At 42.6% G+C, this 72,089-nt stretch overlaps 1 long non-coding RNA gene across 3 annotated transcripts; it reads left to right on the top strand.

Moving 5' to 3' along the window:
* The first annotated feature begins 25,898 nt into the window (after window positions 1–25,898).
* Window positions 25,899–58,482, top strand: LOC130597435 (uncharacterized). Of its 3 annotated transcripts, none has more exons than XR_008971781.1 (3): window positions 25,899–26,003; window positions 28,315–28,451; window positions 58,063–58,482. It is a non-coding gene; the product is annotated as an uncharacterized LOC130597435 (long non-coding RNA). The 3 variants fall into 3 exon arrangements; XR_008971783.1 differs by lacking the exon at window positions 58,063–58,482 and adding an exon at window positions 33,014–33,109; XR_008971782.1 differs by lacking the exon at window positions 58,063–58,482 and adding an exon at window positions 30,230–30,371.
* The last annotated feature ends 13,607 nt before the right edge of the window (window positions 58,483–72,089 follow it).

Below are 72,089 nucleotides of genomic sequence, written 5' to 3'. Positions count from 1 at the left end.
AAAGGGGATCTGGTCTGCTAAGTGTTATTGTATGGAGATTGGTCATAGAGCACCCACTGTGCCACGATACCTTGCAAAGTGCATCAAACTGAACACAGAACTAGGGGCATTGGATTTTTGAGGTCGGTTATTCAGGAAGCTACAGTGGATTTGGGAAGGTCATGGAGGCTGCGGCTGTAAAAGTAGGGTTAGGATCCAGCAGGTGAATATCAGGGGCATTGCAGGTCCAGCTGAGCTGGCTTGCCTGCAAAGGGATTTACATTCTGTGCATGTTATCAAGCAACATGGAAGATTTTAACTCCTATCACCCACTCTCTATGGAGCCCAAATGTACCAACAGTGGGTCAGTGAGGACAAAAAAAGGCTCCATAGCAAAGCTGACCTTTAGGGGAAAAGGAAATATACATTCCTGCATGGTTTTTCCTGTGTTTCTTCACTATACTTAGGGATAGTAACTCTGTAAGAGCTCAACAGTGAGATGCTGATTGTTTCTGTCTCTCTAATGATCCATCCTCTTCATCCCTCTCAAGCCCTGGTGACCAGAACACATCTATTCAGAGAAACATTACCACTGCCATTTCTGCTCCAAGACACACAGCATCCCTCATCAACAAGAACTCAAGGTCACGACACCCCCAAACACCCCATGCACAGACTCATCTCTTCTGGTTTCCTTGCTGCTGAGAACCACCCTCCTCACACACGCACTAATGGCACCATTACTGCTCCCCTCCAGATTGTTTAACAGATGCTCTTGATAAATACTGAAAGCAGCTGAAATACTGCAGGAAATGAAGCGCGGCTGCACGGCTGCCAGTGAAGGATAGGAGACGCTTACAAGGTCTTTGGGATGGGGCTTGTATGAGCAAAGGGCCCTTTCACCAGGTCTGAAGGGTCTAGAGCTGGGGAATGAGTGGACCTGGGTAACAAGAATTCTGTAAGGTATCCTCAGCTCCCAGGTTACTGGCAAGGGTAGATTCTCCTAGAGGAAATACTATGAACTCTGCTCCCAGATGCACCTGTGCAAGTAATGAATTTACAGTCTGAATAAATACACACAGTGTGTGTATATATATTTATATTTAAGTGTGTGCTTATTTCTATTTGAATGCTACTGTTCTCAAACAGCCATCTAATGTATTTGTGCAGACAAAGAGTAACCAATCCATCTAGGGGACAAAGAGTTTGTTGCAGTTCGTTTTAGCTGCACAGGCAGAGAATTTTTCCAGGTGTTCTCTCCAGTGACATTTAATAGTCCCAAATAACAGATAGATTGAAGCATTAAGGCTTTTTCCCCCCTTTGACTTGCAAAAATAAGGCAAGCTTGCAAAATAAAATGGCCCTGTGAAACCTGTATTTCACCAAGAGAACAGCATCCCTCTCACAAAGCTTCTGCTGCTCCCAGAAACAGCATATCAAACTGCAAAGGGCTGAGTGACTGCAAGGACACCCCTTGTAAGAAATGGGGGACCATTTTATTCCTCTGCTAGGCAATCCCTTACCCTGTTTCCTTTTCCCTTTTCTTTCTCTTTCCTTTTCTCTTCCCTTCTCTTTCCTTTGTCTCTGCCCTATATTGCTTCACTACTAGGCTAATCTAATAGATTTTTCAGGAACTTTGTATTTAAACTTCTTTCAACATACTTAAACATCTCTAATGTTTAGATGTCTGATGTTTCTCCCAAGCAGTTCCTCTTCTAACAGACCTACACATCTCCTCCTTACTCCATTCCTTATTTCTCTGGATCCATCTGATCTCTCTGTTGGCAAACAGATGCCTGTGAGACACCACATTGTGAGAGCAGTGAGGGAGAGGCCGCTGGAGCTATCAGCTCTCCAGTAGAGTAAGAATACAGTGTACAAGGGTGCTTGTGCCTCCTGAGCATGGGTGGTGGCTAGGGAAAGATGGAGTTGTCAGGAGGGTGGAGAGGGGTCTTGCGGGGACAGAGAAGTGGTGTGTAATGGAATGGAAATAGAAGAGGTGAGAGAAAATGAAATGGAAAAACTGAGCTGTGCAACACAGAGGACTTTAGCCAAAATGAGGTTGTCATCGAGTCTGCCAGAGGGGGGTGAGAAGGGAAAAAAGAAACCTGCCACAGTAATTCCTTTGTCATCACTAGCAGCATCTCTTTCAGAGCACGCATTCCCCTCTCCTCTGCTATGTACATACATCTCTCAACTGTCTTTTGCCCTTTCAGCTTCCTATTTGATTTCATGTGCTCTCTTTCCCTCTTGTTACTCGGATATTCCTCTTCCACCCATTTTCACTTGTGGGTAACATGACCACAGAGCTAAACAGTACCAACAGAACAGAACAAGGATATTGCAGACAAGAGTGGATGTTTTGATGTAAATATACATAATGTGTGTACACGTATATGGACGATGGGGATGAAAATTCATTGCACTGGAACAAAATCTAGCCCTGATGTGACCACAGCCCTGTTTGTCCCTTCCTGCTACACTGGGGGTTTATATCTACACCTTCACTTTTCCTTATGGTGTACAGGAGATTTTTACTGAGGATACTAAGGATAGGAAGGAGAAAAGAAGAATGAGAAAGGAGAGCTAAAACAATATATGGAGATATCCAAATACCGTAGCGTGAACCACTTTATGCCATACAAGCTATTTAAAATTAATGTCTTAATATAATATAAAATCCATGCAAATTGGATCTAGAAAAAAAAAGAAAGTGAAAATCAAGAGTTTTTCTCTTCTCAAAACAAAACATTTTGTCATTACCAAAATGAAGCAGGAAGTCAAAACTATTAATTTTAACTGTTCTTCATCAAGCATTCCATTGCAATTGACTTGCTGCAGTGAAACCTTGTAAAAACACTTTAGCTTCCAGCACAAACTGCTCAGGGTAATAAAAGTTAAACAAGGGGGGGGGGGGGGGGGGGGGAGTTTTACACACCCACCCCCCACCCCCCCCCTTGGCTATCCAAACGTGTAGAAGGGAATAGACATTGCAATTCCTTTGCTCTGGACTGGGTCCTTGTTTTTGTATTAGAGACTCTCTGAAACCCACAGATCAGTACGTCCTAACCCAGGATTCCCAGGTAGGAATATCTTTCAGTAACATGTAATTTCCTCAGGCTAATCCTCTTCAGCTCAGCCCTGTTCCTCCTGCTTGTGTGAAATCCTGCAGGACCACCAAATGCCACCAAAATACAGTCCTCAGATGGCATCAAGTGCTATCCGGTGCTGCTAAGCTACACGCTAACAGAAGAGCACCTTTCCTTTCACTTGGGATGTCTTTGTGCAGGAGCCCTATGAGCAATCTGTGTGGCCACTACTGCCAGGAGGACGTGGAATTGGCTGGGGCTTCACTTCATGGTAATTAACAGCCAGGCCACTGATTAGAAAGTGCGGTTGGCTTCCAAAGAGCACACACATCCACATCTCCGCCTCCGGGCTAAATTAAATCAGCAAAGCCTCTGGGAAGCCGCGTTGGTTTCTGCTGGGGTAGAGTTCATTTTCCCGTAGTAGCCAGTAACAGGAGATGTTTGGTTCTTGCTGGAAACAGTGTTGTCAATCCTGGGATGTTCTTGTTTGAGCTGGAAACTGGTGCCAATCCCGGGATGTTTTGGTTCCTATGGAATCAGCGTTGCCAGCCCCGGGCTGTTGGGCTCCTGCTGAGCAGCGCTTGCACAGCCTCACACCCCATCAGGCAGCTGGGGGGGCACAAGGGGCTGGGGGGACACAGCAGAGACAGCTGATCCCAACTGACCCAATGGGTATCCCAGACCATATGGAATCGTGCTCGGTGTATAGAGCTGGGGAAGAAGGAGGATGTTGGGAGTGATGGTGTTTGTCTTCCCAAGTCACTGTTAGGTGTGATGAAGCCCTGGTGTCCTGGGGTTGCTGAGCACCTGACTGCCCATGGGAAATATGAATGGGTTCGTTGGTTTGCTTTGCTCCCCACATTCAGCATGCTCTGGGCTGTAGTTCCCCACTCAGTGGCTTTATTTCTCTCTGCCTCAAGAAGCCACAACACAGCTTTGTCATAGGCTTTTGGTTGCAATTGGTGAGGTTAGGCGGGCCTGTTTTCCAGAGCCTAGTGAGCCAAAGCTCTGGACACAGCACTCAGATGCCATCACATTTGGCATTCACACCTACATCCTGCATTCAGCTTTCAGAAAAGCTCATTCCCTCAACCAAACATGGACTACTCCAAGATTTAAAGAAATCTCTCACTACCTTCTTTTGGTGGGTTTACAAGTATGAAGACATCTACTGATCCCACTGTTGTTTGATACTGCAACAGCCCTGAAAATCGGTAAGGATCATACTGCAAGATACATCCTGTGCTTCTGGTTTCTTGACAGGACAAGTCTGCCAGGCATGGAGTTTCTTGAAACCAAAATCAATTGATTTCCCCCTGATAAGGTGGATTTATTAAGAACAAGGGCAGGAGCTTTTGAGGTGATAACGGTGGGGAAAAAACCCAATAGCTTCCCATCATTTTCAAAGGTTCATGGGAGAAGCAAGGAGATCCAATTTGCACTGACATCTGCTCTCACACACACACTTGCTTTTGTCTCCAGAGGTGATCTCACAAGCTCTTGATTGGAAAACCTCAGATGGCTCAGCTGTGCTCACTTCACAGCCTAGAGAGGCAGTGTGACAGTGAAGAGGCAGAGGTTAATGTGAGCTTCCGCATGTAGGGAAGCTACAGTCTCAGGACCTGATGTAACAGGGAGCTGTGTTCTAAGTAGAGGTGACGCTGTGTGTTCCTTATGGGACAGGGATTTGTTTGTGGAGACAAACCTTAACTGCTGTAAGTCAGAAGTTCTCTTTGGAAGGTAACAGATTGCACGCACGGGTGGTGTAAAGCATCCTGGTTCCAGTCGTGGCCACTCTGTCCTCAATTCTAATCATCTATTGACTCTGGACAGAGCAATACCCATTTACTCTACAGCCAACTGGCATTTGTGTTTCTTCCTTTGTCTCTGCCTTTTCTCCTGTCTCTTCCCACATTCATCCTTACATGAACTGTTTTCCAATCTCCCTATCCTGGCTTTCCACCCTTTTCCCTCACAACACTTTGTTCTCCATTTGCCCATCTCCTTTCCTTGTAATGACTTCTCTCTCTCGCATACCTCTCAGTTTGCTTACTGTTTCTCCTGTATTTTTCCTCCCCTCCTTTGAATCTTCCCCAGGTTGCTATTCCCCCTCTTTCAACTTCCCTCCTCCCCAGGCTCTTTTCTCTCCATGCTAGGGAGTCATGGTGGATATACCACTGTCGACAGCTGTGATTTCTACTAACTGCCTGGCCAGGGTCAAGCAAGGGGGGGGGGGTGTTCATTATCCTTTTATTGCAAACAGCCTCTGCATACAAGAAGCTCCATTAGTAAATATCGATGCACAGCAGGCTGGGTGCACATAGATTACCACGACACATCAAACAGCAGAGATGACAAATAGGCAGCTGAGCGCAGGCAGTAAGAAGAACCGTGTTACCGTAAGCGAGAAAACAGAACAAACGCAACAGGGGAAATAATTAAACACAAATACAGCAGCAGCTTCTCAGCACTGGAAAGGCAGATGTGGGAGATGGGGACTTCCAACTCAGGCTGGAATCTCCCACCAAGTGACTGCTGAAATTCCAAGTGTGCCTTAGCAGTTTCTGCAGCTGCTTCTTGCACTTTGAAGAGAAGGGCTCAGCAAAGAGGTTTCCAGGCAGAAATCTCTCCTGAACACAGCATTATTATAGAAACATGGTGCTCTCAGCCAAGGGGCTGAGTGGGACCATGTTCATACTAAAATCTGGCTTTGACCATTGTCTTCAGTGAGTTTTATGTCCAGGGCATAATCTCCCCTCAGCATGCTCTGTCCCTGGCAGTGCTCAAGGCCAGGTTGGACAGAGCCTTGGATGACATGGTCTAGTGTGAGGCATCCTTGCCCATGGCAAGGGGGTTGGAACTGGGTGATCTTAAGGTCTTTTGCAACCCTAACTATTCCATGATTCTATGATTATATACATGTTTTAGTTGAAAATACTATTAGATGCACACTAATGTGAAGGGTACAAACAGAAAAGGGAGAGAAAAGAAAAATATATGCTAAAGAAAATGGAAAGAAAAATGATAGGAGGAGACAGAGAAAAGCACTGCAGGCAATATGGGGGGAATGAAAGAGAAAACTGGAGAACTGTGGAGAGAGAATGAGATGCTGTGGAGAGAGAATGAGATGCTATGGAGAGAGATGCAGAAATAATAAATGCATTAATACAAGGTAGGAAAGCAAGACCCAGGTTTCTCAATGCTACACACTGATACTGCTCCATAAAATCCTAATTTATGTCACCTGAGAGTCCAGTCTGTGACTTCAAATCATAGAATTCTTTAGGTTGGAAAAGATCTAAAAGTTTACCAAGTCAAGCCATTAACCCAGCACTACCAAGTCCACCACTAAACAATGTCCCTAAGCACCACATCTACACATCTTTTGAATGTTCTGACTCCACCATATCTCTGGGCTGCCTGTTGGTGCCTGACAACCCTATTGCATGGGGTGGCTGTTACCCAAGTGCAGGAGCTGTCACTGAGCCTTGTTGAACCTCATACAGTTGGCCTCAGCCCATCAATCCAGCCTGTCCAGGTCCCTCTGCAAAGCCTCCCTACCCTCAAACAGAGCAACACTCCCAGCCAGCTTGACATCACCTGCAAACTGCACTCGATCCCCTTGATCTTTATCAGATCACTGGTAAAGACATTAAACAGAACTGGCCCTGGGAAACCCCACTTGTGACCAGCCAGCAACTGGATTTAACTCCATTCACTGCTCCACTTTGGGCTTAGCCATCCAGCCAGCTTTTTTCCCCAGCCAACAGTACACTCATCAAGGCAGGAGCTGCCAGTTTCTCCAGGAGAATGCTCTAAGAAATGGTGTCAAATTTATCACTAAAGTCTAAGAGGACAACAACAATAGTTTTTCTTCATCCACTAAGTGTCACAGAAGGAGATCAGGTTAGTCAAGCAGGACCTGCCTTTCGCAAACCAGTGCCAACTCGGTCCGCTCACCTGGTTGTCCTTTATGTGCCACGTGATGCCACTTTTATGGAGCTTTATGGATCAACAACACCTCAGCATCTGGCTCAGGCACCATGGGCTGCAGTCCAAACAAGGATACGTGATACATAGCATTATTCCCTTCGAGGGCACAATCTCTTATTGCTCCCAGTTCCCCAGACTATTAGCTAAATAAAATTGGCAGGAACTTCAGTTATTGTCAGCAGGTTTCCCATTCCCATCACCTCTCCAGACCATGCCCCGTGTCAAGTATACCCAGTACTTCAGTGTCTGTAATGAAAGATCAGATTTACTCACCTCTGCTTATTCATTCTTAGATCAATCTAAGGTTTTATTCTAACCTGTTCACATTCCACTGTTTCTATTAACACTCCCTTAAACCTTTGGCTGAGTTTTAAAAACCTTCAATGAAGTGTTTCTCACAGATTTCTTTGTTCCTGAGAAACAAGTGAATAAAACTGCAGTAAAACTGTTTATGAAAAGGGAACCAAGAGGGTCAAACCCCCCTTGATTTTGCTTAGAACCTAGTTCAGGTCTTCATTTGGCCAATACAATTAATAAATACCTTGGGTTTAGCACTATCAGGCAAGTTTGTCCCTGTATATTGACCTCAGAAAGTATCATGGAACTGAGCAGAACGTAAAAGGAGATGGAGCAGGGTGTGCAGTAAGTAAAGGAAGTAAAGTCTGTGCTCTAAGGTATTTTTCCCTGTATTTGTTTCTGAGGCCTCATGAACAGCATCCCTCTTCCCTGTGTGTAGTTTCCTAACTCCCGAGTTCTGCATGACTCACTGCCCCAAGCAGCAATGAATTGTCTGCCAGGTTGCTAGTTCTGGGGTATTAACAGAATATTGAGAATCTCATTTCTGATCTCCCTTAAAACCGCTTGGTAAATGGATCTGGCTCAGATAAAGGATGAAAATAATGTGTGCAATAAAAAGGGCCCCCAAAAAGGGGGAGAACAGAAAAAAGAGAGAGAAATGAAAGAAAAAAGATGGGATTTCCAGAGAGTCCTGACTGATCTCCACTTCATTATTGAAAGATTGGACTATTAAAGGGACACACTAGGCCTGAAGGAATTGTGCGATCATTTGTGCAAATGGTAATTTCAGTGTTCAGTCTATCATATCCATAAACATAATGTGGCTGGGACTGACATGAGTTATAGCAAATCCCTTTCCCAGGAGGCTCCATGCCACTTTGATGCAATGCCTGAGAACTCAAAGAGCTGGAAAGTAAGAGATTCCTCCCTCCCGTCCTTGCTCTCTCAGATGAGCTGATGAGTGAAGCCACTCTGATTTCAGCAGATTTGTGGAATTAAATGGAGGAGCCACAGCACTGACAAAGAAACTGTTCCAATTCCAGTAAAGCTCATCTCCGCCTTGTACTTACTCGCTCACAACAGAACATGCAAAATCTGCTCAGTAAATAAAGATGTGTTACTCTGGCTCAACACGCTACTTTGCTGAAGTGCTAATCCCAAGGGAAATGAACGCCAAATACTTCCCTGGCTTTACAGATGTGCTGCTTGGCTATGTGAGTCCTCACACACTTGTAGGTGCGGGAATACGAATCCTAATATTGAGACATCACTCTCCTGCTCTTTGTGAACTCAGAAGCAAATAGTGCAAACTGGGATTTTCAACTGTGCCTAGTATGGACAACTGAATCTCAGTAACCTTATCCTCAATCTGTAAGAAAGGAGCATCCTTTCTCTGCTCTGTGTACTTACAATCCTGGACATGATCTGCAGATCTGGTGAGCTGCTGTGTAAATTTGTAGTGCATCAACCCAGGTTAGCTACTTCTTGGGATGCCTACGGACAGACTACATCCTCTCTTAAGGTCAAGTGCTACATCTTCCCTATTACCTCCACCTCCCCTTGCTGTGCATGTCATTCAACAGGTTAGCACTTTAGGGTCTTGGCCTTACAGCTATCTGGGCCAGGGCCTGGCCATAGGGCATCAAAGACCTGGCTTGTCTGACTATGTTTCCCCAGTTCAGAACTAAGATGCAGCAAAGCCCAAGCCTTGACTACGCACAAATAGCATCAGAATAACTCTTACACCTGAATTACCAAATGCAAAAGGGGAGCTGTAAGAAATTGCTGGTGGGATTTGTGTTTTCAGAGTCCAATTAGTACACTGATGTAGTATTTGGCAGCAAAGTAACAAGATTAACAAGCCTAAAGAAAGCTAAAATAGAGAGCTGTGACATTGAGATAGGAGAATTGATAGCTCTTAGACTGTTGAAACCCCATCAGCAAGCTTGTGAATTCACCTAAACGCACTGAACCACCAGTTACTGAAAGCCAGTCCTAGATGGGAATAGCCTTGAACTTGGGAAACAATCTTGTTCTGTTTCTAACCCTAACAAAGAAAGCTTTTCACACCATTTCTGCATTGAGTGAAACAAACACAGGCTCTCCCAGCTTTCTAAAGGCAAAGGGCAGAAACTTGTGCTTTGTATTCATCAGCTCTGGAAAAAAAACCAGAAAATGTCACAACACTGCTTAGTTATGTAGAATCCAACTGCTGGGATTATTATTTGTGCAGGATTTGAGTAACTTCTTTTCGAAGAAGAGGGGCAACATTGCATTAAATCCTGTGGCATGTTCCTTGTTTGGGGCAGTGCTTTACTTGGTGAGACACAGCTGCACTGCAGTGCACAATAAAGTGAAGGGATACGGGCTTTGCTGGGGAGTTTTTTCGTGTAGTATGTCTAAACAATGTTCTTTGCTCACTGATTTATCATAGACCTACACTTGACTACCCCACCTAAGAGGTTCACATTTCACCTTGGTCTCATATTAACATTATAAAGAATATCTAAGATATCGTCTATTTCTCTGCAAAGGGATGAACTTCATTATTCTTATTTGGTCAGAAAACATTACCCTTGGTTTTATTATTATTTCTGTCTAAAAGCTTGCCTTTTTTATCTTCTTTTTTGCTTTGCTTTTTACCTTTCACAAGCTAAGAAACAACTACCAATAAAAAGGAAATATTTTCTTTATTCAATGCAATTTGACTGCAGTAGCTAAGGGAGAGACCTGGAAACAGGAAAGCATATTTTTTACACCCCAGGTGCCCATAGCATCAGTGGGTTTGAAGACCTTGGGCCTCTGTGCTTCTTCCTCACTATCTCTTTGGAAGGTTTATGAATTGAAAAGACAAATCTCTGTGTCCTGCAATGTGGCTTAAAATACTAACCCATTAAAAAGTAACAAATGGTCTTCATACCTCAGCCCTTTGTGCATGTGGTGTTTCTAATGAGGGTCTGGGTTTTCTACAGCAACCAGAACAAAAGACTTCTAATTCTTGCTTCAACCCATGGGGGACATTCAGTGCTAGGCAAAGGCATGACTCTACCCCTGCCAAGACATCAACCCCAGTCTGAGCTGATCTGTAGCCAACTACAATTTGTTTGCTGTAAACAACAGCAGGTGGCTTCACCAGAGAGCAGCTACTATGGGTAAGAAGTTACAAAGGGATTTGGATAGATGGCTGGTGTAGGGAAAAATCAAAGGGGTCATATTTATGTAAGTAAAACAATCAACAGAATAAAAACAACACTTCTTTTCTACTTCCCTCTTTCCTTGCCTCTTCATCCACCACCCCTTCTCACCCCCCCATCTGCTTGCTTAGGAAATTACTGTACGACCAAAATCCACAGGCAGCTTCAGCTCTTTCCCCTCTCTTGACCTTTTCACAGTTCTAAGAGTTATTTAATGAGCTTAGAAAAATAATGCATTAGTTAATGGCAGAATCCCTGGAAGGGCAGCATTACTGAGTTTCTTTTTCCTCCTCCTCACCCTCACTGGAGGCCTCATCACCTTCAAACCTCCACTTCTTTCTTTCTTGCGTGCTTTAAAATGCTTTCAAATTAGTGGCACTTTACAAAATGGAGAAAGAGATCAGTGAGAGGCTTGGAAAGGGGCATTTAAATGTTGCACTTTGTAAAACATAGTCACAGAGGTTTGATCTTCTTAAGCGAGTGAGAATGAAAAGTAATTTCTGTACAATCAGGATGTAACAACTGCTTTACATCAGGAGACACACTAAGAGTCACACTATTACATCTCATAGAAGAGGCCACTATACACTGTAAAATAGAGATCACTTATTGCCAAAAGGTTAGTACAGCTTCATCCGTGCTATAAACAGCCACACAAAATTAAGACGATTTGTTGTAATAAATCTAGACTCAATTTCAAGGTACTGGAAGCCAACAATGCTGCCCCTTCTCCAACAGAGACAAACCCTACTGCCCACAGGCACTATCAACACCTCATCTTTCTTCCCAAAATTGAACATCCCGTGATTTCCAGTTACACTTGAGACCGTGCTATAATTCAGTGCAGAATCCAGAGGCTGCTCACAGTTAAAAAGATAAAACAAAAAAACCCTGGCAGCTTAACCCTCATTTTGAAATAGTTTTGGGCCTTTTAAGTGCCAGAAAAAGTTGCCTGTAAGAGTGGCTAAAATGATATCGGTATGTGGGAACTTTGAAGTATCAGCTTGATCTAAATCAGAATTGAGTCTTCAAATCTATGCATTTACTCTTGCAGGTAGCCATTTCTTATAACATTCTTAAAATAATCATTCTTCAGCTAATAATTTACTGGGCCTTTCCATTTGTAGATTCACCCACCATACTATAAGGAGCAGACAGGAATCAGTGGTAGATACTAGCTACCTTAGACAGCAGATGCGTGTAAGGAAAGACATCTCCAAGCTGATTCAATGCACCTAAGAACTGAATCACACTCTGGAGGAGGCTCTTTAATTATAGGAGAGTCTAGTACGACTAAATCCCTAGGGTAAGTACCTTCACTTAATGTCTATAGCTAGGTGGGATTAATCTCAGGTTTTCTCTCTCCTTGAAAGGCTTTGCAGAAGAGCTCTTTCTTTTGACTTTGAGAAGCTTGCTTATATTCTTCAGCTTGAATTTAATCATGGCTAGTTGACTTCTGCTTCTGCTTCTTCTTCTTCTTCTGTCAGTGCTACCCTTGAGCTCAACAAATCCTCTCCTCCCCTGGATTTTGAATCCTGTTCATCTTCTCCACATACCCCTCAACACTGTGTTTAGCAACAGCAATTGTTTACTTGTCTTAAAACTCAAGTCTTTGACTCTCCATCCACTTGATTATCCCATCAGTTCTTTTCTGAAGCTGCTCTTATCTGAATTAGTCTGTATTAGACACAGATGTCTCGAGCTGTACATAGCACTACACATGAATGTGTACCAGGCTCTTATACAAAAATATTTTCATTTCTCTTCCTTTATTAGAGACATGTTGCCTGAGGCATCTTAGAATCTGCTTTTCCCACAGTTCCATCACATACTGATACCTCAGCAGACTCTTCGAAGCTTGTCTAACATATCCATGTATTTCTCAGCCTCACAAACATTGTTTTTCCTACACAGATTTCTCAGTTCACTTGTTCAATGCTCATCAGCACTGCAGCACAAGCAAATCCCCTCAGTTTATACAAGCTTTTTCTAACATCATTCATCACTGGTATTTTGTGCTAATTTCCAGTATTAATGAATATATGAAGTTGGATCAGAGAGTACTGGTCCGGCTAACCACCCCCACTGAAATACTGCCTTCTTGGAGAAGTTATCCCTTCCTGTAACACATCTGATTGGATTCAACTTCATTTCACCTACTTCTGTGTTAATGAGTATTTCTCATATTGCATGTATCAAATGTCCCTAGCTTATCTGGCTCTGAATCACATCAAATAGAAATTACTTAACTTCTTAAAGCAAGACACAACAATATTCTTTCATGGTCTTTCTGCCAGCTAAAATGCTGTGATCCATCTTACGCTCTTGTAATTTTTCTGCCATGTAAAGCTGGTTTTGCATACTACAGAGGTCACACTCATAGACTTACAAGAGCCTTGCTTAGATATTTCAAAGATACATGTGCTTACTATTCTTCTATCATATAATATCAACCTGCTACTGAACCAACATACTATGAAACAGCTCTTTCAGATATCAGAAATAAAAGCAACTTGTTCCTCTCATTATCATCCTATCAAGCAGTTTGAATTTTACCTCTACTTAGACTGTAGTAATTTAAATGTCTGTACACTCAGTCTCATTCATGTCCTGCCTTTATGCCATGGTCATTATCAGTATCCTTGCTGAAATGGAAGGAAATGTATTCATTTTGTTTTGAGGATGAATGCAGATTACTTTTAAACTTGGTCCCATTCTTCCTCATGGTATCAGTATTTCTTCTCTCATTATATTCTCCTTATTTCTATGGGTAAGGAATTTCTACTGTTTGTTTTCATTTCCTCTGCAAAGAGCTTCCTTTGTGAGGAAATTAAAACCTTGACATTTGGCAATTCTCACTTTATCCCCACAGCTCATCTGAGATGTTGTTCTCACTGCTGATCAGCCCCTCTCTTTATAGGTCTACTTATAACCCAAGTGGGTATCCGGAAACCTTTGATTTTTTATTGTCATAGGACATTTATCCTTTTGACTTTCTGAATACATCTCATTGTCTGATGGTTTTAATCTAGAGAATTACACAATAGATACTTTAATCCTGGAATCCCCAGCCGTCTCCCTTGTGTTAATGTAGCCAGTTACATTTTAACAAAAATTAATAGAGTTATTTCTAGATAGAGAATGATCTTATTCCTCAGAACTTCCAGGCAGAGAGAAAACAAAAGTTACTCACTCTACTTAGAAGTCCAGGTGCTGCCCAGGGTATTGAGAAAGGCTGGAGTGATTTCTCCTGTATACCCAAAGGATGGAGGCTGTAACACAGATCAAGTTTGTCTGAAAGACCTGGGTTTGAATATCAAGGTCATATTCACTCTTACAAAGGGAAGGAAGCAGAAATACTTTTGTCATGAATTATATAAGTTTACCCAAAATACATTTGTAGCATGTAAAGCAAAGAATGTTTTTTTTTTCCCCCCTAGTGTTCTGCACAAAGATGACTTTCACAGAAAGACATTTCTTGCCTCTTAGTCTTAAGCAGAAATGCACATCTAAAAACCTAGATTTAACTGTGGTTATCAGTTGGGGAAAAGCTGAGATTGACACTAGATTTTAATTCAGGCCTTATAAACCTGGATTCTCATTTGATTTTAGGCTTTGAATATGTTTTAAAGTCTCACTGGTCAGTGAGCTCACTGCCCAGATAAGCCATTTTTCTTCACCCTTCAGTACCTCCCATCTAACCCACTCATTTGGGGTCTAGTATTTAGTATTGAATGGAGCAGCAACATCACTGTTCAGCCACACTCATTTCTGCGTTTCCTGCATTCCCCTGTTGAATGCTTGCACTGGATATTTCAAAAATGCATTGTCACTCATTCTGCACGATCCCCTTTCTATTATATGTACTAATACAGAGCAGCTGCTAGCATATACATAGCTGTTCCATGAAGACTGGGTCCTTTAAGGACTGCCAGATAACTAGAGCTAAATTACCTAGGGATTCCTTCTCCTTGAATTATTCTACTATGAAATTCTCATCTGCAGGCTGGAAAGAGGAAACGACAGAGGGAAAAGAAACAGCTTCTTCCTGTCTAAACTTTCTGAGGAGCCTGCCGTGCTAAGTACTGGTCTGTCTCCTCTTATTTGTGTTAAATCACTCTTTCAACTCACTGCCTTCCCCAGGAAGAGCTGAGGCAGCAGCACAAATGGATCCTTAAGTACAAGGGGCTGGAGTGAGCTATTTCCATATATATGTGGAGGTAGACAAAAATAAAAAGTACTTTTAGCTTCATGTTTCCGTCTCTCACTTCCATTAGCAAAAGCCTGGGACACTCCCAGCCCTTTATTCTTCTATTAAACACATCCCAAAATAGCTTTAAAACTGCTCTCAATCTTAATATATATATATGAAGTGTATCAATATCAAGTAAAGAAAAACCTGGAAAGAAGCTTTGTTCCCATCCACTGGTGACCAGCTGATATGGAGACACTTTAGCTGCAATGCTTACAAGTTCCTTGCTCTGGCTTCAGAGCAGCATGGGAATTTACAGTTAAGTAGACTAAGGTCTGAACACACCTAGAGCCCATCTAGACCTTAAGAAGCCTACCTCAAGAACTGACATTCAAATACACCTCTAAGGAGCTGCCATTGGTCTTACCTTTAGTACAACTGCTAGATGAGCCTAAAGAGCAACAGCTGTGTCCTCCAGGGCTGTTAACTCAAATGTCCTTCACCTATTTCTTATTTATAGGGGAAGAAAAAGCAATGAATGGGTATGCAAGGGAGTTTTGGGACTTTTATCTGGCCAATAAGTTGATCCAGCTGGACTCAGGCAATAGCAAGGCAAATCTTTGGCTCTTGCAGCCTTAGGTGCTCTGTGTTGCAGCTCTGTCTCTGTGTGGCTGTTGCTGCTGGAAGCTCTCACGTTGGAGTGTTATAGTCCCCAAAAAGGAGACTGAGGCCGCCTACGGGCTCTCTTGCTAAAATTGCTTTCATTTAGAACTATTTATCAGCATTTTCACACCATTTTTCAACCACTCTCCTCAGCAGCCCTGTGCAATGCAAATGCCTCCAAGTCATCACTGCAAGCCAAAAGAGCCCAGCCTGATAAAATATAACACACGAGGCAGGGAAATTCAATTACAACAGACTGGCTGTGCTACCCCCAGCTCTTTACCGTGCTTCAAAGTGGGAGGAATAACAGGGAGAGAGATCCTGTAGACATGTGCATGCAATCATTTTTGCTGCTGATCTCTCAGAGGCAAAGTGATGGGTAGGTCTGGCCAAGCAGGGGAGAATTTAACTCCTGTGACATGACCCCTTGCAAAAGCTGAAACTTCATTTCTGTCCCACCTGAGCTTGGTTTTGAGGATTTACATTAGGTGAATTTCACCCTTAAACCCAGCTCAGAGTGTTCAGAGATTCAATTTGAAACATTTCTTTGATTTAAGGTTGGAATGGTTTAAAATAGCTTCAGTCACAGCACCAGGGCAAGGAGGGAAGTGTGCACATCTGCCTTATCAGTCATTACACCCAGGTAAGTAAAAGTCACAAGTTCTCTGTGCGCATTTCTCTGCATATGTGAAATTAATCCCAGAGATTTGAAGACAAGGTAGAAGAATTATTCAATATTATATCAGCAATATGCATTAGATGCATCTGATCAGCCCTCCAACCATATACTCCTTTACAAACTGGCAAGACACTTCTTTACCATTGCATGCCAGAATACATAAGAGAGTGTAATGACATTCCAGAGCAGAGCTGTGAGCCTTGTGTGGTTTCCAAAAGCTGCAGAGCATCTCTCATGGTACTTTCCTAACTCAGGACCTTCACTGTGCAGCAAGAACAAAGCTGTCTCCCTCATGATTTAGTGTGAGGTGTCCCTGACCATGGCAGGGGGTTTGGAATTAGGTGATCTTAAGGTCTTTTCCAACCCTAACTATTCTATGATTCTATAATATTCCTTTAAGTGAAAGTATAGTCCTGTGGTGCCCTTCAATCTCCTTTTCTCTTTCCTGAATCCACACGTACATATGTCTGCATTACATACATACATTTTTTCTTGTTCTTGGAGTAATTATTTTTGTTCCAGCAAAATCAGAACAAGCAGAGCAGCTACAAATATCTCTGAAGCTTTTAGAGAGCAGGCAGCAGCCCACACACCAAGCTGCTTGAAGAGAAACACTTGCCATGCTGAAAGTCAGATGCATCTTCCCGACAGAGAGCTGCAGCCGTGGAGCTGGGGTGAAGCAGGAAGCAATGAGGCACTACAGCTCCTGTCATTGACTCCACCGCTTACAGACCTGCAGCCCTAACACTGGCCACGGGTAGCTAAGTCCCTCCTCACTTCACTGCATTGAAATGCTTCCATGGGGGAATATGGGGAAAGGGTTCTAATGGGAAAATAGCTTTTGGCTTCCAGGATGTGAATAGAAGGAGCTGACAGCATTTGCTGCATGAGCCTGTGCTCAGGATAATGCTGGGAGTATCCATTAATTCTGCTGCCATGGGACCAAGAAGTTAGGAGTCTCTAGCATAGAGATGTGTGTCTGAAGTCTCTGCAGTGTTTCAGCAGCACATCCAAGAAGTTGTAGCATATTGAGCTAGGGCTGGAGCAGCTCTGCTCTGGAGCCAGGCTGAGAGAGCTGGGCTGGTTCAGCCTGGAGAAGAGAAGGCTCCTGAAGGGGAGACCTTAGAGCAGCTTCAGTGCCTGAAGGGGCTGCAGGAAAGCTGGAGAGGGGCTTGGGACAAGGGCCTGTAGGGACAGGCCAAGGGGAATGGCTTTAACCTGCCCGAGGGGAGACTGAGATGAGCTCTTAGGCAGAAGCTCTTCCCTGTGAGGGTGCTGAGGCGCTGGCACAGGGTGCCCAGAGAAGCTGTGGCTGCCCCATCCCTGGCAGTGTTCAAGGCCAGGTTGGACACAGGGGCTTGGAGCAAGCTGCTCTAGTGGAAGGGGTCCCTGCACTAATACGTACCTATAACAGCCCAACTACTTTTCAGGATCCAGGAACCTGCTTTGCAGAGATGTGTGCTCCTTACCTCTGCCTCCGTGCCAAACAGCAGCCCAGAATCTGTGACTTTGAATAAAGTGGATAAAGGCTGGTATCTTCTGTGAGCAGTGGCCAGGAGCTCCCCCAGCCAAACTGCACATGCAGTTTGTTAATTCCACCCGTACCTTCCTGAAGTGCAAAGTCTTATTACTGCTATCCATTACCTTGGGTAAATATTGGAACAGCAGCATTCAGAACACAATGCACTGGGATGCAAACGCATTCAGCCCTAAGGACCCTACTGAGTTTTTACACAGGAAAACTTTTCTTGGAGGCCATGGTGATGCAGGGAATTAAGTTGGCCTCACTGTGGTGATTGAAGAATACTGAGATGTGGCTGCATTATAAAATCAGAGTGGTTTGGGTTGGAAGGGACCTTAAAGTTCATCCAGTTCCAGTCCCCTGCCACGGGCAGGGACACCTTCCAGTAGAGCAGGTTGCTCCAAGCCCCTGTGTCCAACCTGGGCTTGAACACTGCCAGGAATGGGGCAGTCACAGCTTGCCTTCTTGTGACAAGGCTTAAGCACCTGCTTAATATTAGGCTGGTTCTTCAAGCTCAAAAACATTGCACAAAGTGTTTTTCTAAGGGGTGTTTTCCTGTCCCGAATGCCAATGCACTTAGAGCTGCATAAAATCAGTACCAGTGGGAGAAGAGAATCCTCTGTGGGGAGGAAAGTTTTGGAAAAGCAGATGTAAAGGCTCCATTGCCCCATGCTAATATCCTACTTTAGAAAGCCAATTCATTATCCCTAAGGATTTGAATATTCTGTTATGGGAAAGCAGTTGAATAGATGTGAGGGAAGGCACACACATACACAAACACTCACACAGAGGATATTGATCCAAACTGTATTTATGATTCCTCAGACCTGTAAGAAATTGATTTTAGACTATTCTTCCTCTCTCTGTCTCACTCCAGCTGAAAATCAAAGCTCAGTGGAGGAGCCCTTAAAGAATTTTTCTGATAGAGAAAGGGAAAAATAAAAGGTTTTCCCTAAAGTTGGTGCGGAAAGAAAAAAAAAAGGAAAGCCTGAGAATCCTGTGGATTTGGCGTTCAATATCCCGTCAACTGGCTTTGAAAAGGACCAGAACACTTAGAAATCACATTGAAGAATAAACAAGTAAACAAACACAGCTCCGCTTCTTTCCTTTTCAAGTATTGTATTTATTTGCAGTGATTTAGACAACAACTTGATTTTGTGATTCTTCTTTCTCTCCAAAGTGAATTCCCTGGAATTCAGTGTTCTCATTAAGACATTTTTGGTTTAAAGAGACTTATACAAACTTCAAATTACAAACCAGCCCCTGTGCCAGCCATCTGCACTGGCACCTATCTGCCAAATGGAATTCAGACTGAAACTCAGGCTCCGGACCTAAACAAACAATCCATCTTTATTAAGCAAAGTGCTTAAAACTTTAAGCCCAGGTTTAAAAGATAGATCGCAATTTTGCTGAGTTTTTAATGTGCTGATGAGCAAATGCCCAAAGCAGCTGCTTATGCTTTGAAGGAGTTTGTCCTGTTCACTGCCATCAAACCTCCTACACACTCCAGCAAGACCTGCATTAATATGAAGTCACCACAAACTCAGCCTTCAGTGTCTGACCACTAAGTCTTACTTCAGCACAGAAAGACATATAACATGAGACTGATCTTTCAGATATGGAGCATTGTCTTCTTTTAGCTCCCACCATCTTCATTTTCACTGCCCCCTGTGTTTTCTGCTCAAGTCAGGTCCTACCCATTGAGGGGATCCACTTCATTTCATTCCAAGCACCAAGCACCAGCTAATTATAAACCAAACACAAATTAAACCCATCTTCCCATCCTCCTCCCTGAACCCCCTAATTGCCCATTACCCTGTATTGTGCTCTGACACAAAAGTAATTCGACTAAGTGGGGAGTTTTGTTGTTGTTTTCTCTTTCATAAAAACTGTTAATTTGCTATTAAATCTCTTGTTGAAAGACTAATAGCTTAATGAATGCATTAAACGTGCAAATTAGAGAGTTTTTTTCCTGCATTACTTAGTTGAAGATTGAAAGGGCATGATACATCATCGTTGGCTCAGTAGGATTTAATGACGCATTAGACCATCTTCTGTCTTGGAGGCCAGACTTATGAATGATCCCCAGAATTGCACAGGCAACACTTGTCCCAGGTCCCTCTCTTGCTGGGGACATATATTTTCCCCTTGCCTGTTTCTTCTCCTGTCGCTGCTGATGTACGTGAAATAAAAATGTAGTTTCCAGATCAGTTTTATAATGAAAAGTAGCCCATTCCTGATGACAAATGTTGTTTACAGTCACTAGAAAAGAGGATGGAATGAATATATTAGAGGAGGAGAGGATAGCTTTTATATTCATTATACTGCCATTTGGGGCCTGCGAAGACACATAACCTTTCCCTTTCTCCCTCCATCATACAGTCACTTTCAGATGTCTACATTAAAATAAAAAGCTGCAGGCAGTGTGCTTTGCATTAGCTACTATCAATGAAGAAGAAATTTTCCGCCAGTCAGACAGAGCTCCTTGTGGGAATACCATCCCCCTGAACGCACTTACTGAGGTTTTCCTGGATGCTTCCCCTACTACACCCATCCTCAGACTCTTTCCTGCTCCACACAAAAGAAGAACTGCATTAGACACCTACTAAAAGCCAGGGGAAAGTCCTGATCCTCATCAGTTCGAAAGGAGAGTGGCATTAACTCACATCATCCTACTTGAGGAGAGGGCAACCTCTTCAGAAGGGGTTAGGTAGGAAGATATTTAGATCTTTTGGGACTGAAGTGAAAGTCACAGGCCCCATCTGCTAAGGATAGAAAATAACTACCTTGAATTCCACCAAAGATTGCATTTTGAACTGGTAGAAGCCTGTTGGATGCCTCAGTTGGCCATGGTTTGCAGAAGCTTGCAGGCTTCCAGCATGGGACCAAGAAGACACTGTTTCTAGACAGGAATATTTTGAGTGTGGAGATCACAGATATGAACAGATTTGGAGGAAAATCTCTCCTATGAGGCTTGGCAGACTTTTGCTGCTCAGAGAGAAGTAGAGGCAAAAGGAGGAGGATGGAGTTTGTGGAAGAAAGAGTTTTCTCTTGGCAATGACAAAAAAGAAACTGTTTATTTTGAGTAAAAGTTAGACAAATTCGATTCCAGGAGTGGGATGCATAGTTCCAATACTTCTGGGGTTGTGTCTGTCATGTAACAGGAGGAGGTCTGTGGAGAGGCGGCTGCAGGACAGCCATGAGCTGAGATGTTCTGGAAGAAACCCAGAGTCAGACAGGCTGGCACCTATCCCACCCTCATGTCTTTACTTGTAACTATTATTTGCCATGATCAAAAGGCTGTCAGATACTAATGAAGTCTTAACGCATCATCTCATTCACACTGACTCATGCGAGACATCTTGGGCATCCAAGTTTAGTGGGTCATGTTCCCAGGCTCCGTCTGTAGCCAGCAAAGAAGGATTAGCTCTTCCAGATTTGGGACAGATAAGTTAGGATCCTGGCATGAATTACCATGTTTTTCAAGCCTCTCTCTGCTGATTTCACAAGGAGCTTTAAGGATTCCTGACAGTTATCTCCAACACCCAAGTCAGATGTCTGAACTTACACAGTGAATAGCTTTATAGGGCTCTGATTTTATTAATCTCTGCAAACCCCAGTATGTGAAAAGCAGCAGGGTTCCACTGCTGCAATTAATGGCTTATGCTTAGACATTATCTAAGAAAAGCCACAGAGTATAGAATTATTGCTATACCTGTATGTTTTCATCTGAACTGGTGCCTACCACTGGACGGAAAGGAGTCTCATAGTAAGGGCATGTAAGAGAACATCAGAATGAAAATGGGGTTCTGATTGCATGGAAATTTGCAATAATGCGGCTTTGCAACTGTGTTTATATTGGATGGAACCTCCTCTGCTTTGCCTTGAAGCCAAAGCAGGAGTGAACTTGTCAGGCAGCTCCTGAGTGATCTAGCTTTTAGGAGAATGTCCAAGGACAGGAGCTGAGATCTGTTCAGGAAACATTCATGTTCTACTGAGTCTAAGGACATGCCTCATTTAGCCCTAATCCACTGACACATTCATTCATTTGCTAATAAATTGGAATATAGCTTCTGAGCTACATTTGGCCAACTAAACTTTAGGGGTTTAGTCTTGCCATCCCCTACAGGTGCATCCAAAGGGTGATTGGCATCTGGAGAAGAGAGATTATCCATCCCATCTATCTGGATATCAGCGCTGGTATGAGAATCATCATTCTGTGAGATGCATAATGCTGAGCACAGGCTTTAGAAAGATCCTGAACAACCAGCCTAGGCAGGATATCTAACTCTCAGGTGGTTAATGAAATGAGATGGATCCCATCCCACTGGCTTTGGAGAACAGTTCCATTAGCTCTCTCTATTAATATACTGACAGGGTAGAATAATACCATCATAAGTTCAGCTAATCTTTTTGCACCTCATAAGTTATGAAAATGTTTTACAGGTTATCAACAGAACTCACTTCACCCATAATTAGGAAACATTCGATTTAAAAGCCTCCATGAATTCTGATTGTTACTCTTTAGAAATACAACTGTTTCACAGGGGAGAGAATGCAGACCGCATGCCTTACAATAGAACGTTGAAAACACATATACCCACACACCAGGAGTAGTGGAAGCTTGTAGGTTTTAAATACTTTAAACTCATAGATCCCTGCATGGGAATTTTTTGTCAGGACAGTTAGAAATCAGATATATTCCTTCAAACCCTAAAGAACTGTGAATAATTGTGCCTTATGCACAGGTGAACACTGGCACATGTGCTATGGAAAACGATGTGTCCCTGCTATTGAAACTAAACATTTCTGTGTTTGTACTGCCTATAGTCTGGGCTCACATTGTTACCTGTGTACAGCGCAGCAGCAATACACAAGGTCAGTGGCAAACTGCACTCCTATTGTTAGTGCTTGAAGAGGGAACATTTTATCCTTCACAACAAATCTACATATAGGCTATTGAATGAAATACAATAGCCTTGCTAAATTACTTCATCCATTAGCTAGATGCATGTAAGAAAAATATACCAGTGTATTTTTGTATCAGCCATTATGGATCGGGAGGTAAACAATGTGCATTCAGGGAAAAAGAAATGGTATCTGATGCCCAAAACAGCCAAATTTTGCCATTCAAAGGCATGGAAATTTCTTTCATCATTATTTAGTAATACTTTAGAAAGTCAAAATAGTCTAAAGTGGGAGTGCTGTATGTACACAACAAGGGAGAGAGTAACTGCTCCAAGATTTAAATTGCTTCATCTAACATGCATTCCTCACCTCGAAAGAAGGTGCAAAAAGAGCTGGGAGCTCCCTGGTGGATGGAGAGTCAGAAGGGGTCCCCCTGGCAGCTGGCAGGATCAAGTGTCAGAGCCTGGGACCCATCCTATCATCCCAGCAAGGGAACAGGACAGCCACAGGGCAGTCTGGGCAGAGCTGCATACTAAAGCATCACTGGGTCAGGGACTGATGACCCTGGGCAGACTGGAATGGACCTCTGGGTCCATGGGCAAGCTGGTGTGTGAGGGATGGAGCCCCAGCATTTAGGGATACAAATCTCATACCTTAAAGATTTCCCAGGCCTTCTGTGAGCATGAGCAATGAGGACTATGGTACCAGGTGAGCATCACCTCTTGTGTTAGTCCGAGCAGCAACCACTGCACTGCTGATAGCATACTACCAGGTCCTCAGGCTTATGCTGCAGTTCTTCCACCTCATTCCATCCCAGAACAGGCAGTGATAATACTCCTTGCTTTTCATTCTGACCCAGTGTCTCCCAAACACTTCTCACAATACTAGCAGATGTGGTCCATTAGGTAGTAAAGCAAAAGCCTTGCTGATGAAGGAGGTTGGGACAGACATTTTCCTTTCTCTTTTTTCCGCCTCTTAGACTGCTGATGAAGTTCCTCTTTTCCTCCCCAGTATTCTCAGTCTCCCTCGGAGCTCATGACTCAGCTGCCATTCTCACAAACCTGATATGCAGGTGACACTTCAAGGATGTAATCAGAAAATGTTGTGGGGGGATGAAGGAGCAAGAGATGCTGACACAGGAAAAATGTTCTATTTTAAGCAGGCCAAGTGCATGCTTACTCCCAGCCTTCAAATTAGCAGGGCTGCCTGCTCTGTGTGCCATGAATCATCCCAATCTGGCTGGAGGAGTCAGACTTCTTTCCTCAGCCTTTGCAACAGAGCACTGAAAAAGGTGCAACGATTTACCCATGGAGGTTTAAGGGAGCTGGGGGGGTTTGCACCTCTTCAGTGTGGAGCTAAGTCAGACCTCTGGCCAGTTAGAAGTGCACAATGGAGGGCAAACTGTTTGCTTCATGGCGCTCGTGTCACCATCTAGTATTTGTCCCTCCGGGACTTTGGGAACCACTTCTAATTCCTAGAAATTAAAATAAGGGATGTTCTTGGAGGAAGGATGGGATATAGGTAACAACCTGGGTTGCTTACTGGCATTGTAAGTATTTGCACGCTCTTGGCAAGGAGTCTGAGCAAAGCAAACAAAACCTGAAGGGAGACAAAATAGGATTATCACAACAGAGCCTATTTCGAGGCACCTGGAAGATGTGATTGCTTTTCTTATGGGTAGGAGACCAATGTGAACCAATGTCACCAAATCTGAAGCAGAAAGCATTTCAATGACATGGCTCATGCCCAGACACAAATTCCTATGAAGCAGGCATATTACATATTGCAGAGACAGCCCAGCCCTTTGCTGTGGTTTTGAGCCTGAATCAATTAAAACACAAAGCAGGTAAAACCAGGAGGAAAACTCACTGTTTGTTTATCAGACAGAAAGAACATTTATAGTCTTTGGATTATAGCTTGGTGCTGTGAGGGCTTCTGCCACCCAGGCCCTGCTATAATAGCAGCCTGCTCTAGTAACAGGCTGCTAGAAAACAATGCCACAGAGCGGATGGGCAAAGACACATCCAGGTCAGCAGGCAGGAGGCAGAGATCCCACAGGCTGATCTTGGCTTTGAAGCTAATGAATGCAATAAATAGAGAGCCACTAGACCATGAAAAGCACAACTTCCAACTGCAGCTGAATTGACTCTCCTCCTGTGAGTCCAGCAAAGCCCATTTGATGGCACCTGAGTTGCCATCAGACTGCAAGCAAGATATGAGTAATGGACACCTGTATCCCTTCCCTTAGTGCCAGGAGCACAGGAGAAGATGAACCTCACTGTCATCGCAACTCTCATCATTGCAGTTGTTTTGACTAATCTTTTAACCAAGACTTACACATAAATCATCACTGGCAGCCATGCCATCCCATTCACCCAGTTCTGATTTGTTAAGAGCAGCCCTTCACCTTCCATCCAAAATGCTTCCATGTATCTGTTAAGAAATTCACTGAACACAACCCCCTAACTAAAATCATCCAGTGTCTCTGATTTAAGCCATTGTGCAGAACACCTCTCTAAATCAACGTGAAATTTTCTGCACTACCTTTGAGTCATATTCTGGTCTACATCTTGTTTCAGCATGCTCAGCCTATCTCTAGTTTCTGTAAATCAAAGCAACATTCATGGCATCATATTCCCCAGAGGCAGTTTGTCTCCTGAAGCTTTTCCCACTACCCCAGCATCATCTCCCTTTCTGTCTCTTCAGTTCCATTTCTTCTGTTGCAGATTCAATTAAAGCCTCTCTAGAACCCTCATGATCAAGTCAATAGAGTGACCAATGGGACGGTGGGTTAAACCGAGGTTTAAGGTGAGTAGATACATGAGGAACTGATAAGAAGGCAGGCTTTGTTATTAATAAACTGGAGAGGTAGGAGTCATCACTTTGGCATTTACAGTGTAGGTGGCTACTTTTAAGGTAGATGTCTATGCTCCCACTCCAGTTGTTACAGATCCAGCCAATACAGTCTCATCTTCAAATGTGATGACTGTACTAGGAGATCTCCAGTAGCAATAGAATGAATTAATCAGGGAAATAAGGGGACAATATCTCATACCCCACCAAATTGGGTATATGAACCTGCCCGCACAAAATAAGCTCATCTGTATGGTCTGTACAGTCTTTTCTCTCAATTACCCTGCAGCTGTACCTGTTCCAAAAATAACAGCTAGCTCCTTTGCATTTTGTGATTGTGCCATCGTAATTAAAACAAATTCCAGTCTCCAAACAGCAGTGGTGGGAGCCCATCAATTTTATGAGAGAGAATGGACAAATGCTGCTTCCAGATGACGATTTCTCCAGCCTACCTGGTTTCAAATCTATCTTGGATTCCACTTGGTTGCTGTGGAAACAGCCATGACATCAGACTTGGAAGTCGTGACATCGTTCAGTGAATAATCATATGCTGGGGAAGGCAGCAGGAAAAATGAAGTAAACAAATGTGTTTATCCACAAATGCTCCTACTAGGAGGAACCGGGATCTCCAGTGGTAATTTACCACACGGTGCTAATGCGTTTGTTGTAATATATTTCTTAATTCTTCTTTTTTTCCCCCTCCTTTTATTTTGGCTGAATATGAAGGTTCATCAGGGCTGGAACAAACAGGGGAAGCATATTGAAATGAGCATTACAGATCTGTCGTGCTCTAGTTTATGGTCTTTTCTCAGCGATACACAGTAAGTAAAACAAGCACTGATTGAGTCAGCTGCCTCCTGGGTGTTCATTTGCTGTAGTGTGAGGAATATTAATGCTAAGTACATCCGCGTGCATCAGGAAAGGCAGGAGGAGGCAAGCAGATTACCCCGGCTTAGGGGTATTATATACGCGTCTGCAACTTCCAAAGACACAGAGAGGAAACAGTTGCATGGGTTTTTGTCTCTTATCTTCTTACAGTCTTACAGATTTTAGAGATGCATTGCCCTGGAGTTTTAATACTCAGAGTTTTCAGGGGGGATTGTGATTATTATTATTTTTTTTTTCTTAAATCCTCCTTTTCTACAGGAATAAAAAAAAGGCAAAAAAAAGCAAATGCTGAATTTCATCAGGATAAAGAAAAAGCAGATTCCAAGAGAAGAAAGAACAGATGAAAAAAGAAAGTTTGATTAAAATCCCCTCTTGTTCCATGTGTTTGATGTAAATATCTTCACACCTTTCTCTTTTCCTTTGCAACCTCAGCAGAGGGTTCAGCCCATCACCAGGGGATTGAGTTCCAAGCTTAGGGCTTTGTAGTTGCTGCTGCTCTTGCTGCTGTTGTCTAAAGGGATTATAAGCCTTTGTAAAGCTTGTGTTAATACCCTGGAGGGGAAAAATGAGTTTCCAAAGAACCTTTTTTTGTGTATCTCCTGTTTAAGGTACCCTAGCAAAGGAAAAATTAGGAATTTTTTGGCTTCAAGAGTAGGTCATTTAAAGTTCACAAGCAAGGTCTCCAGCCTTTCTGACCTGGTCTCTCCCAGTAGCAGAGAGAGCCTTTGTCGTTGTGTTGCTGACACCAGGACCTGTTAGGAATAGCAATGCACTGCTCTGTTCAACAGGGAATACACTCAGTCTTACAGTGGATTTCTAAAAAGCACCTGAAAAAAATGGATTAGGTGCTTAGCTCCCACTGCATCCTTTGGTAATGTTTGGCTGCTTTATATTCTATACTTCCTCCGTAAAAATCCTCGCTCAGGATCCAACTCCACAGCTTCAGACTTACTTTCTGCAGCCTTTCAAACCCTTCCTTGCAGGAGGATTGGTTTTGAGCCACGTCTCAGTGTTTCCCTTCAGATGCAGTTGGCATTGCAAAGGTGCAGAGCTGCTTGGTATTCAGAGGGTGTTGGTGGTTGTGGGTCATTCGGTATTCCAGCATGAAGAGTGTATTGCTCTGTATTCCAGATGTGTGCCACTGCTCCGTGTCAGGTGGTAGCCAGGGATGTACAGCTGTGGATTGCTCAGTATTCCTAGGGTGCTTCAGGTGCTTAAAGGCTGTCACAGAGCACTTGGGTGCTTGCCAGGATGAGAGTCTTTCAGTATTCACATCTGTCTCTCTAGTAAGGGGTGAGACACGCAGCCATCCATTCGATTCTCTGCCCTACCAGGTTTTGAGAATAGAAATCAAAACAATGGTCAAAGAGAAAATGATAATGGAGATGAGAGGAAAAGAGACGTGAGGAAAAAAAAAGGAGAGGAAAAGGCAGTTCTTCAGAAAATGAGACCATCGAGCCCTTCACATGGGTACTTTGCAGGAGCCATAGTTTAGGTTTCAATTAAAAGGGGAAAGGCAGTGCATTCCAGCTTCGCAAGACTGACTCAAGAATCCATCACAGAGCTATCCAGATATATTCATTATCACACTTTTTGGTACTGGTCAGTGTAAGGTTATGTAATAAGAGGCTCATTCCCCCCCCCAAAGGATTCCTACAGGAGGTAGAGAAAACCCAATGATCTAAGTAGGGAAATACAGCCCCCTGACCCAGCGTCTCACAGTGATCAGCTCTGTCCCTTGGGGTGAACCCATCAGGAGAGTCAGTGGGAGAGGCTGTTCAGACCACCCTTCTCACTGAGAAGGTTTATTGCCAAGAGGGGCGTGGGACTCATTGTCAGACATGGAAGAGACTTTTGGGACTGTAAAAGCTTTGTGATAATCTGTTTGCAAAATTACTTAAGGAAATTTGTAGACATTTTGACATGTTGTGTTTGAGGAAAGCACAACTTCCCAGTTGTTCCTCCCTTGAAATGATGGCAATTTCATAATACTACTAAAATACAATTATAATAATGATTAACATCAAACTTTGAGTTGCTCATTTTTTTCCTTACAGATTTTCTACTAACAGTTTTGCCTTTTCAGAATAACATTCAATTTTGGGATGGAGAAAAAAGTATCTGAGTTTTTGGATAGGAGAAAATGCTTCCAACACAGTTCTTTCCATAAGACCATCTGCTCCTCTGTTACCAGGTATGATTTTGTAGATGCATATGCCAGCTACTACAGATGACAAGCCAGCACTGTGTGCAGGTACTTCTGAGGATGCCCAGCACAGGTCTGAACAAATGGGCTGGCTATGGAAGTGGGAGAAGAAGTTGTGTTTTGGAAAACCGAAAATGAGAATGGAATCTAGGAAAGGATGTTATACTGTGATGAGTGTGGAAGTGGTCTGTAGCTAGAATAGGCACCAGTTAAAGCTCACTCTGTCTTTAAAAGGTATTAATCTTTCTGTAGTGTGTAACAGTGGGTCAGGGTCAAAACCATATCTCAGCATTGATAATATTCTGCATTTTTACACAATTAAGTCTTAGTGATTCTCCAGATTTCTCTTCTGCACATCTGTTCTCTTTTCTCCTTTCTGGGTATGCCTACTGATGCAGAAGGCTTTGCATGTATCTTCCCTTTCCCCATCAACCCTTGGCTTTAAAGCACTAAATCAGAGTCCTCCAGATCTGCTACACCATGAAAATATCTAGTGGATATAATGCTTATTCGTGATTCTTGATTCACTCAACTCACCCTCTAAAGGAATCTCTCCCAACATACCCCCCAGTGCTTAGCTATGAAAATTACATTCCCTTCCCTGGGATTTTGTCAGTGCAGGGAACTTCACAGCCTGCTTCCCAATGCTGCCCTGCACTTAATGGTATTTTATGACACATTTTTCAAATCAAATTTAAAAGCATAACTAAGTGGAATTAAATTAATGCCATCTGGAAATGTCAGCAGCACCGGAGCTGTGCATGGCTGGCTTAGCTTCTAAACCTCTGGCAGCTTCCTGGGACTTATTTCTGACTTCACAGAAACAGTGAGCATGGTGATGAGATATTTTTTTTTAACACTATATCTATGGAAGAGAGTGTGTGGGAATAAATAGATGGCAGCTCAAGTCTTGGAAGAGTCTCCTAGGGAAGATATCTAAGTTTAGGTGTAGGTATGCTCCTATGTACAACTGAGGGAAGGAGGGCTAGGAATGGAGAATAAGCATCTGGGTAAGTTTTAGTGTGATGGATGCATATCCAAGAGGTCTGATAATATCCCTGCATTACTCAGGATGACCTTATTGGGTCTGGTTTGGGTTGTTTTTTTATTTTCCCCTCACACCTGCTCATTCCAGGAATGAGCTTACTGCAGTACTAATTCTGATAATGAAGAGGATGATGATGATTTAGAACAGCAAAAAGCTGCATCACTGAACAGAATGCAGTTTGTGCATGTGTATATTTTTGTCTGTGCATAGTCAGGAGAGACTGCTAGTAGCTTTTGAGCTGGAAAACCTTTAATACAACAGAATTCCTATAGAATGAGAGAAGTATGTGCGTGCATGTGCTGGTGTGTGCAGGGTCACAGACCTATGTAGGCTAATGCCTTTGACATCCATAGATGTTTTAAGGCATATTCTACTAACAGAGCCCACATATATATTTGATATGGTGTCTGCATAAACACAGTCTCACTTGTGTACATCCAACTTCTTCCTTTTTTTGTTTTCTATGTTTTAAATGCAGTAATTCCAGCTTTTTCTGTATAGAGAAGATCCCATCATAATTTTAGCTAGAATAGATCCCTATTGCTCCAAGACTACAGAGCACAGGATGGGCTTCACCAGTGCCCAACAGGTTTTTATTCCTCAATGACTTTACATTTACTCACCCCATACAAAGAAGTGTACTTGAATGGATCGATTTTATCTCTACTTCTATTTTTTCCTCTACTTTTTCTACTTCTACTTTTTTTTTTTTTTACAGGCAATACTTGAGATGTTCCCTCCATAGAAAAGGAAGGAATGTCTACTGGCAATGCCAGATTAGAATTGCAGAGACCCAAGCTGTGCCCAAATGAGCTCTGCAATCTAGCTGAACTATGCAAGTCTCCCCTTGCCCCCAAACATGCAAGCTGCCACTGGACTTCATGGAAGGAGGGTGAACTGTGGTTCTTCTGGGTAAAAATAACACAGATACCAACTGCCACTCAGTCCACAGATAACACTAGAGCTTGTCTAAAGGAACCCCTCATGAAACATAAGTGACTGTTGGTCCATGGCTTCTGTTCTATGTTGTTTGCTTGCTTTTCACCTTTATGGCAGGTACATTTTGTAGTCTTACAGATAACCCTTTCATTATGGGAAATGTCATAAGCAAACACAATAGCCCTCTCCCATAAGAGGCAACATATTCACAGTGGTAACCTCATCTTAACACCATGGTGACTTGTTGAGATTCCTACACTTGTACTACAGGTTTTGGTACCTTCAGGTTGCTTTTATGACAAGAACACTTAGAGGTCAGGTAATGCATTTATACAAGTATATAAAGCACCAAAGATACTGAAGATTCTTTATAAATAATAAAGCTGTTTTGGATTTACTTGGAGATGCAGGAGTACAGGAAGGGTAACGGTGGGGAACCCCAAGCAAACTCTCTCCCCCCCCCAAAAAAGAACCCCAAAAAGGTCAATGAAAACTCACACGAAGCGTAACTAAGCACAAGAGAGAATGATGAAGCCAGAGGAATTCTGTATGTGAATGAGAGAGCTGAGATTCAAAAGGGGAAAAAGAAGAGTTGGTAAAGCTGCATTGCTTATTCTCTGTGGCCTATGAAATAGTATATTAGAAAGATAATCTTTTTCTGGGTGCTTTGTCCAAAGCTCATTTGAACATGGAATTTTATAGGATTTTCAGAGGAACTTGCAGGAGCTAGGATTACCTTAGAATTCCAGAATTTTTGAAAATGTTGAAGTAAAATACCTACACAAATATTCTTTTTCAGCCCTTTAGTTTCTCAAAGCTTGGACTCAATCGGTGTGACACCAGGTTGAAGTAATGTTTCATAAGCTGTTAATGCACTGGGATTTACATCAAATAAAGTGCTGAAATTTTGTGTGCTAGGCAGAGTAAGCCTCATTTCCTTAATTTAAGCATCTAGGTGTTCAACATCGAAGTCTGAACTAGTCTTGCCAGGCTTCCTCTACAGACAGCAGAGAGAAATAGGCTCCCCCAGAAGATGTCTCATTTTGTTCTCAAGAACAGGGTCTAATCTGGGTCAGCTGAATTGTCTCTGGAGGTACCCACAGCCCCAGACTACAGAGAGAGATTGGGGTGATTATCTCTGACCTCTCACTGTTAGACTTCTAAAAAGAAGGGAGATGAATGCCAGCCTCCGCAGCTATTACATTGCTGTGGGTTAGGGTGCTTAAAAATGTCTCTGCTAGCTTGAAAGACTCCATCTCTCTCACCGAGAGACAGTTTCATACTCTTAAACAAAGTACTAAGGCATAAAAGCACAATTCGAGTCTGTTCTTTCTGTAGGGCTGGTTAAAGAAAAGGGCCATATGATGTGCTTTGGATTGAACTGAGGAGCTGACATTGGTATCTGGGAAATGTTCCAGCAGACTGAGCAAGAGGGCTGTGCTCAGTGCCAGCATAAAGAGGTACAATTTTCATGGAGATGCATCCATTTACACCTGGTCTGCATTTGGCATGGGGAGAAGAGAAATTGCCCCTTGATCAGGGCATATTTGACATATTGAGTTATCCCTCTCATGAGTAATGGAGTAAAGATGAGTGCACATTTGATATGTTATAGTGGTTTCCTATAAATATTAAAGCAAAAGGAAACTTCACAGACTTAGAGGATGGAAGCACCTGCAATTCATCTACACAGCCCATACTGAGCCTGAGGTGACTGCCAGCAGCAGGCTTCCCCAAGGGGTCATTAATAGCTCTCTCTGAGCTTTTCCTGCTTGCTTTTCCAGGGTCTTCATGGCTGGAAGGAAAACTTTGCCTTGCTCAGCCTCAGTTTTCAAGGTAGCTGAGCTCTTGGAGCTCCTTCTGCTGTGCTTAGAGAGGATGCAAAATTGACACTGCTGGAGATTCAGACTTGTGTCTGGAAAAGCATTGATCTTGACCTTACTGGAAATAGAAAGGGTTGACTAGAGGTCGTTCAGTTTGCCCACTTCTCTTTACCACACATGTCAAATAGTATGATCTGTAAAGAATGATTCCTCAGGCTGCAAACCACCTGAACATGTTGCATCAAATGATTACAAAAAGCAATTGAACTAAATGCAAATGCACTTCCACATGCTATAAACAAGCAAAATGGTGGGGAAACAAAGTATTGAATGAATACTCCGAGGTTTGGACTCATTTCTGGGTGGATGTACAGGCAAATTGTGACAGAAGCTTCATATTTTTGTTTTGCTTTCGAATACAAGTCTCCATTTTAAAATAGAAACAGCGTTCTAAAGTCTAGTCAATTGGATCAATACACAGAGTCTGAGAGGTGGCAAACCTCAAAAGAAACTCTGAGTTTCCTGTTATTAATCACTAACTTGCTGGTAGAGCACCATGAGAGTCTGGTACACCCCCGTTTCTCCTTGTTATGTTTTCTTGTGTTTTTCTCCTGCAGAATGCAGTGTAATGCATCAAATAATCCCACCAGAGGAAGGCTAATCTCAGCAGGGTTTGCTGGCATCATCTGAAGTCATCTTTCTCCTCTTCCTAACTTACTGTCTTGAGGATATCTTGCTAGACTTTACACTGACGATTTCTGCTGCACCCCTTAAGAAAGGAGCTGTAATTGCTTATCCAGCTGTTAGATGCTCCCCTCAGTACAATCTGGAAGTAGGTAAACAACTATAGGATATTTATCATTAGGATGCTGAAGAACTGAATGGTGCTGTCTGATTCCTCCCTGGAACAGATCGGAGGGAGCCCTGAACACCAATGTGCTCCGTTCTCTGCTGGCTCAGCATTTGCTTCCAAGTGCATTTCAAAGTCAGATGCTGGGATTTCTCAAATGTACTTGCTGAAAGGAGCGACTTTGACAGCCACAGGGTTGTTAGCTGAGAGGCTGTTGCTGTAAAACTGGGAAAATGATTCCTTTTGCTAGGAATGATACTTGCCTCTTGATTTCCCTGGGTGGTTTTGCACTGCTACCTATCCTAAGGCATAGAGTCAACCAAAAGATGCAAAGACCTCACTGAAGAGCTGAGCAAGAAAAGTGAAGCGGTAAGAAGTATAACTTCACCTTGGTGGAGTTAGCTTCAAAATAGTTGGATAGTAGTGGCTCTAATGACATCTACTCTTTTGGTGTATTTTATCTGTTTATTTATTGCGTTGCTATGAAGAGTAGCTTGAAGAGAGGAGAGTTCAGTCAGGCAGGCAACTGCATGTGTCAAGGAGAAATGTGTCAGGTTAGAACATCTCATTTGACAGAGACAGTTTTGAAAGCCATAGAAGGCTTCCCCCTTACACAGAGATGGGTAATTCATCAGACCTTTCAATACAAATTTAGCAAAGAAAAATATGTCCGAGTCTCCCATGACTTTCTTCTTCAGCTTACATGTGCTTTGTCCACCCTGGAGGAGAGCATAAAGTGCCAGAGGTTAATCTGGGACCCAAGGATTTCTGAAAGGAAACACCTATAGGGCTCAACATCTGGCTGCCCTAGTCACAGAGCAGGCAAAATGAGAATTACACCACAGGAGAGGTAGAAGCTGAGAAAGAGGGGTCTGAAACCTAGCCAAAAATTAGATCCCTGAAAAAGAAGGTATGCACAATAACCTCGTAGGATTTAAATGGTGTATGGAGTACAATACTTAAGTATTTCTATCTGCAGATGCATAAGAATCCACTGACAATGGAAGAAATGCACATCAAAGATATGGAAAGATGATAACATCTCTAGAGTGACCCTTCTTTCCTTGTTTTTATTGCTTTGTAGCCAGCTTCCACTACGCTGATGTCAACCAGAAATTGATACAAAGGAATCTGACTGGTCCTTTCCCTAGTTCTGACCAGTGTGAAACCAAGGGTACTGCTCTTCCACTAGGAACAACATAAGGAGGTAGCTTCCATAATTCATTTGACAGCAGCTTTCCATGATCCATATCACCTCTCAAAAGTGTTCACACCTCACCACAAGTACATATTGTGTGGCTTAGCTGCAGTCAGGGCTCATTACATTTCAAAGACTGGATGTAATCTCAGTGTGCTAACATCCAGCATGCCCGTGAACCAAGCCATGCATGGAGAAACCTATTAGAGCTGTAACTCTTGCTTGGATGCAAAGCCATGTGCAGAACCACCGTGTTGGGTGTCCTTTGCAGCATGAATGTTTCTTCCCCCAATGTAGCATCTATCTTTAAGTCTTGTTTGCACCTCAATAAAATTATAAGTGTTCTTTTATTACTGCCATATGTATTGGCAGACACAAACCTCTATCAGATGCCATGAGACTATCTGAAAGTGGCTCTCGAAGGCTTGGCCATAACCAGCTGCAAGTCTACCTCTGCCTACACTCAGGACCAGCTACAAAGCTTGAGAAACCCCTATTATTTCTTTACTACTTTTGCAGACTTTTACTTAGAAGAGTGAAACAAACTCAGTTTCTTCATCACTAAGGTGATTTCAGCTGTTAGTGCAAGACTTTGATGCAGTGGACAGATTCTTGGCTGCTGAACTCTTTCAGAATTGAAATAGGAACAGCAAAATTTGCTTTAGGATGCTATTATTTCCTCATTGGATTGAAAAGGATGGATTAGCACCCGTTATTAACATCCTTGTATGTACTAACAACTCTCCCAAGCACTATTTTAAAATCTATTTCAGTATTACAAAATAATAAAGTCACATTGATTTTGATGGAGCATCTGGAAGAGATTTATCTCCAGAATGGCATTCTGATCACTTCCAAAGATAGAGACTGTGATCCCAATTGAAATGGAAGTCACTCCTGAGCTTAAAAACTTGTAACATCCCTGATCTAGATGCCCATCAACAGAAAGCTTGTTAACTTATTCTTTAAGCACCCAGCAACAGATAGCTCATGTCTATCCTTGCTAGTTGATTTACAAGGTAAAGTTACTTCATCTAACACAGATCTTCTTGCTGCTGGAAATTAAACCCAGTACTCATTGTTTTATACTTTCAGAGAATAGCTAATCCCCAGCTATAGTGTTCTTTAAAATACTAGAATGTTGTATTATGTCATTTCAGTCTTTTCTTACTAAGGTTTAACTCTTCAACTTTACGCATCGGTTCTGTTTGCTGAAACTTTTCTCCTCCTTGCTCCTCTGAATCTCTCAGATTTGTCCACATTATAAAACAGGATGCCCCAAAGACCTTATACTCCAGCTGCAGCCTCCTCGGTGCCCAGCTAAGCAGAATATACGATCTGCCTGGTGTTACTTCCCAGAGCGAGATTTGCCTCTTCTCACTGTTAATTCACATTCACCTTGCACAGTATTATAACCTTTTGATCCTTTTCCACTGTACTCCCATCAAGGCAGTTATTCTCTGTTTCATGGACATAGCCATGATTTCTTCTCCTTCCTAAGGAGTCATTTGCACCATTGTCCTATTGAATTTCATCTTGTTGATTTCCTACTGCTCCTCCAAGGTATCAGAATCATTTTAAATTCTAATCCTGTCTCCCAAAGTGCTTGCAGTCCCTTCCAGCAAAGTGTCATTTGCAAATTTTATAGATGTGCACCTTAGTACATCATCCACATGGCTAATGAAAACGCTGAAGTGTGGGACTCCAGTTCTAATGTCCTTCCAGGGTAAAGGAGAACTATTCATTTGTGACTTCTCAGCCAATTGTGGGCCCATCCTCACCTAGGGGAAGTCCTCTAGACCATATTTTCCTAGTTTGCTTATAAGAAAGCAACATGGGATCTTATTAAAAGCAAAACACATCACTACGGCTGCATCCTCCTAAACCACTACTGCATGTGGCTCTGTTAAAGAAGAGAATGATATCAATATGACAGGATTTGTTCTTTGCAATCCCATGTTGACTGCACCTTTCATAGTTTTATTACCCTCCAGGTTCTTACAAATTGATTGTTTAATAATTTATTACTTTTCTGAGTTAAAATAACTAGTCTGTAATCCCCTGGATTCACCTTTCCCCTCTTCAAATATAGGCATTATGTTTGTCCTTCTCTGGCCCTCTGGGCCCTCCCCAGTATCAGTGAGTAGCTGAGGAACACAGAGACTGCAGTAGTGATTTCCTTGAGAGTTTCATGTGGTTAGTCTGACTCACATACAAGTCATCTATATCCTTTTTAGCCGATTAGTCTCCTGTGGTGTAAGATTACTGTGGTTCACAAGATTCCCATTATTTTTTCATGGTCACCTACACATGTTTTAAGTCTGTGTTTCTCCATCTACATCCCTTCTAAAGTCTTTAATTTGGATGTTGAACTGCTCCCATTCTCTCCTTGCATGCACTCTTCTTTTGTATCCATATCAGTGGATCAAGGCATCATGCACTTGGTTAATTCTTTAACTTGTCAAGTCTTTAAAGATATCTTTGTGTGTCTGTGTTGGTCTCTTGCTTTTCTTCCTGCACTGCTGTAATTTACTACTGTACCTTTAACATTGTCGCCTTTAGCTGCTGTCAGCTATCCCGCATCAGTTCCCTGGTGTGAAGTTCATTGCTCAGTTTCCTGCATTTGCTCCACTCTGTCTATTTTTCCTGCTTTTCTGCCTTCACTTTAAACTCTGACTCCAATAGGTTTGTGCTCACCATTTTCACAGAGGTTTATTTCCACCTTCCAACTCTGACCAAGTGCTTCAGGTTAGGACTACATCAGTCGTTTGTAGAAGATACGGTGCTAGAGTGTTCATTCAGGATTGTTTGTAAGTCAGTCTCTTCCCATATTATTCCTACCAACCATTATTCCCTATCAGGCCTTCAGGAACTGATTTTAATTGGATATGCCATAAAAATTAGAACTTGTGTAATTAAGTCCTTCAAGTCTGGCAGGTGAATAATTCAGCTCTCACATGTTTTCACCCACCTGTGATATTTTATTTCATCTGTCTGTACTAGTATGTATTGTAGGTTGCTATTCCCTATAGGAAGCCATTAGTTTACACAGGTTTCTTAAGAATCACACAAACCACATTAAGGAAAAAAGCACCAAATAATCATTACAAACACCAACACACTGTCATATTACCTAGAAGGTAAAACATACTCAAACAAAATGTTTTGAAGCCTCCTTACCCTGTGCTTTGTGCCAAAGAATGAAGTTTGCATCCAAATATCTCAATTTGCCAAGAGAGCCCAATTTCTTATCGCTGCTGGTAAACTGATGTCTTCCCCAAACAACCGAGCTGCAGGACAGGCAAAGCATCCTCTCTTTAAACCATAAATCATCCCTTCAATTGGTGATCAGATGCTGTGTGAGAGACCTAGCAGGTGTCAGTTCATCACTGTGTAATTGAATGCAGCTTGCTCTGATGCATCCCTGCCCCTCATCTCTGCAAGGTGTTGGAGAATCAATGCAGGCCTCAAGTGTGACTTACAGTAGCAAAGGGGAAAAAGAAACAGGAGAATGCAGAAGTTTATCTTCCTCCAGAGCAGTGTCTGGGTGACAGCTGAGGCAACCTGAGTTGAAAGGCATTTCAGACATGCATTAGGATGGTTATCTGACATCAGAGAAACTCCTAGTCACTGGCTGTCCTACCTCATCACTGTCAGTGGGTAGAAGGAAATGGGTGTACATGGGATTTCCACTACATGGACTAGAAAAACGAATGAAACTTGTGTGACATGCACTCTTATCTCTCTCTCTTGATCCAATATCTCTCTAGCTCATATCCTTGATCTTTGCTTTCTCTTTTCCCTTCTCGCTCACATAAGGTGTAGGCACACCACCATGAATGTTCAGAAAACCATGGTTTGGTGTAGTCACCCTGTAAAATTGCTGAGAATTAGATGAAATGCACATTCCTTCGGGATAGGTATTTAGGCCTTGGATATTTTGGTTTCCTCTATCAGTCATCTAACTCCAATTTAGGCGACTAACTCCTATTTTAATCAGCAAAAGTTAGGTACTTAAATATCTTTGAAGAGCTGGTCCCCAGCGTCTTCCAGCTACAGGATCCAATCACCAATTCATCAGGCCTTGGATCCAATCAGCAGTGATTGATTTAATTATGTCAACATTCTTTCCACTCCTCCATAATTTCCTGTCCCTGCCCTTTATGACTTGGAAGAAGCAACCCATTATGATAATGCAGTATTCCTACTGCAGAAAACTATGCTGAGAATGAAAAGCAGTGTTCTACACAGACCCAAGAAGCATCCATAGTGCAGCATCAGTGTCCAGGCTGCTATTTTGATTAAATTGTTTATCTATAATGCAATGCCACAGTTTAAGAAATTAAATTAGTTCAATTATCCTATTTAAGGAGATAACTCTCCTGTTGCCACCACTCCCATAATTTTCTGCATTTCCATCTCTGAAATTATCCATTTCTAGGCTTTTTTTCTCACCCGTATGTATCTGAAAAAAAAATATCCTTCAAGGTATAATTAACTTTTTCATTCAGAATCCTAATTTCCTCTCTCAGACATTTTCTGCAGTGTTTAAACTATTTATTATGCAAATTTAGAGAAGTCAAAATATGAATTATGTAAAAATCTACATACTGGAGTTCTCAGCTAATCACCGCATCTCTGTGTCTTGCAGTTCAAGGTAACCAAAGTGCACAGAGGGGAGGGTACAGGAGTCCAGCATTCAGCATAGGAAGTTTTTTCCTCATGTTAAAGACATCCTTTCCCCCAGATGACATAATTTTCTGTCATCTTTTTAATGATCCTTTACAATTCTGAGTTTGGGGTAATTTCTCATTGCCCAGCACTGTGTTTGCCTTCCTTCACGTTGTGCTTCCTTCATCTCTTCTACAGTGCTCTCAATAAACTCCAATTGGACACGTGAAAACTTGCAATGACTTCTTACGACTGCTGTATGTGTTCACTCTTGGTGTTAGATTTTCCTCTTTTACCTGACCTTGCTTCTCTTGCTTATTCTTTTCTCTTGCATTTATTGGGTTTTATGTTGTGATCTTAACATTGTAATTTTGAGTGTGTTGTGTACGTGTGTACTTATCAAAAGCATTTGTCTTTACATGTAATATAGGCTTTTGCATCATCATCAAGGGTACTGTTTTCTTGTGATGAAAGCTACATGGGGCTCCAAGCCTAGACTAAGGCCTTGAAGACATCAAAGGAAAAAGGTATTTGCAGTCCCAAGGACTTTTCAATCTCTGCTTATTCTTTCTGCTAATTAATAGCACATCAGTGGCTATCTATCTGTCCTGTCAGCAGGAAGATGTTCAAAAGCCCCTCTAGCTTTTCAGTGGCATATTTTCTTGCGTATCTATTTTAACCAAAGTGGAATTATATTGCTTGGAGAAACCTTTTCTCCCTGAATGGATGCAATGTGGAGAAAATGACAGGAAAAATTATGCTTTTATTTATGTTTTGCATATGGGATTTTTATGATTCATTAGCACAAAAAGTGGACAAGGTCTGTGGGGTTAAGTCCAATGAGACAACTGTTAAACAAGTGAATTGTTAGAACTAGATCTTCTGATTGTATAAGGCTACAACACCTCATTGAAATCTGTTCTGTTGGGTTGACAACTGAAGTTGGATTTTCTAATACATAAAGAGTTTTCAAAGGGCTTTCTCCAAGCAAATGGAACTTATTTCCCCTAAACTTAGCAGCCAAAAGGTCAGGTTTTCAGGCTAATCTACCAAATTCAGTCATCCCACACTAAATACTTATCAAAATAGGTGGGATAAAATGTCATTTTGGAAGTTTCCTGTATGTTGCCTTTATGTAAAAATAGACTGGACTATATATGTTCATAGACTAGACATCTTGAACAGCCTTTATTGACCAACGGTAATAGTTGTAGAGGAAGAGAAATGCAGTTCTGATTCAAAGGGAAAATCCCTTTTCTAGGCAAATTCTTTGGTTAGGCTTCAATTTGTCAGGGCCTTAAAAATCAGTAGCATTTAAGCACAGTACATGAATGTGTTGCTGAAGCTGTTTTCACATTTGAGGCCAAAGACAAAGATGTATATGCTTCTGGAATGAAGTTTGACTAATAGACAAATACTATTAAATGTGTGCAGCTCAAGAAGGAAAGCTCATGGTTGGTTTCTGGGAAGACTTCTCTACCTATGAGTCTGAACTCTGTGCTTTGTCTTGCACTTGCTGTCTTGTTGTATGTACATTTTAATCCATGCCTTCAGCCACCAGCCCTGCAGACTGTGGGGAAAAGCCTATAGGTACAATCAGGAAACAGGGAATGGAATTTGTGAGCATGGAAACCAAAATACTAAGGTTCTCCCTGTGAAGTCAAAGAAGATTTTTTAGGGACTTTGGGATTTTATTCTGTGTGGGGTCATAAACCTTTCTCCAACAGATTCCTACAGAAACTGAAAAAGAGACCAAGCCTGTCTTCATTATGACCCTGTCTGTTTCAGTATAGCTTAGTGAGGAAGATGGGTCTTGCAGCCTCCTAAAAGGAGAGGAAAAAGTATTGTTAAAGACTTTAATAGCAGCCTCTGCATTTCTTTGTGGTCAGCTTTGCCTCATTACGAAGGCACCCTGCACGGTCTTTTCACTCATGCACGTGTGTATTCAGGAGGTAGAGGAATTTGGTTTGATTTTTGTTTCCTTCTCCACTCTTTTGGATGTCAATAGCTCCAGAAGAAAAGAATGTTCACAGCAGCCTAGCAGTAACCCCAGTGAGCTTAACTGAATCCCTAAGTCAGGCCGGCTGGGACTCAAACCTGCAGATTCAGAAGACCTGGTGGGAATGACAGACTGTGTGGTTTGGTCCTCTAAGCCATCCATTTAGTCTCAAAAGTTCAAACAAGCAGGCACCAGGGGAAGAAATAATTGCAGGAGAAGTCCTGAGGTGGGACATCAGATAGAGATGGGAAAGAAATCACAAGTTAAAAATCTCCTCCAAAGCCAACCACAGGCCAGCAGCTCTGAAAAGCTGAGTTCCTCATCAGGGATTCTCACTATCACTTTTATTTCTTGCTTTTGACACCTGGTCTATCATGTCAGGAATTCTTCTGGCTGTTCAGCCTCCTGGCAGATGCAGTGTGCAGCAAATGCCTTCCCAATGCATCTGCCTCTGTCCTAGCAGGATGCAATGAAATCCCGCTGTGATCGGGAATGGACAAGTTGAAGGATGGATAAAACAGATGCTGGGAGGATGAGGCTCAAACCTGTGTCGAGGAGACTTAAAAGACTGGCTCTAGCAGATAAAATATGTGCAGCAAGTGGATCAGATATGTCAGTTCAAATCTTATTCATCTCATCAGTAGCAGCTCGGCAAGTTTGTTGCTCTCGCTTCTTTTGCTATGTTTTGTTTGGGATGTCATTAACCTGCTTCCTGCTTTTCTCTGCATTTGTTTGTGCCTCACTTTGGCAGCTAGCCAGTAGAAAACAGGGCTTTAATTTCACCAACTGTAGATCGTGTCCCAGTTATTAAACCATAGTTATTGCTCTGGTTACAGGGTTTTGGTTTAGACTTGTTTTGTTTTAAAAGTGCAAGGATTTTAACTCTCAGGTTGCCAGAAACCAAACTGACTTCCCAGCCTCAGGTCCCCAGTTCAAAGGCAAGATGCTGCTTTGGAAAGGGTCCTGGTCACTGTAGTCTGCACTAATGCTGTCTGTAGTGATGCTGCCTGGGGCTGAGTCTGCCATTCAGTATGCTGGTGAGCACGCTAGCTGTGGCTTGAGGTGACATACTTGTCCAGGGGGTGAGAGGTACTTTCGTATGTCAATGCCTTCTGGATGCTTTCTCAGTCAATGGGTGAAGTTTTATGACACCGAATAGGCATTCATACTTCTAAACCTAAACTCTCTAACTTGGAGTGGTTAAGTTGGTTGCTCAGCCTTTACATGTTGTATGGTCAGTGAAGAAAAACCCTCTTCCAGGAGACAGTTTAAGAGGGGACCTGAAGCCCCCATGCACAACCATTTCTGCTTGTGAACTCTCAAGGAATACCTCAAAGACAAGCTATCTAAACTTCAGGGTTGTAAATCTTCCCCTCTCCTAAAGCAGAAACCAGTTTTGCAAACACAGACTCATGGTTCTGCATCTTGGAGTTTGAAAGAGGGTTTTAGGCATCTGTGTCCTTATTTAAAATAGCTCTTGTGACTGCTGGAGCATGGACCTGCAGATAGGAGCAGCAGAGCTGAATAATCCACATTCGAAGTTGGGCTCGGTCCAAGTTACCACTGTGAAAATTCTGGTTGCACAGCTCAGGCAGAACACTGAAGCAGTGCTTGGGAAAGGGGCTCTCATTTTGTAAGCCTCACCACTATCCAGCGATACTCTTCCTTGCCTAGAGCTTGGGATGGGACAGGTCTGACATGAAAAGCAACACATAAATATAGCAAATGGTTCTGTCTTGCTCACAACAAGATCTTTATGCAAATATAAAGAGATATGCTTTATCAGAGGGCATAGTCAGAGAAATATTCTTTTAATTGCCTATTCCTTCAGTGAATATAGTCCAAATTCTGTAATTATGCAGAAAACCATCTTCTCACCTCTGTTACTAGCAAAAAAACCCCATCAATCCATTGTGTTTCACCTAGTGACATCTCTTTTCTCCATGGAGGTGCTAAGATGGCTCATTCAGTTAAGAGATATTACTCAGAGGTTCACAATCCATCAACCTGGCATAGAGAAGATGGATGGCAGTTTCTTTTTAAAGACATGTTAGTTTACACAAGTACTCCGAGAACTGTATTTCAGAGCAACCCATTCAAAACCAGACAGGAATTGTAAGAGGCTAAAGTAGCCCTTCAATTTTCCATATCACAAAGTGTACCTAACGTTTCTAGCAGAGCTGCTATCCTAATTAAAGCCTAGGGTGTTTTAAAGCACAGGCAGAAAAATACCATTATATGCTAGTCTCCACTGAACATATCACAATCCCATGACAAAGAAGAGACACAGAGATATTAGGCCCCAGAAGTTGGATATGTTTAGGCTTTTAATTTCCCATTGAAATGGTTTCAATAAGGATCCAGGATGGAGGAAATCAGAACCTCCACAAATGTCATTTATGGGCCAGACAAAGGTTTTGGTCCCTACCTCTTATGAACTCCTTGGGTGTTTTGGGAAATGCTTGTGCTAGCTCGCTTTTCACTTCCCATTCATTCTGAAGTTCACTTCTAAACTGGCACAAGCCAAGGCAAGGAATTATTGGTGTCCCTTCAACAGAGCGGATGCGGGAACCAGATGGTGCATAGCTGTTGGGCTGGCAGGGCACACAAAGTGGAATTTCAATGTCAATGAGCAGCTAAATGACTGAGGGCTCATCCACACACACAGTTTATTCGCTGGTCTGAAGACATCTAAACTGAACTGTCACAAACACTTAGTGCAGAGCTACTGCTGTGGCTTCGAGATAGCTGCACATTCTGCATTCATACTTCAAGCAAACATGAACGTAGACTGTCTTGAATCTGGTACTTGCACCTATTTTCTAGGTCACATTTTCATAACAAGTTATCAATTGTCCTCTAAACATCAGACTTGCCTTTCTTCAAGTACAATTTTTGTTACATTTGGGTTTTTGAAGATCTTTTTCCCTTGCTAGTGTTAATAGTATTTTTGAAGCATGTAAAATGTTGTCATAGAGTTCCTGGTTATTTACTTTTTGCTTTCAATCCCTTTACCCAAATGATTGGGTTCACAGCAGCTTTCATCTTTGTGAAATCAGCCCTGTGTATGTGCATATCTGTGTGGTTTGGATGTAATTCCATTTGCATGTAGCAAGTGTAATCAAGCCTATGTCACTCGCATCTAAACAGCTCTGACTTTCAATTCTGTGACTGAATTCTCTTTATCTGACAAGATGAGGTCTAGCACCATTTTCCCTCCTGTTGGATGAAACACTTATAAAATTAGGAAATTGTCATCTTCGTGTTTTAAAAAAAGGCAAGGATATTCTAGTTCTAGCAGCATGAGATCTCTTTTATATGCCATTCATATTAAAGTCTGTTACTTCCTAACTATACTAGAGAGATATGCAAAGGAATCAAGTCACTCTCTGGCCTGCAATGAATAGTAGTCAGGACCTGACTTGGTCTTTCTGTGTGAGAACATTGCTTCAGATCACTTGCTTCTGAGTTCTCAGAGACTCAGAAACAGGCAGGGGCAGTTTTGTCATAAGAATACAGCCCTCCCACTTTTGTTTGCCTGGTTTTGCTTCCAAAACAGATTGTAACCAGTGCTTTTAACATTGCAGTCATGTAAATCTTCCCATCAGGTTTCAGTAACACCAAAGCAGGTCGAATTCACGCTCATATGTGAGCAATTCCTATTCCTTCTTTACTACCCAGAATCTTCACATTGGCTGCAGGGAATTAAAGAGTTTCTATTCCTTCAGTTCTCTTGGTACCTCGATTAATCTGGCTGTCAACATCTTGATTACCAAGGCACCTTGCATGCTTTTTTCAATCATGTACGTGTGTGTGCATGGGGGAGAGGAACTTGTTTGGATTATTGTTTGGGAATGACCAAATCAGCACATCCTTGGACTACCTTTCTCTCATTTCTTGAGAGAGAATCTAAGCAAGGATCTCTCTTTTCTTTGGCTTCTTTCTCTCCTCCGCTGCCTCCCCTCCTTCTCCTTTATATATACACAATTTTCTTTTAATCTATGCTATAAGTACATCCTCAGTCCCATGTAAATCCCTATTCCTTTCTCCTAATTGGATCATCAGAGATAATTTCCTACATAAGAGCCTAAGAGACTAGAAACAACAGAACATTTCCAGTTAAGTGAAAATTAGTCTGTTTTCCTTCTCTTTGGGGTGCTCATTCTCATGACACTAGTCAAGTAGTAGGTCACCACATCCTTTTGGTGCTGGTGGTTACTGAATGTGTGTTAGGGCAGTACTGGTTTCAGTACATTCATTTAAACACCATCAAATTCAGTTCCCTGGCTTCAGAATGGTCCCTGGTCACTACATTCCCTTTGAGGATGAGCACATTGACTTCATCCACATACAGGCATGGCATCCATGCCGAGCCCCAGCAAACAGCAAGGTCCAGTCCCTAGCAAGGTGCTGACTCACCGAAGGGTTTCCAGTAACAGATTCTTTCCTTAAAACCCGGTGCTTTTAAAAGCAGATGAATAATGAACTTTAAGCCACATTTCTGCAGCTCAATGGTGACATCCAGTGACTGGCTCGGTTATTCCCAAGCGTGTATTCTGCAGAGGCAAGCCAGCACTGTTTCTTGGCTCCGAGAGCAGCTCACATGTCTCTTGCAATCGCATCGTCTTCATACTGGAAAATGCTTTAAAACAAAATCCCTGTTTAGATTTACATAATCACTTAATTGCAGGGTCTCACATCTCCTTTCTGCCCATTGAGCAGCACTCTGTACAGCAAGCAATGTGTCCATAAGCTGGGCTCACAGTCCTAATATACCTGTTTTAAAGGGCTTAGCTCCGTTGATGAAGGAATTCCAGCCTTTTAGCCTGGATTTCATGAGCAGCAGCTGTTTGCCTGCCTTGTGACCTGAAACGACCTGAAATTTTTTATAACTCAGGTCTGGAAATTATTCTTTGGCAGTTACACCATGCATGCCTGAGGATACAGGGGTTGGTGGTGCTCTCCTGGGTTACGTGGGAAGAGACTCAGTGGGAGTAAAGGCAGAGAAAAGGGGTGACATGTTGGAAAGGAGCTGAAAAAAAAAAAGATAGAAAAGGAAAATAGAATGAATTATAGGGAATGGGGGGGTGGAATAAAAACAAACTTCTGGAGGCAAGCTAGAAAAAGTTGCAAAAAGAAACTGAAGGGAGAAGTGGAGATGAAGCAGAAGGAAGAGCTGTCCTGATCTCAGCAAGAAAATCATGCCATTAAGGGATCTCAATACAGTGGAGGTGGCGTGTATTGAATATGCACTGTCAGTGCAGCAGCACCCGGCTTTCCACGGTGATAAATGTCATATGTCTTTGCTGACACTTGATAAAGGTTCTGTCTATCAGCGGTGCCAGCCAGAGGGGCCAGCTGGCTCGAGCTTAACCTTCATCACAGCTCTTTCAAAGAGAAGTCCCAGAATTTTCCTCTGTTTCACCACTCCTCTTTGGAGATGCTTCCCCTCTTCTCAGCCCATTCCCCATGCTCACATCAGTGCTTGCTGGCAGTCAGCTTAAGAAAGACCACAAGCAGCAGAAATAAAATTGTCTGATTTAGTCACCCAAGGAGAGACAGGCTGAGGGTGGACTCATAGAATCATAGAATGGTTTGGGTTGGAAAGGACTCTAAGATTATTCAGTTCCAACCCCTGCCATGAGCAGGGGCACCTCACACTAAACCATGTCATCCAAGAATCCATCCAACCTGGCCTTGAACACTGCCAGGGATGGAGCATTTACCACCTTTTTTGGGCAACTTGTGCCAGCACCTCACCACTCTCACAGTAAAGAACTTCTTCCTTATACCTAACCCAAACTTCCCCTGTTTCAGTTTGAACCCATCACCCCTTGTCCCATCACTACAGTCCCTGATGAAGAGTCCCTCTCCAGCATCCTTGTAGGCCCCTTCAGATACTGGAAGCAATCCAAGCAAGGCTCTCCAGTAGGAGGGAAGACATGGAAAAATCATGGGAAAGTTAAAACAAGGGGGAGGTGGGGTAGGGGGGGTAAATAAGGCAAAAAAAATGCATTGATCTCCCCTTTCAAACTAGTTTTGCAGTTAATGAGTCATTGTGCTAGCCAGTTCCAGTGTTAAGAGAAGCTTGCTGATTTACGCTGAGAGGATGTAGCCCTGTGTCTCATGAGGGAAGAGGCACATGGTGACAGAGACACTGAAAGACCAGATCAATGGAAGTGTTATTATATACTTCAATATACTTAAATATACTTTGGATTCATCTCTGAGAGTGCTGGGAAGTAACTAGAGGCCAAACACTTTTCATTGGAAGGCCAAAACATCCTTTTTAAATACAAACATTATAAGGCTTGTAACCAGAACTGGGAAGTGCAGCCTGGCCACATTGTTAACTACATTTTAGAGGTTAAACCAAAAAGGGAAGGTTGTTTGTCTAAGGTGAAAAATCAGCAAAATGCCCAAGTACAAAAATAGGAAGCAGCTGGTCACCCTGCAATAAAAACAGGCAGAAAACATCACAGTTGCACAACAAAATGAACAAATCCAAAGCACCTGGATTGCAGCTATTCAGGAAGTGAATTATTCAGCAAGGATAAGAATAAATCACACATTAGCACATCAGGTTAATATGGCAGCAAATAACAGGAGAACAGGGTTATTTAGGATATAGATAAATTCTTGTCAAGGGAGGTCATTTTTTTCCTCCCTCTGGCCGCAATGAGACAAACATACAGTCAGTTCTGAGTATCTCAGCATCAACAATGTATTGACAACTTGGAGGGAACTCAAAGAACATCTTCAGCAATGATTTAGGAACTGGAGGGATTGATTTACAAGGAAAGATTTTACGATCTAAGTGAACAGATTCATCTCTGCTATAATTCCATTGATGACAAAGGGCCAAATCTTGCCCTCAATTACAACAGTGTAGATGTGGTGAAACTTCACTGGAGTAAAAAATATGAGTTTATCATAAGGAAAATAAAACCAAAAAGGAGTATCTGTTAGATTCCAGACATATCTCTGTGGAGAAGTAGTAGAAACTCCAGTGCTTGTGACATTCAAGATTAACCAAGATAATAGTATTGACTAATACTATACGGAGACCTGCAGTGACAAGGGAAATATAAATACCTAAGTGCCATTTCCCCATATTTTTATGATGATGGTGATGGCTGCTATATGAAAGGAGGAATCCACATCTGAAATTAACATCCATTAACTCTTTTAAACACAATGTATTTTAGTACAGACAAAAACAGTGGCTGGAAAAATCCATCTTTGGCAGAGCCAAAGAAAATGAAGAGAGTTTTTAAAGTATTTTAGGGATAAAGGAAAACCTAACAATAGCGTCAGCCTCTCACAACATGCTATGGCTGGTGATGATAAAGCAGAGATGACAAACTGTTAATAATGATGGGGAAAAGGGCAATTCTATTCAATAACAGTTTATAGACTGCAGCATAAAGAGACGGCTCTGAGGAAAGCCTTTAGAGGATGCTTGGAGTAAGCTTCAGGTTGATTTGTATTTTGAAGTATGAAGATGATCTAGTCCTCACTACTGGAATCACAGAATTTTAACAATAGGTTGTATACTCTAGTGGGGAAGAACTATTACCCCTTCACTTCTATCTCTAAGACAAAACTAATGTCTGTAACAGGAAAAAGCTGGTGATTTAGGAAGAAGGGAGGGGATCTGAACAGGTTTCAGAGGTTTTTATGTCCTGGTTTAGAAATAAATCCAGGCAGTTAATGTGCACAGTGTGGGGGAAGCCAGGCACAGGAACAGCCGTGTCCATCAGCACACAGATCTGGAAGGTAAGAGGGCTCAAAATCCAAGCAAAAAGCACATTGCCTTAGAGCAGCTCTGTGTATGAGTATTGCATCTGACTGCAAGAGCAGGACCTCTTGCAGAGAGAGAAACCAGAAGTACTAAATACACAGTCGTGTAGATATGTGAGCTACCCCACCAATTCAAAAACAGGGCTAGGGATGGCTACAGGGATCCCCAGTCCTAGCCAGGGGCTGATAAGTAGCATTGATACAAAGAAGTTCTAACAAAAATGTGTGGTAACTGAAGAAAATATTTTAAGGAAGAATGGAATGAAAAAGGAAGGGAAGGATGAAAAGACCATGCTTACAGGGTGTCGTGGTTTAAACCCAGTCAGGTAACTCGTTCATTCACTCCCCCCCCTTCTTTCTCTCCCCCTACTCCCGGAGGGACGGAGAGGAGAATTGAAAAGAATGCAACTCCCACGGGTTGAGATAAGAACAGTTTAGTAACTAAGGTATAACACAAATCACTACTGCTACCACCAATGATAATAATGATAAAGGAAATAACAAGGGAAGAGAGTACAACACCTCAGCACCAGCCGACCGATAACTTGCCCCCCTCAGCCCGACCAAGCACCGACTGATACCTCCTCCAATCCTGCAGTCTCCCAGCCCTTCCGGCTAACTCCCAGTTACATCCTGGGCATGACGTGCTGCGGTATGGAATACCTCTTTGGTCAGTTTGGGTCAGGTGTCCTGTCTCTGCTTCCTCCCGGCTTCCCCTCCTCCCTGGCAGAGCATGAGCCTCACAGAGTCCTTGGCCAAACCAAAACATCGCTATCAGTTCTGTTCCCAGGCCGAAAGTCAGAACACTGCACTGCACCAGCTACCAAGAAGGAGAAACATGGCTGCTACTGCTGAACCCAGGACATTATCCACCCCTTATTCCATACCATTCACGTCATGCTCAGATCCCACATTTTCAATATACCATCACTCTTATCTAAGTGCATGGACCAGTAGCTATAAAGCTGCTGAGTCCATCTGGTCCATGATTTCAGGCTCCATCTCTTGTAACAGTCTTCCAGAGCAGGAGAGACTGTGTGCAGTGTTCACACTCATGAATAACCTGGGCAATAGTGTCCATTGCTAAGTCCACCCCTCGATCATGAGTCCATCTCTGTGTTGCATCTCTGCTCTGATGGCCTGAAGTGCCATGGGCCCACCAGGCTCAAAATAATTCACTGTCCCCTTCAGCAGTTTCTGCAGCTTGTTGCTGGGGACTCCACACAGCTGCCTTCCATCTCCAATGCTTCCAAAGCACTGGAGGGGCCCAGTGGACTAGATACTTGCCCATACTGTCCCACACACCCTGCCACTCATGGCTGTCCAGCCTTGGGGAAAACCTCTTGGTCCCCCTATATTGTCGTCTAACCCCAGACACGACCCAAACCTGACGCTGCTTAACTTTTGAGATCAGACAAAATGGTTGTGGGTAAAACACAGTCTGTGTGTGTGCCAACATGCTGATCCCCATCACAATCAGCAGGCAGGTCCCAAGGATACCCAAAGGCCATTCAAAACCCTCAGAACTCTCAGTTGATGCTGCTGTACTTGTCACTGGGGCTGGTGTAGCTGCTGTGCTTGTCGGCTCTCCCACCACCAGCTTCTCTTTTCCTGAGTCCAGCTCTTCCTCCTCTGCCTTGCTGGGAAATGCTGCGTGGTCTCCTGCATCCTCCTGGGGCTCGGCGGGCGGCTGCCGGGGAATGCTCTCGGCCGTCGCGGGGCTCGGCTCGGCCGCGGGGCTCGGCTCCTCCGCCGCCTTCTCCCGCTGCTCGGCAGCCGCCTCCTTCCGCTCCTCGACCGCCCCGACCTCCTCCACCGGCAGCCGTCCCCTCGCGGCCTCCGGCCCCGCTCCCGCCGCCGCTTGGTGCCCGGGGCCGCTTTCCCGGGCCGGTTCGGCTGCCGCCGGCTCCCGGGGCCGCTCCCCCTCGGCTCCCCGCAGCCTCACGAAGATGGAGAGTAGGGTGAGGGCCAGGCCGGTGAAGAGCAGCCGGACGGCCAGGTACAAGTCCACGGCCACGTCCGTCCCGCCCTGCTGCTGGGGCCCGCCCGTATTACAAGTCATTGCCATAAAGTACAGTGAGACAAGAACCTTAGCCCAGGCCCCACACTTGATAAACACTAACACAGCAACTACCGGCTCTAAGTTACAACATTCTGAAGCTGTGAGATCAACAAGAACAACTCTGAGAGCCAATAAATCAGCATTGCGACGAGTGACTATTAATCCGGTCAGATCTGTTGTTATCTCAACCCTTCGTGCCCCACGTTGGACGCCAAAAAGAATTGTCGTGGTTTAAACCCAGTCAGGTAACTCGTTCATTCACTCCCCCCCCCTTCTTTCCCTCCCCCTACTCCCGGAGGGACAGAGAGGAGAATCGAAAAGAATGCAACTCCCACGGGTTGAGATAAGAACAGTTTAGTAACTAAGGTATAACACAGATCACTACTGCTACCACCAATGATAATAATGATAAAGGAAATAACAAGGGAAGAGAGTACAACACCTCAGCACCAGCCGACCGATAACTTGCCCCCCTCAGCCCGACCAAGCACCGACTGATACCTCCTCCAACCCTGCAGTCTCCCAGCCCTTCCGGCTAACTCCCAGTTACATCCTGGGCATGACGTGCTGCGGTATGGAATACCTCTTTGGTCAGTTTGGGTCAGGTGTCCTGTCTCTGCTTCCTCCCGGCTTCCCCTCCTCCCTGGCAGAGCATGAGCCTCACAAAGTCCTTGGCCAAACCAAAACATCGCTATCAGTTCTGTTCCCAGGCCGAAAGTCAAAACACTGCACTGCACCAGCTACCAAGAAGAAGAAACATGACTGCTACTGCTGAACCCAGGACACAGGGCATGAAGATACGAACAGAGCAAGGGTAAATCTGCTACAAGGCACATAACAAACAAGAAGTTGATTTTGCTGTGACACCAGCCTTTCGACTGAAGACTACTCATGGTCAGGAAGGTGAGGAGCTCATTTAAGTCCACCAACTATTACAGATCAGTCTGGATATTAAAAACCTACATTAAGAAACAGTTTGGAAGATACCACATAAATGCTAATAAAAGTAATAAATAGTAAGAGACAGGTAGCAGGATGCTCTGATATCAATGTCACATTAAATAAAACGCTATATGGGATTACGAGTTACTCTGGAAGGATAATTTATCCTGACAGAAATACAGCGAAAATAATGGAAGAGCTAATAGTGGATCCAATTAATAAAGAATTAAGGGGTAAGAATAGAATTAATGACTGTCAACATGATTTTATGGAAAATAGCTTTTATCAAATAAACCTGACTTAATTATTTGGGGAGATTCCAAGTTGGACTGATAATCACATTGATGGACTTGGCTTTAGCAAAGCCTTTGACTCAATATTGTAAAATGTTTTGATTTTAAAAGTTAGAGCTACACTAATACAAAATACACTAAACAGATTAAAAGCTGACTAACTTGGTGAGTTCAGCAAGCACTAATTAATGGGGCTTTATCATAACCAATTTTGCCTTTGGGAGTTGCAGTAGATAAACGTATCTCTAAGTCAGTACTATGCAAGACTTCTAGCAAAGAAGCCCAAATTAATATACAATCACTGTTGCTAGAATTTTATATAATTGCTAAAATGAATTGTTGCTAAAATCAATATAAAAATCACTGTTGCACTTTGTCAGTACAACAAAGTTTGATAGAGCAGTGAAGCTTGAGTACACGATGCTCTTCTGGTGTCCATATGCAGGTGCGACATTGGAGGAGAGGAGATATGAAAGGGTCTGGGGCACATAATCCAGACACTACAAATCCCCTTTTCTTCTTTTTTCATGGATCCAATGCACTGTTGGAGATGATTGCCTGAATCCTAGATCATCTGAAACCTCTATTTGTTCCCATGCCATCTTCTACTGCCTGCCCTTAGATCCAAAGGCCCTGGATTAAACCCATGCCATCGGCAGCCAGCCACTTCCTTGCAGCCACCTTGCCACTGACTGTGTTTAACACATAACCTTTTAGCTTTGGTATGTGGTATTAAAACTTGAAGCTTTCTCCTTATGTTCTTCAGCTGCAGAACTAGTTTCAGATCACACCCTAAATAACTCTCCACACTCAAACAACAGAAACAGGCTGTTACTTTCCTCTAACAAATAGAGACCTTTATGAGGCTGTTTTTTTTCTGCCCCTCTCCTTTGTCATCCTGATAGATCTCTGTCAGATTCTGTAATAAATGAAATCCCAAAGAAAAACAAGCACTTAGATTTCTCCCCCTCCTCTCCGCTTCCCCACCCACAAATAAGTGGTATGCTTTTAGTGCACTTAGTGTTCTCAGATTATGTTAAAATATACCAAACATACACTGTTCTAGTCTTTCATGAAAACTTTAAATTGCTATTTCTGGGCTCAATTCAAGCCTTGCCTCATTCTGTGATAAAAGGACTTAAAAGCACTGTTCTAGAATAGAATAAGGTTTGGTTTTTTTATAGCCTCTTTCATGTTCACAGTATCCCAAAGGGCTTTACAAAGCACTGATGTAGATACTGGAAGTACAGTAAGCGTAGGCAAATGCAGTATCCATTATGTGCTTGGGGATGGCTGATGCACCTAGCACCTTTCCTTGCATAACAGCAATGGGTTTGAAAAGGGATTGGAGCATTGGTTGGACATCATCATTACTGTAATGGGCCGCAGGGATGTCTAGGAATCTGAAATAGTAGGTGGAGAGAAGCAGGAGAGACAGGGAAGTGTGGTATATATGCAAGGGGAGATGCAGGTGCATTGCTGGAAGCTGTGCAAGCAGGCAATGGCTCTAAGGAGGGAGATTACACCTCCCCATCACACGTGGGGGAAATCTGGAGAGGGATGAATGTCTGGGATGGTGGAGACATAAACCTCCTCTGTGTTTGAACATGCTTGCTAGGTACAGAGTGAGCAGCCAGAGGGTGTGTACAGGATAGCGTGGTGATGTGCTTGAACAGCTAGTCTGTGGTCAGGGCAGGGAGTAAAGCATGGGAGAGGCTGTAACAAGGTGGAAAGACCACACAGAGTGCACCACTGTGGAAGGAGACAATGCACATTCATGGCTGAACTAAATACATGTTTTCCATGTATCTGAGCGAGAGAAGGGGTGAGAAACTGCTTGCACCTTGCATGCAAGGTAAAGGATTAACATGCAAAGATACTTATTCGTTGGAGAGCAGAAAGCTTTCAAAGGGAAACAAAAGAAAGGACTTTATGAGGTATGGTGAAAGAGCAGAGGTGTGTTGGGAAAAGGTTGTACAGCAGGGAAGAAGAGGTGAGACTGTCAGGGGTCACAAACATCACACAGCACTGGGGCACTGCACGAAGAGGGGGTACACCTCTGCCTGTGAGCCCTCGTCTGAGCAAGGCAAAACAGGGGAACTGCTTCCCAGAGAGTATGTGGGGTGAAAGGAAAGGTTTCGCTTGAAAGTGACTATAGGATTTCTTGATGTTGGCATCAGACTGATTCAAAAAGAACACATACCACTTCACTTCCACTTAGTTTTCTGTTCCTTTCAAAATCTGGCTTTTTAGGGACTCAGCATTAAAAATAAATGAGAATTTCCTGCTAAAGAGTGAACTTTTTCAATGCAACATAAGGCATGCATTTAAATGTAGGATATTTTTAAAGATGTAAACACCCAAAGGGAGTTAGCTACTCTGGTAGAAGTGGACTTCTGTTTTAATGTCAGTTTTGTCACTAGACAAGTTGGGAAAACCCAAAAGCAAACCAAAACCCACTCTGTAACCTCTCCTTAAACAAAACCAGAAGGATAAACTTAAGGTACTGCCTCTTCCTGAAGAAATACGGTCCAAAGTCACGTTATGTGGTGATGAGGACTAAGAAGTATTGAGTCAGAGATTATAAATGGCAACTTACTGCAATGACATGGACATTAGCACAGAAGTCAGGAAGAGACTTCTGCAGGAGGCAGAGAGACCATTATAGCTTTTCATGGGCAGATAAAAAGCTGATTTCAGATGGGAAGTGAGAGGGGGTCTTCTGTTTTAACCTGCTGCAACTCAACTGAGGTAACTGATAAATCTTTCCTATGTAGATACAGATATTAGCAATGCCTTTTACATAAATGCCTTAGAAAATAACATGTCACACTTCCGTCACACATACTGATGTTACTTCCTCCCTAGCTCCGCAGCAACATTTAGTTTTGAGCAGAAGCCTGTGATAGCAATTTGGGTTTGTGAGGCTTACAAAACCTGTACTTCTTCTGACATATAACAATGTCCAGATGTTCAGTTTGCTTCAGGCTGTTTTCTTTACTCTCAGTTATTGCATGAATTATAAGGGAGTGTTTGCTGTAGTCCAGAGAAGGACAAGTGTCTGAAATGCTGCTTGAGCCCTCCCTGATGCATCCTCCCATGGCTGCCTGGGAGAGAAGCAATACTGAGTCTCTTACCAGAGAGAATGACACTGGTCACATAAGGCAACTTCTGCTCGACACCTTATCAAAGACAGGATGTTAAAATACTCAATTAAAGGAGGTTTCAGCAAGTAAATCCACTGACACTTTATCACTTTGCATCAGCCATGGATCAGACCAGCCTACTGCTCCTGGGCTACAGGTATTGTCCTGCAGCAAAGCAAGACCTGCACTGCCTGCCTTTCCCAGAACTGTTTTTCTTCATTATCAGGTGTACATCATAGTCTTTTCTACAGTGACCAGCTACAGAGCAAGTGGGTTGCTCATGCTTTGCATGTGCATGGGATGACAGCAAAGGAAACTGCTAAGCAAGAGAAAAGGATGAAACAGTAGGGAAACAGCAACGTTCCTATCTAAAAGAACTGGAGGACAGAAAATAGATAAGCCATAAAAGCAAAGAAATGTCTCCAGACTGAAGTAAATAGTAAGCTTTAAAAAATCTACCTCTAAGAGATTATGTAGGTGGAACTTTACAAAAGAAATCTCTGGGGTTTACCCCAGTGTGAGCTGTTGCTTTAAATCATTTGCCAGGCACTTGAGAGTTTAATATCAGCTTTTGATACAGTATTTTTCTAAAGTGATTTTGGAGATTATATACAGGGGAAAGGTAAAAATAAACCTGAATGGGAGGGTTTTGTTGCAAAACCAGTTTTAAAGCCTGATGGAAAAGTCATGAATGTCTTGTTTAAGAATGAAGCCCTGGCAGTATAAGATACCATTTCTCAGCTTGAAAAGTTTTCAGCAGCTGTAAAATACCAATGTGCCAATATTGAGATAGGCAGATGGAAAGGAGCTGGTAAGCCATAGACAAAGGAAATACCTTTAAATAGCCTTTCAAAGAGAGATTGTTTTAATGAACAAAGCACTGAGATGGGCTTGGATGAAAGTACTGAACCAAATAGCCATTGGAAAATGCAAAGGGGCTGTTTCATAAACATGAAGAAGTTGATATTTGTTCAAATTTCCTTAAAACTAATATTCATGACAGACTAGTATGGAAAGATAGGAAGAAGTCAAAATTAAGTTCCATGATGATAGAGATATAGTAATGCAGCTTTCCTGAATGACTGGTTAGAATAAATCTCAGCTTTTCCACACTTCTAGAGCCAAAAAGAACACATCGTGACAGTTTTCTCCCCAGATGAGTCAGTCTTCCCACAAAACATGAACAAAACCTTCAACACATATTTGAACATTTATGGACCTTCTGTAAGCAGAGATCTCATTCTGGAGCTATGCTTGTTTTGGGTGGTTCAAATCAGTCCCCGTTGTATTTGTGCAAACCCCTGTAGATGATCTGTGCAGCAAGAGGGAAGTAATGCGACTCCATTCACATTACTTTAATGTCAGTAATCTATGCTGGTTGTTTATTCCTGCATTGTCCTAAATTTATAGATTTTCACTATGTGCTTTAGATTTCTCTTACAACAGCTGTAAAAAGAAACTTAAGAAGATTCAGACTGAGATCTGGGCACAGTATAAAATTTGCGGCATTTGCAAAGCACACAAAAGCCCATTTCCCCCCAGGTTATGCCTTTGAAATGGGCTGAAGTCTCAGAAAAGAGACACTTTTATTAGAAACACTCTTAGTTTGAGCAGTCAAACTAAGAAATACTTTGAATTCTAAAGTAAACTATAGTGGAAAGAACTATGCCAGAACCAATAATCTACACAGAGTATCTTCATACCCAGTTCTTCCCTCCTGTGCCCTCCCTGCCTGCTCTGTGCTCCACTAGCTGCCCCTCAAAATAAAGTAATAAAAATTCAAATGAGATTTCAGGAAAGTGTACCTGTGAAAGGGAGACATCTCCTGTCACTTTAATAACATACCAGGTTAATAATATTAAATTACCAGAGGCCAAGGAAGTGTCACTGGAAATATTTAAGGCTCCCCACTAGAGAGTGATGAGACTTTCAAGTAGCTGGGAAAGAATCAGCGTGGGATAGCAAGGACTGGCAAGGCTGATCCTGACCCATAAGGAAAAGGCATTTTGCACAGGTTGGCTTCTCATTTAAGGAACATCTATTAAGAAAATAGAAGCTTTTCTAATCCTGGAAGTGAAATTTATGCTGGTGAAATGGGATGAGAGAGCTCTGCAGAGAGCAGCCCTCAGATTATCGACCAAATCAGTAGATGATAGACTATACACAATGAATCCAGCATCCCATTCCTGGCTGGAATGTTAGGGTTTTTTTTTTCCCCATATACGTTACTTTGCACTTAACAGCATTGAATTGCATCTGTCATTTTATCACTGAATCACTCTGGATCTCAGCAGTCTTCTGCGATTCTCTATAGTCAGCTTCAAATTTGACTATGCTCAGTTATTTTGTGTCTTCCACTAACTTCATTTTGTTATGTATCCCCTTTTCCAGCCCATTTTGAATATGATGAACATGTTTGCTACTGTCCCTGTAAGCAGTTAACAGGAAAACTTCCTGTCTTACCATTGACTTACAAATTCTTTAAGAGTGGGGCCAGTTTCCAACCTTTCACTTTACCAAGAGATTTAGTTCCTCTGTTAATCTAGTGAGAACATGACCATTATCATGCCCATTTGAACTGACCATTTACGTTTGTTTGGGTTTGGACCATACCCTGATCCACACGGGCATTTACTGAGGCAAGCAACCTTAAAACGAACCTACCAAGCAAAAACACAGACATCTCTCCTAAAGACAGCTGGGCAGCATGAGTTTAAGGCTGTCTGGGATTGCCAGAATGATACAAAGGTTTTTGTCAGAGCTGTGGGATTTGTGTCATTTAAAAAAGAAATATACAATTTCTTTTTATTTTTATTGATCCACAGGTACAAGTGGCCTGCGTGAAAGCGGTCCTTAGCTCAAGAAAAGTCTTCTCTGGAGTTGTTCTGATTTATACCAGCTAAAGGTAAAAGCCTCTTCAGCTGGGGGATAATCCACATTTGTGCGGTTCTTGAGTCTGCTGGACAAATGATTCAGGAAGAAAAGGGAGTGAAGCGGGTCTGCGATTTGAAGGACTCTTAAAGCTCCTGCTGCTCACAGCTCTGCTTCTCTTTCCATCGGGAGGAAGCCTCAAGAACAAATATTACTTGTTCAGTCTGTAAATTGTCAGAGAAAATGTAGAGCAGGCAAACCCTCATCCTCAGAAAGCACACAATCTCAATTCGCTCTGTGAATACAACTTGTGCCTGGTGCAGTAACAAACCACCACAAGTGGATTAAAAAAGCAGTCACTGCTCTCCCCATAACCGAAAGATAAGGATGAAGAGAAACCAGATTGTGACAAATGTGAGGTCTCAAGGCCTGAAACAGAGAGCTTCCAGCCCATGTTGAACCTTCCTTGAGAGGCAGTCATGCAGAGGTGTGCATGAACCATCTCTGACCTCAGTAGAAAGCAGGCTCCACACGAGAAGGAAAACTGGAAAATGCAACTCCATCCTTAAAACACTCTCTGGAGTTGATGCCACAGTCCCCATCAACAGGTCTTGCTGCTGCACCAGGGCGTACTATTAGAAGCTAAACCAGACAGAATCGGTGAACACACAGACACACCATTCTTGAGAAGAATGAAATCAGATGTTGTAGAAGAAAGTCCTGCCTCACAGATCATTCTGGGGTCTTCTGAGTTATTAAGAAATGAATCAATAAGGATTATGTAGTCAATGCAGTGCTCACGAATTAAAACTCAAAACCAGCCTCTCATTGTAACATCCAAAAGCTTGTAAAGAATTTATAACTTCCTGGTAAGACAAGAAAAGTTTTCCTGTTAACCACTTACAAGGACAGTAGCAAACATATTCATATTCAAAAAGGGCTGGAAAAGGGGATTCATGACAAAATGAAGTTACTGGAAGAAACAAATAACTGAGCATAGTTGAATTTGAAGCTGACTACAGAGAATCACAGAAGACTATTGAGATCCAGAGTGATTCAGTGGTAGAATGACAGCTGAAATTCAATGCTGTTAAGTGCTAAGTAATGTACACGGGGAAAATAAGCTCAACTGTATTTCCAGTCAGGAATGGGATGCTGGAGTCATTGCATACAGTTCTATAAAAATGTTAGTTTAGTGCTCAGAAATGCTCAGAAAAGCAAATAAAATAGCAGGAACTGCTGCTGTATCAGAGAGGAAAACATGAAGCACAGCTGTGCTACTGTATAAATCTACAGTTCACCTGAAGCTCCAATTTGCATGTAATTCCAGTCTCCCCGTCTCAGGGGGAAAAAAAAAGGTAACTAAAAATGGAAAATGTGCAGAGAAAAGGAGCAAGGATCAAAGACTTGATGTGCAAGGAAAACCTTACTAATCACAGGCTCAGGAAAGAGAGAAATCGGGAGTTTAGAAGAGAAGTCTGTAAAGGTGTGGGTGGAAAAAGAGAGAGCAGAAAGGACCCCAGACTGTCTTATATCAGAATAACCTATGGGCAAACTACATAGTGATTGTGCAAGTGGTCTCAAATAAATGAAACAGGCCCCTTTTCAAGCCACACACAATTCAGTCCCTACCTCAGGATGCTATGGGAGGTCACATAGCTTCGAAAAGGGAGCAAGGGTATGTACATCTGGGAGTTTGGTGGGTTTTTTAAACACCACCAGCTGACAAAACCTGGCAGGGTATTCCATGAAGCAATACAGAATGACGTGTGCAAATTTAGATTAGCTATTAGGAAGAAGTTCATCCCTGTGAGGGTGCTGGGGCGCTGGCACAGGGTGCCCAGAGAAGCTGTGGCTGCCCCATCCCTGGCAGTGTTCAAGGCCAGGTTGGACACAGGGGCTTGGAGCAAGCTGCTCTAGTGGAAGGTGTCCCTGCCTGTGGCAAGGGGTTGAAACTGAATGAGCTTTAAGGTCCCTTCCAGCCCAAACCATTCTACAGTTCGCTCCTCTCCTCATGGAAAGCTTTGATCTGACCAAGCCTGATGGTGTGTGGGGCCATCAGTCCGTCCCTCAAAGGAGTTAAAGAGGAGGAATTGCTACTTTCAAATGTATTCCTACAAGGCAAAGTCACATTCTCAATCCCTCTCTCAGACCATATGTATTTAGCCCTCTTGGGACCTATAAAGCAACTATACAGTAAAGAAGAGTCAGACCACACAGGTCCAATCCACCCATTCAAGGATGGTCTCAGTAGCCCAGAGGAACAGGGGCTCTCTGCCACATAGCACAGGACATGCAGCACTAAGCAAGCTTATAGCAGAAAGAGACTACAGTCACTTAGCTCTCCACCATACTCTACTTTCCAGGAAATATCACACCTTTCCACAAACCTAGCAATGTTATGTAACCTAAACACCTAAACCAGGTTTTGTGCCAATTGGTTCTTTAGGTCTGACACGGAAGCAACCCGTTTTCATTCTGCACAAGATGCCACCAGCACCAGTCACTGTTGTGGTCCACGACTGATCAGATTCTCTACAGGCCTAAATCAGTCTCACTCCCTCAGATCAACAGTCATTGGCCAGTTTATACCAGATCAGGAGCTAGCTCAGTAACAGTAGTGTTGGAGATCTCTTGAAAAGGGCTGAAGTTTTTCACTGCATCTGAGGACTGAAGAACAAGATCAAGTGGGTTTTATGTTCATCAAAAGAGGACAAATAAGGTTTAGTTCAGTGCGATACAGATGTTTCTTTTAATGAAAGAGAAGAAAAACACTCTACTGGCTTTTGTTTATTTGATGTTTCCCCTCCTTACATTGCTCCAGAAGAGAAAATAAGCTGATAAATTCTATATTAGCACTAATGCGTGTATCCAACAATACTGATGTGTTTTCAGTCGAATTTTCAGTTCATTCTATTTTCCATCTCACAATGAAATTCAGTTCAATTGAAAGATTCAATAGTAATTGGAAATAGGCTCTGGCAATTGCATAATCTTGTTCTCAAAGACCCAGAAATTAACAAACAAACAAACAGAACACGCACAAAACTAAAGTAACCACATTCTGTAAAGATGTAATAAGTCAATTAAATTTGTGCACAAAGTGATTCTTGGCTGATGGGAGAATACAAAGAGAGAGGTCAGATCCTGTTTTCAAAAAGGAACCTTATGAAAAGGGAAGCAAATGGAAATGTCACTATTGAACATTATGATGAGAGATGAAAGGAGTCTCATCCAAAAAAGCTCCAAGGGGGTGAAATATAAATTGTTCGGATAGGAAGCAAATGAAAGCAGATGTGATAAGGTCAGCGATGAGTAAACATGGGGGAGAGCTGCAACTCAGGTTCAGGTGGTAACAATAATAAACATTAAAAGGCCTGGATGTGTAGCAGGTAAAAATCAGCAGTTTCATCATCTTCAGTGGGGCTGCAGAGATTCACACCCACTGAGTCTTGTCCTACAATAGCACTCAGTATTTAGGCAGCTCTTTCATCTATTGATACTGTGCACAAATTATTATCTTCACCTGCATGCTGAGAAAGGGAGGGGGGTACAAAGGCCTGCAGGATTCTAATCTTTCTTCCTAATTGCAGTTGTGCATTTTGGTTGGTAGGGGATGCAAGGCTAGAGCCAAGTCATCTCCAAATGAAACTGCACACCTGAAACTCCTGAAGATTTAATGATTCACCCCAAAACAGATGCTTCCAAAATGTCTAAGGGAGTCAAAGGACTCATCCATACAACACAACTCAGGGCTACATAACACCAGTTAAGATTCCTCATTGAGATGAATTGAGCATAGGAAAAAATATCCAACAGAGCATTAGCTCATTCGTCTGTTGGCACTGCTTCAGGGAGACAGGGAAACCCCAAACAGCTTTCAATGCACTGAAGGACATTCTTTCATACAAAAAGACCCATGTTTAGAAATATTTTTGCCTAAGAAAGGGCTGGATTCAATCAAAAATGCCAACTTTGAGATATCGTTACCAAAACCTAAGTCGACATATATACCTATGATGCCTGTAGGGATTCTATACATGGGCAATGGTTAAAGAGGATCCCCTAGCCCTATTTCATGCCTGCTCTGTTACAGGGTTCTTGGTGGCAGCTACATGTGAAACGAAAGATCTGCAGAGACATCATTTTCTTAGACAAGTTAATCATCCCGTAAAGGTACTCCTTACTCCCTGCCGTGAACTGTTGCATAGCTCCGCTGCCTGCTGTTAAACTGTCGAGTGATTCGACTTAAAACTGGTTGCCACTCATTTATGAAGAGGTAATCCCTGTGCTTGGCATATGCAGGTTTGTTTAATATGTGAAGCTCCTTGAGATCCACGGGGATGGAAGGTTCTCAATGGATGCTCGTCATCATCAAATGTAGGATGATAGCTAATTAGCTCACATGTCTCTGGGTACCCTGTGAGAATAGCCATTCAAGCTTGACAGAGATAACTCGCCTGAGAAGCGAGTAATCCTGATAAATGTAACTCCAGGAAAGGACAGTAGATATTAGAAAGGCAGAAGCAGTATCTCTTCATACAAGATTATGAATTTTGATCCCACTTCTACCATTGAGTAAGTTAATACTGACACCCCAGATGGACTGAAGGTTAAGCAAGTGATATTTGGTACTTACATCACCACCAGCTATAGGAACATTGACTCTGGATATTCATAGCTAACCCTGTTGTAACAAGAGGATATCGAGACGTACTTTTATCCACTATGTTCCAACACATGTATAAGAAATTAAACATTCCGAGAAATGTGGGTTTTAATAAAAGTTATCTCGAAATGCTCATCAGCTACAAGAGTCTGGTTCTTAGTGAGTGCAAATGCCTTACTGAAGGCATGGTGCTATATGGCAAGGCCAGAAATGACAGCCTTTAAATTGTGTTACTAACCCAATGTTGGTGAAACACTACAAAATGCTCTTCAAAAAGTGCCATGCATATTCAAGTCCACCCATACCTAAAGATGCTTTCCAAATCCAGGCCACAGTTTGTGGAACCTGCTGAGCGTAAAGGTGTTCTGTAAGATATGATTAGGACTTGTATAAAACTTTGAAGGTTATTATTGCACCAGATTGTGTAATTAAGAACAGAGAGAAGGCTTTTGGCCTTTTCAAAGGATAGGAGCCTTTATTGATTTTATTAGTCAAAGAAGGTGATAATTTTTATATTCATAAGCAGAGAGCAACTCCTCTGTTGAACAGTGATTATAAAATACTAACTGAAATACCATTGGCAAAGTCTGAAGGAGGTCACTCTTTCTGCTTATTTTTTGTAATCAATCTTTACTCTATCAAAGGCTGCAGAAATATAGCAGGAATCTAAGTTGAATTGTGGACATTGCTGAACTTGCGGGCAGATGTGGCAATGCCTCCTTTGTTAATTGAGGCTGCATCAAATGAAAACCTTTGATTGAATGAACTATAATTTCTTGCTCGATAGCTGCAAATGTGCTTGGCTACCTGATGTGTTTGTTCAATGGGTGCATGCCTTATGCAAACATGTGGAAGGCCCTGGGAAGACACATGGATTCTGGACAGGAGTGACTTCAAATCAACTGAACAACTAGGTGTAAGCCATCTTTGTGGCTTTTTGGGGTGTTTTTCTGGGATTACACACAGGGAAGATGGGACAGATTTCAGCCTGCTGTGTTAAGGTGCCTGGGACATGCTGTGTGTGCAGCACTGGGAGCTCATGGTGCCACCAAGACCTTGTGCACAGCTGGGAAGTCAGAAACAGCTGGATGCAATGCCAAGAATCATATTTTCCTTGTGTTATGGGATACCAGAACACTATGGCTCAGCCACAGCTGGCTTAGCTGGACCTTTGGGGTTTATTTCAGTTGTTACCTTTAGAAGGGAGTTGATGTGCTGTAGCAGGGCAAAGGCTCAGACAGACCAGCAATCCCTCTCAGTACTGCTCAAGCAGGCCTATAGCAAACCATCACGGGACATCCTGCCCATAGGCACATGTTTCTGTCCTAGCCCTCATCAATTAGCAGCTGCTTTATACCCCGAAGCATAAATTCCTCCATCCTTCATACATTTTTTATTTTCTCTAATAGAATTTCTCATTATTTATATGAATCTCTAATCCTTTTGTGAATCCTCCAAAGCTCTTGGCTTCAGTAATGTCTGTGGCATTGAATGCCACAAGTTAATTATGTGCTATGTAAGAAAAGTATTTCTTACTATCAGCTTTAAATCATTTGCTTTAAAAAATATTTTAGTGCTTAAATAAACTATAATAGAATATAACATTGCATAGATAGGGCATGTCTTGCCTTAAATACTAAGTGTGGGGGTTTGAATACTGGGAACTAAGGCATGAAAGAACAGAACTTATAACTGATCATCTGGTGCCATATGTAAAGATAAGGAGTTATACTTCTGATAGTCTCTCTATAAATAAAAAATATGTTTTACTATATAATAAAAAATGATTCAGACAACTCAGTTTTCATGTTCATTTTAAAGAACAATCTGATTGCTTTGCACTCCTAAGGAAAAAAAGAAACCCTGTCATTTGTATCCGATACAGAGACTGTGTTAGAAGCAATGCCAGGGCTCCAATTCTACCAAATCAAGTTTACTGTGACCTACTGGGACCCAAAGATAAACTTCTGAAAAACAAAAGCCTAACATGCTGAAGCTACAGGGAATTCTCTGTACTGGACAGGATTAAAGTCGTTCTGACTCTTCTATTGCCAATAATCTCCCAGAGGAAATTTGATTTTCCTTCACCAGAAATAACTATAGATTTTTCTTGTTAATGTTATTGGGCTGGTGTGATGAACAGACTCATGCAAAATATGCTCTATTTACTAATACGTGGAGAAAGGTTCTGTGATAAGATAACCACTCTCATGCCAAATATGCACCTCATTCACATACAAAAAATAGCTGAGGACAGGGAATTACTTTCCTGCTGTTTCTGGCTTATGCGTTGTATATAATGGTTTCTGGAAGCATTTTTGTCATGCAGGGATAAAGGAGATGGAGAATAATCATCCTTACATATCTAAGTACGGTATTTAGATGACCCTCATTACCACTGCATTTGAGTGCCTCCACACATTTAGTGTATATATGCTCTGAAAATCTCATGAGCAAGAAAGTGTTGACAGCCCCATGGTGCAGGAAAAACTGAGATGGAGAGAAGAGGTGACTTATTCAAAATTACAGAGATCTGTAGCAGTACAGAAACTTTAACTCAGGTCATTTAAGTTTTAATTTACTGCTCTATCTACTGCTGTAGCCTGCCTTGTTGACCCAGGCTTACAACCTGTTTCATCTACTTATAAAGAAGGAATCTATTAGTAAAGAGAAACATCTCAGAAATTGACACATTCTACCCAAGAAATATTTCCTGATGGAAGTGATATGTGTAGTATTGGGAAACTGGACAGTTGCATTTTTCCCAACCAAAATAGACCAATTTTAATCCCAGCAAGCATCACATGGGATAGGAGTGCCATCACCTCCAGACTCAGATGATCAAATGCCCCAGTGAGACCCAGCCACAGTCACAAGAGATGGCTGATGGAGAAGAGAGCTGTCTGAAGAGGCTTCTGAAGACTCAGGTGACCACTAGACTGTCTTCTCCTCTTACTAAAGAAGAAAGACTGAGAAGAGTTAGAAAACAGGACCTGGAATAGTTTTGATTCCCCTTATTTTAGTATGCACATCCCACACAGCTGCGGGTCCAACATTACTCCAGTCAGAGTTCCACTCTGCTTTCCCCATCCTTACTCATACATCTTCCCCTTGTTTACAGTTTAATTTAAATTAAGGTTTGAGTTTCTCAAACAAACAGTGACATTGTTTAGGAATGCATTACCATTGAATAACCTCTCTTGAATATCAATTAACTTCAGCAATTTTAAACACAAAACCCTATTAGTCAGAAGCATGCGCTAGCAGAAATAGATTCGTTTAAAACGTCTGAATTTCACCAACTTTTCAGCTGTCAACAGAAATCAGCAATTGCAAGGAGCACTAACTGTACTCCAAAATAAGGACTCTGATGGGCTACATATGGTCTACAGAGCAGTAGCGCAGCAGGAATCAGTATCACGCCTTACACCCACCCCAAATGTGACCAAGCCGACAATAAGATGGCATAGAGGTGTATGACGAGGCTGTGGGGGCAGTTACAAGGTGCTCTGCAGTATGCTGGGGGCTGAGATCCTGCAGAAACTGGAATTAGTCAGCAATTCAGGAAAACAGTGAGAAATGAGGTCTGTCTCCTGCCTACCACAGTATCAATCTGGTGGAAACTAGAAGAGACTGAGCATATCATCTCCCGTTTCCTTGTCTCTGTGTAAGGAGAAATGATGGCTCAGGGCTGAGAGCTTAAAACTCGCAAGTCCCAGCCTGGGGATGCAACTAAACCGCAAGTGCAGCTCTGAACTTTAATTTACCCTGAGAAAAACAAGCCATGAAGTACAACAGATAAAGTTCATGGCTGAGGTATGTTGTTAGGCTCAACCCAGGCACAGGGAAGAAGTATGACCTCTGATAAAGCTCTCTGAGAGTTTCCTTCTAAGAAGGAAGATTTGGTTTCCATTGAATTCCTACTAGATGGTGCTTTACACAGAGCTGAGCAGGGACACAGCTAGGATGGCTCTGAGGACCGCACAGCCCCTGTCCTTAAGTCCTTGCTTTCTGCTTCATCTGGAGCTCTGGCAGCAGGAGCTGAGCCTATTGAACCCGGACAGTGCTCAGCCCTCGGAGAGGCTCTTTCCTCTGCTGCTTCTAAGCATGCAGACAAGTTACCATTCGGCTGCCAGGTGACTCCCCAGAGCCCTGCAGACTCAGACCTCAGCCACAAAAGAGCATGTGCCAAGGAGATTACGAGTTGCAATCTGTGGTCAACGCCTCCATGATCCCAAAGTAGTTCAGCTCCTCACATTTTACCCATGGGGGACTACATGTGCTGGGAGTGAATGCCTCAGCCTGCCTCACAGGGGCTGAGCTGACAAATGGAGGCTGCAATATTTCAATCAATAGGGAGGAAAAAAAAGAAGCAGCAGCAGTCAGAGAAGACAGAGGCATTATTGATGCTTCTATTACAGTCTGAAATTGGTCACTGTGGAGAAAAACAAGTAGCCACAGAGTGAACCTGGCCTGACCTTTCACTCCTCAGCAGGCAGTGGATTGGTCATTCCAGTCACTGCCAGTGAAAAATGAGGCTGGAATCTTCTTTTAGTGGATGAGGGACCAGTGCTCAGTCCCCACCACAGCAGGAGAGAATTCACAGGTCAGGGGGGAAGCTGTAGCCCTCACTGTAAGCTCCAGAGAGATTCCCATATGACAGGGCAGGGAATGCAGGATTGATTTGCTGCTTAACCTGAGTGGTGTGTGTTTAAATGTGAAAAAAAGACTCCTCAGAAAAGGAGTGTAAGAGTGATGGACAAACAGGAGCAGAAAAAGATGTGCATCCAACAAGGAAGGGAAATTTCAAGCCAGGAGTTCTAAAGGGAGAACTTAATACCTTCTTAAGGTATCTTCTTAGGCTGCATGCTCTTCAGCCTAAGTAAACAGAGACCCCTAATATCAGCCCATCTTAATAGGCTCAGCTTCCACTATAAGCTTCAAGAAACAGCACTTACCTTCCTTTTATCACTCTGAACTGACTTGAGTGGTGAACTCCAACAGAGAACAAACATCAGAGAAGCTCTTTAGAAGAACAGGTCACAAACATTCATAATAAATCTGTTTGGATGCACTTTGGGGAAGGAAATCATTTAAATTATTAAAGTGTCAAACTGCTGGGACTCAGGCAGGTTGAGAGCTGTTGTGGTGAAAGCCACTGCAGCCCAAAGTGAGCAGGGCAAGTAAGGAAACAAGCACATCTTAAATTGAAGCTGCTCCTCTTGTGCTGTGGCTTGTAACCAGCTGTATGTCTTTACTTAATGAACGACAGAGCTGCAACAGTTTGGGCTACAAGGTGGGGGAAGAGGAGGAAATCAGGATTGACAAGTAACAGCAGAGAAGTGAGGGAAGGCCATAAAAGCACTTGACTGTGGAGCAAAGATTGGAATAGAAGAAAGATCTGTATGACCAATGGTGATGTGACAGCTAGCTCCTCAGTTTAAGATCCAGCCATGATATGTATCAGTCAGAAGAAGGGAGGCTATCCTCTTCATTTTCCTGGAAATGTAGTAAACTGAAGGAAATACTAAAAATCAATTGACTTACACAAGCATGAGAAAGGTATGGAGTTGGATTCAGATCCACTCCTCTGCCTGTGCCACTTGAAGTGTGAGAGTGGCTCCATCCTATAGCCAGCTTGGCTACTACACGTGTGTACGCCAATTCCTATCTAAATGTTGCCTATAATCCAGCTGTTATGATATTTGAGCGTATTCTTCTAATTAACTGCCTGAATTTATTAATGGTCTGTTTATACCCATTTGTTCTTCTTTCATCATTGTGCCTTTGATTTAATAGCTCTTTTCCTTCCCTGCTGTTATGCCCCAATCTACTTATATGCAACAATCACCTCCTCTTTCTCAGCCTTCCGTTTTGCTTGGCTAGAAAAAGCTAAGCTCCTTAGTTGCCTCTTGTAAAGAAACGATCTCCATTCCCAGACCATAATTTAGTATTCTATTGTTTGAAAAGCACCCATCAAAAGTTCATTATTTCCTCCTCCTTGGCAAAAAGTCAGGATTTTGAGCAAAACCAAATGTGGTACTTTTTCTGTCTACTGTTAACCACCAGCAGCATGAAGACTGACTCAAGTTACCCTAAGGAAAAGGACAGGCAAACTGTGCAAGCAATTCAGTCATCAGGGGAGTTTAATTCCACCAACCCACCTGAAACCTTTTGAAGTTGCTTTTCAAACACAGTTTTAAGCAGCAAATCCTGCCTGTGACAAAACCACACAGGTATTATTTGCAAGAAATAGTGTTTATTCATCAAAGTCGATAGGAGTTTTTCTGGTTTATACAGATCAGGTTCTATTCATTTATAGATTGTGCAGTTCAGAGAACATCCAGCCGCAGATAAACGCTGGACTTTGTTGATATGATATCTTGTGTCTCTCTGTACTTAAGGGCTTTAGAAATTGATTAACTGAAACCCTTATCAGGAAGGTAACTGTTATAATACTCATTTTACTGATGAGGAAAATAGAGCACAAAAAAGCTTAGCAACAGACACAAGGTTACACAGTGAATTAGTGGCAGGAGTACTGATTCCATCTCCCTGGTTTGGCCATTAGATACACTCCCTTAATCAGAACCTTCCCCCAAGCCCTCTGCCTAATTTTATTTCTTTCTACAACACATTTTGCCCTGCCTTTCAACATTTGGTAGCTGGAAGCCAGGGGAAAAACACTGCCTATAGGCAAAAAGGTGGCCTCAGCAATATTTTAAGTATGACAACAAAAAAAAAGCCCAACCCTCACTAAAAGAGCATATCCTCATAAGATTTTCAGCCTGAATTCACAGCTTCAGAGAATTGAGCTAAGCCACCGAATAGCTGGGTGCTTTATATGAAGCAAACCTCTTAAGGCTTTGCATTCATGCATTATTAGCAGCTTCATTCTATATCTAAGTTACTTATGTAGCTCCTAATTACCACCGGATCTTAATGCCTCATCTTAATGTATTTATCCTTACTGCAGCCCAATGGCACAAAATGGTGTTGAAGATTCCTGCTCCATGAACAACTTTAATGTTGCAGAAGACTCCAGACAATGCAGTCTTCAGAGGGAGTGAGTTTTCCTCTATTCCCTATTCTAAAGGCAAAATTCATGTTATATGCGGTAATGACTCCATGAGTTTGGGATCTGTGTGCTCTGGTGACATAGAGATCAGCTAGGTTGGTGCGGACAGGTCACTGTAACTTGAAGGTTAGATGTATCAAGGTGTCTATATAAGTGTGTTTTTCCTGTGTTTCCCTAGTTTAGCAACAGCGACAAGTCATGACTGAAATTAGAATTAAATGTGCAGGAAGAGGTTAAAATCCCAGCACCAGAGCTCCATTTGGGGGCTGTAATGCAGGAAAACTTCAATCAAAACTTGGAAGATAACGACCAATATCAATGGGTTTTCATCAGCCTGAGAAATGTTTCTTCTTGCTCTCGTCTCCTAACTCGGGCTTAATGATTGAAATGGATGGATGTATGAGCAATCGGTGCTCACGATTGATCACCTGTACAAGGAGCCCATTTCATTGTAATTCTAGGGATTGCACCCCTGTGCCAAAGAGTGTCCTCCAGGGCTTGCTGATACCTGAAATGTTGCTAAAAGCTCGATCTAGCCCTTTTGCCAGGGGGGAAATTCTACCTGTAATTATTAGGACCAGGAATGCTCACCTGGTCCAGGAGTCTGACTACTTGAACATTTATCTCCATAAGCTTTACACTTTAATAAATAATTTACCCCCCAAATGCACTTAAATTAGATCTATAATTCTACCATGAGGCTCTGGTGGTATGAAGAGACCTCCTGACTTTGCTCCCATCATTTATAATGCCACCATAAGCCATCAGTGGAATTGCAGCATTATTATTTATAGCACCGCTTATATTGTTCCTTATATCGTTTATTATCCTCAATTGGAATGGCCCCAGTTAGTCAGCATGAAAAGATGCTGCACAGTTACCTGTGTAGGCTGTTTCTTAGGACAAAAAATGCGACCTTCTTAAGGAAGCAGAGATGTTCTCCATGTCAGGATGGATATAAATTGCCTGGACATCCTGTCCTCATTTCTGCTAGTCCTTCCGTTCAATTTGGGTAGTGCTGAGGGGGTGACAAGAGGCTGAATCTGCTTCAATTTTACATCTTGAGGAGGAGGTCACACTGCATCCCGACGCTGCATTAAACCTGGACAGGAAAGGGGACAAGAAACTGTCACATATAACCATGCACTTTTCCCCCATCTCCTCTCCTGCACTTGCACACACTATTCAGATCAGAGCTAGACCTCTGCAAATAGGAATCACGTCCTCATTACTGTTAGAAGCAGGTTAAAATCACTAACTCAGGGACTCCAAAAGAAATAGGAATGTGTCAGATTTCAGATCACCGAAGTATCCCCAAAGGTTTTTCTTTCCAGATGCATTATGATAATTTTTAATGACATCACCCCATGCTATTTTTATCACACATTTTAATTTTTATAAATGGATAGAACACGAGGATGATCTCCAAGGTGGTGATGGGGGGGAGCAGTGCTCTGCTTCCCTTTACCTGAAACTGCTCTCACGAAATCTGCCTTGCAACAGGAGTTCAGCCTGACAAACCAGAGCACAGATAATTAAAAGCAGTTGAAAGCAGAGGATTTCAATGGGGAAAAATGGAAGTGTAACCCATACCAAGCCATTGCATTGCCATTATCCTGCCTTGCCCAGAGAAGTCCTACATGGGGTAGGATAAACTCTATTAAATGCTTAGGAAAATGCTGCCTCTCTTCCCTCACCTCCTCTTCTGCTTGCCCAAATTTATTCAGTGACCAGCATCTCTATCTGAGTGCTGACAGGCTCCATGCTTCCCAATTTAGCCATTAGCTGTAGGGTTTAGCTTAGGCAATTTGTTCCCATAAAATACAGCACTGACAGACATGAGGGTACAGAGCTGCCTCTGTAGACACTCCTCTCTGGAGCTGGTGCCAACCATGCAGCCACATGCCCAGCTCCCATGGTTTTTGGTGGCTGTCCTGGCTGTTGTGTGCTACAAACCCCAGGATCACACTGCTGGAGTGAGCATCACATTGCCCCAGGGGTGCCCAAAGGACCTGTCCTACCAGCGATGCTTTCTGGCCCCATGTGACAGGCACAAGCACCCACTGCTCTCCATCCTTGCAATTAAATCTAGGCAAGAATACAAAGCAGAAAGGAGTGAATCGAGGAGCAGGTGAAGGATCAGGGCAGCTGAAAGTAGGAATTAAGAAAATGAGGAAGAAGATTTCATATTCCTGTAGTTTATGCTTCTGCAAAGCCAAGCAGCTTTGAGAATG

Source organism: Pezoporus wallicus, unplaced genomic scaffold (genome assembly GCF_028554395.1).
Source record: "Pezoporus wallicus isolate ANWC-B61680 ecotype Strahan unplaced genomic scaffold, APGP_CSIRO_Pwel_v1 contig_4684, whole genome shotgun sequence".
NCBI lineage: Eukaryota > Metazoa > Chordata > Aves > Psittaciformes > Psittacidae > Pezoporus > Pezoporus wallicus.
The sequence above is the reverse complement of the archived record's forward strand: the minus strand, read 5'-3'. Positions and strand labels throughout refer to the sequence as shown.